General features: G+C 46.5%; 2 protein-coding genes across 2 annotated transcripts in view; both read left to right on the top strand.

Moving 5' to 3' along the window:
- LOC135378389 (DNA polymerase epsilon subunit 2-like) overlaps window positions 1-19,112 on the top strand; it is a 49,267-nt gene extending 30,155 nt beyond the window's left edge. The window contains exons 10-12 of the mRNA XM_064611423.1: window positions 3,776-3,971; window positions 14,426-14,602; window positions 18,953-19,112. Coding sequence (XP_064467493.1) covers window positions 3,776-3,971; window positions 14,426-14,602; window positions 18,953-19,045 — 466 coding nt within the window. The 3' untranslated portion in view covers window positions 19,046-19,112. The remainder of the gene's footprint in view (window positions 1-3,775; window positions 3,972-14,425; window positions 14,603-18,952) is intronic.
- Window positions 19,113-45,182: 26,070 nt separating this feature from the next.
- LOC135370438 (uncharacterized) lies at window positions 45,183-65,778 on the top strand. The gene is made up of 3 exons (XM_064604209.1): window positions 45,183-45,326; window positions 54,743-54,825; window positions 65,639-65,778. The coding sequence occupies exons 1-3, from the start codon at window positions 45,205-45,207 to the stop codon at window positions 65,776-65,778; spliced, it is 345 nt and encodes a 114-aa protein (XP_064460279.1). The 5' UTR covers window positions 45,183-45,204.
- Window positions 65,779-72,089: the final 6,311 nt, after the last annotated feature.

Genomic DNA, 72,089 nt, shown 5'->3' with positions numbered 1-72,089 from the left:
TCCAGAGCTTGCAGAGTGTTTCTGTTTTTGCAAGTATCGCACGTATATGACATTTCTATAATAATTGTATCTGATAGTTATTTGATAATAATAGCATTGTAACACATCATGTACAGTGGAACTGATAACATGCTGATGAATGATGCACCTTGTGCATACTAATGAAGGCTTCAGATGAACAATGTGCACCTTATTTGTCTCGGTGAATGTGGTCTGCCCCGTGGTAGAGCAGAAAATTTTCCTGTATGCACTTTTTCTCCAATACTTGTACATAATATACTTTCGCACACTATTCGTGCTTTGCTCGACAGTGAAGCAAAAGGATGGTTTTTGTGACATCAGTAATGTGTAGAAAGTGGGATAAGGCAAGCGAACTGGTTTGACATACAATGAGGCTCTATACCTTGAGTCTGAGGAACATACGGATGGCCACACACACCCAACTCAAAGCCAACAATGATTTATTTGCCACAAACCGAGCACTTGTAAGTTGAGAATACGGGCAAGGGGAAGAGGAAGATCGATAGAAGGCTTACTAATGCTTCCAGGAATGCTAGCGATGATTACTGCCTCAAGAATGACACGAGTTCTAGTATCTCTTATGTGATACATACATTCGGGTGTCTACCAACCTGGGAAACCGGGAAAACAGGGGACTTGTTAGGGACTTTTGATGTGACTGCAAATGTCAGGGGATTGTCAGGGAATTTGGCCAAAAAGTAGCTGAAGTCACGGAAAATCGTAGACAAGTGCCGTGATGATACACGACGAATTGTGAGTGCCGAACAGTGGTTGAGCGGCGATGCCGCGAGCAGCAGTTCGCCAATACGACAAGTTCTAATGCAGAAAAGTTGAGGGTGGGGGGGATATGTTTTATGCTGATAGCAAAAAAAAAGAGGGAAAAGTAGGGTAGCCTCACTACTACTTAATAAATGATCTGTTTCTTGAGGGATCTGTATCAAAATGTAGGAGCTGGCACCAAGTACCTTTTGTTTTTGTCAGGGAACTCGTTTGAAATATTCAGTGACAACCCGGAAAAGTCAGGGAATTTGAAGGCGCAATTTGGTTGACACCCTGACATTCAGTCTTTTCAAGAGGAAGGACACCACCTAAACACCTTTCAGCAGTTTTTTGCTGGCTCCAAAGTTCTATCGTGATTTTTCACTGCTAAGGAATGTTGCTGTAGTCTGTCCCCCACACATGGACCTGTTTGGCCCACATAACATGAGCCACAAGATACAAGATTCTGATCAAAATCAATTGCTCCTTCCAAGAAGAATGTGGTTTAGAAAACCACATTCTTCCTGCAAGGAGCAATTTGATTTTTGTGTTTGATATTGTACACTGAATACAATGCTGCCCAAATACGCGAGATGATTCAAAAGACGTAGTACGTGCTTTTCACCCGCGAGTCGTGCGACAGTGGTCTAAAGCGAGCTTCTCCTAAAGCAAGCAGGCGTTAGGTGAAGCCGACTTGCGGAATGGTGACGCGTAATGTTGCCACAAGTTGTCCTGATATGTTCCCTCCACGTGTTCTGGGGTTCTGGTCGCTGTTTTCCGCCAGAGCGATGTCACACAGCTTCGCGGTTTATTGTTGCAAGGGGGGTAAAAAGGTAAAAACAGAGATAAGGTGATAAGGTTCCGGGCCGTTCAATCCCTTTGATCTTATCTTCACCACCACCACCAAAAGGAAAGTCATTGCTTGCATTGCGCTACGTGATGTAAGGGAGTTCGTGGTGAGGATCGCCCTCCCTTTTCGAAAGACGCAGCAGCATGACTCGAGCACTCTCGCGTCACGGGGGAACGACCTCTGTCGCACCCTCGGCTCATTCGTATCATCCGTAAAGGCAAGATAACGCGTTCGTATCATCCGAACTCTAATACATGGGAAGAATAGGCATTCCGGCCGGGACCGGAAAAGAATTCCTATCATCCCGAAATTCGTATCATCCGTGATCGTATCATCGAGATTCTACTGTAATTGGTACATGATGAAGGGAGTCAAATAATTGAACCTCTGTATGCAATAAGGGGATAAGTCGAATAATCCTCTTTTTAGTATTTTTGTTTCAATGACGTCTACACACCAGTATGTGCCTGTCAAAGAAAATTTAAGACTGTATTGCAATTTATTGACTCGCTATAGGAGGATAAGAAACGGGAAATGCATGCATGTTAATGGGATGGGCAGCCAGATGAGATCCCTTTTCTACACATGCACACAAATGGTGTAGCTTCAATTTTGCTACGATGTGGAAATGAACTTCTACTTCCACTCGAAAAACATGTTCTTCCTACTTCATGTGACCGTGTCATCAATGCTACTGAGCGTTGTAATCGGAACAACGTGTGCACTATGCTAATAAGACATATTTTGCTGGCAATACAGAACATTATTTTCAAGATTGTGCTCGCTTAGGATCACGATAATCACGATCTAGGCTGCTCCACTGCACAAAGGTAACTTCGCCTGTCCTGGCGTCACCATGAAAGTCCGACTCGTGAAAGCTGTTTTTTTCTGCATGAAAACCGTGTGCATGCACTGTTATAGAAAAAAGGGGGATATGTCATGCTCCTGGGTCTTTGTTCAATTTCTGCTAAGTTACACACCCAGAAATGATGCTAATGGGACATGCATCTAGAGTAGACACATGCATAGATGTTGAACATTTTGCATTTGCGTTATTCGAGGAAACTCATCTGCAATTACTTTACCAAATATTCACATGCAGTTTTCTCGGTTTAGGTTTTTTCGACTTATCCCCTTATTGCATACAGAGGCTCAATTGATCTTATTTTTACATTGTAACTCACTTTCATTCCCATGTTGACCGCGTGCTTCCCTGTTGCGTGGGAGACGCCACGAAAAAAATGGACCATGTAGTGTTTTTTCGGTGGTTGCGTCTTTCTGCAACTTCCCAAAACCCAAACCACCTCCTAATTGATTAAGGACGAAACCTGCCTCCACCATTTTAACAAATTGACTCCTCAGTGAGCGTATCAAAGCAATGTGTGCCGCATTATGCTTGATGTACTGAGTACATTGCTAAAGTTTTCTAGGAAACAGCTTCATCACACCCTTTAATTTGTCCCTCCAAGGAAAATTTGTTAACTGTACATGCTAGCTGGGAAGAAAGCAAAATTAGAGTACCTTTTGTGTACAGTGCCATGACACAAATACTAAACACTGTTGTTGGGGTAGATGCTCATGAACATTCCATTTAAAGTGAAAATCTCGTAGCATCATGATGATGACTGTCTTGCTGATGCCATGGGGATGATTGACTGAGGTGAAGGTGATCTAGGATGGTTGTGAGAATTGCTCAGACATAACTAGCAACTTTTTTCTTGGATTTATTGCCCTGGCACTTCACAGGGGAAGGTTACATCACAGGAGAGAGACTGCTGGCATTGAAGTCCAATTGTAAATAACAGGCTGAAAGTATTATCGATATATATTTTTTTTTTGTGACAATTCTAGGCATCATAACCTTGAAGGAAGGATTTAGGCCCAGCGTATCGCTTCAAGATTAAAATATACGCAGAAGTGAGAAGTGGTGTTAACAGATGTTAGGAGATTTTTGATTTATCATCAACATATCAAATTGTTCCTGCTGGATCATTCAGCCGTTGCTCTGGAGAGCTGTACTGGCATCAACTTCTTTTTTCGGGAGGGTGACATACTGGGGATACGGAGTGTGTGGTGTGGTAACCAGCTTTGACTGGTACAATTAAGTAGTGCTAATGCATAAAAGCACGCAATGTATTATTGCAGGCCAGGGCTCCCAAGGGTAATAATGGACGAGTTCTGCCGACAAGTGCCACAGACGGTTGCAGCCAGCAATCCCTGCCGCATTCGTTACGGCACCCAGGAGATAGTGGTCTTCCGTGAAGATGCATTGGCTAAGGCATGCCGAAATGCTGTTCATCTGCCTTGGGAGCAGGAGAGTACCGTAGACCTTCCGAAGCTAGTAAGTGCTCACCCGATTTTTTTATTGAAAGCTGTGATTTGATGAGGAGCTTCGGACATGGCTTGGCTTTTAATCTTCACGGAACAACGACACGGAAAAATGCAGTCGCTACTGTACATTTCACTGCAGATTTCAATGTCGAAGTCACTGGCAGTTACATGTAGGTTGTCATGTCGCCAGGTTGTCCACACTGTCACTAACCAGCCATCTGGTTGGAATGTCATCTGGTGCATCCGGTCGGCCAAAAGTGGCTGAGAGGACTGAAGGTTGATGGCGTAAGCCCGCTTCGAAGGGATGTATCTGGCGGTCATGCCCCTCTATTGTTCATGGTAACTGTGCCCCCGCACCACTGAAATCGGTTAAAAATCGATGTGTGTATGATAGTGAGGGATCATGAGAATCGTTTCCGACAGAAACATACCGACACAGCCTGTTACACTGCGTAGGGGAACAAAGTCCGAGTCGAGCTGCTAAGAGAGCTGCTTATTGTACAAGTACCAAGTGCGGACTGCCCCCAGACCAAGCCCCGCCAGGCAATATAAACAAGACAGGGAACATGAAAAGCGAAGTGTGAGCCTTGCACTCACCGTGTAAAAACGTTGTTTGAAGAACGTTGTCAAAGTCACTGGCAGTGACTTTGATGCTCTGAAATGCATGCCCATTCTCATGGAAGAATATTGAGAGCAATGGGAGATGTACAAATAGGTGGCTGAAGACCACCGAAGCGGGACATCCGGTACTTTTTTGGAGGCCCTCGGTCGACGTTCTCCCGCGCTTTCTCAGATTGTGATACTGATGCTCCAAGTCCCAGTTTAGTTGGCTGACGTAGAATGGTGCATCGGCGCTCTGATGTTCTTGCCAGTTCTCTCCACATCTTGTAGTTGCAGGTGCTGAGCAAGAGACATCATCTGAAAATTTGCTATAATAGCAGAAGTGGTTTCTGCTATTATAGCAGAACCCACTGCTATATAGTGTCATATAGCACACTATATAGCAGTAGATGGGTAGAAATCCAGCGAACCGGTAGAGATGTAGGAAGGAAGTTGCCTCAGGACAGAAGCCGCCAATATTTCGAACAGAGACTGTTCTTCTTCTGGGAAGAAGAACAGTCTCTGTTCGAAATATCGGCGGCTTCTGTCCTGAGGCAACTTCCTTCCTACTATATAGCAGTGTGCTATCTGCTAGACTGCCCCCCAGACCAAGCCCCGCCAGGCAATATAAACAAGACAGGGAACATGAAAAGCGAAGTGTGAGCCTTGCACTCAACGTGTAAAAACGTTGTTTGAAGATGAATCAACTGGCTGGGCTCGAATACCATATACTTCTTATTTCCTCTCCTTTGGAAGTTTCTAAACTGTGGTGTAATGCATAGTCCACTTCTGGTGTGCATGTGAGACATATCCTCACAAGTGCTCATTCTTTCATGCGTTCAAACATATGGGGTGGGGGGTGGGGGGGTAGTTTCAGCCAGCTGGTCATTACTAGAGGGCTTGAAATGATGTGTTTGAACTTGTACTCCTCTGTGAATTTTCAAACTTCTAATGTTTCTGTTTTGGCAAACTGGTCCGTTATCAGATGTCACTTGGTTTGGTGTGTTGTGGAGTGCAAGAAAGGACTTCCAGTCGTTCACAACTGTTGCAGCCGAGAGACTTGAGAATCACAAAATTTCAGGGTAGCGCGAGTAGTAGTTGGTGACAATTAACCACCATTGTTTGTTTAGGCAAAACAAATTCATTGCTACCTTTTCTCACGGACGTTCCGGAAATGAAGGCATTAGCAGTACTTTCCTGTTGAGGAGATGTTGCGCACATATGTTGCAGTCTTTCACCATTTGCTCGATGTTTGCATTGATCCCTGGCCACCACACAGAGCCTCACACGAAGTTGACACTTTACGACTCCAAAGTGACCTTCATGTAGCATCCGTAGGATAGTGTTGCAAATGGACTGTGGGATGACAACTCTTAAACTGAACATCAGTATGTTGCCGCTAACAGACAGCTGGTGTCGGAGATGCCAGAAGTGCTTGAGGCCATGTAGCGTGTCCCTTTTGCTTGGCCAGTCTTGTTCGGAGAGACGTACCAATTGCTGGCAACTATGGTCAGCTATTTGTTCCTCTCCAATCCAATCAAGCGTTGGAGCTGTTGCTGGTATATGGGACGTTATGCATTCTGCATAAGCTTGAACTTCATCATCATCATCGAGCTCTCCAGACCCTGTTGTGGGAAGCGCAGCTCTTCACAAGAGTATTAGCAGTGAGAAGCTCTTTTCCTGGAGTGGAATGTGAATGATGTCGTAGGAGACGCACACAATACGCATGCATAGGTGCATAGCTTTTGCAGTCTTGGTGCAACACTCTTAGTTGCTTGAACAGCACCTAGTCCGCACGCGGAGGCATCGACAGATATGATGGTATCCTTTGTTGGGTTAAAAATTCCCAAAACCGGACGTATCGAAAAAATGTCCTTCCATTGTTGAAAGGTATGTTGTTGCTGGTCCCAGACTAAGTCATCTTTCGTACTTAACCTTGAGGTTAAAGGGACCACGAAAGGATATTTAACAAGCTTGCGATCATTTTCAATTTTTTTCTTTTTACTAAAACATTCACCCTGTGAGATATGAAGTTAGAAATCATTCAAATAGCAAAAATATTCTATATTAACCACGGCCATGAATGGTGGCTGCTACGACCCGCCTGCGAGGCGAACTGGCCCTGACGTCACACACAGAGGATATTGCCGATTCGTGGACGGTCTTTTGCGAGCGAATTGCCAAATTTGTAATCAAGTTTGCAAACTTTTCCATGAAATATGTTTTCATTTGGAGCGAAGATCGTATCTAATCGTTGACACAGAATCCTACCAGAAGTGTAATGTAGTCGTTGATTGTCAGCATGGTTACCAGAGCACTTTTTCCTCTCTGAGCTGCTGCTTCGTCAGCAAATGTCTCTGTCGGTGGTCTTTTGGGAGCTGCTGCGTATGGAACGATTCCTAGACGCCGTGTGCGTCGCATGATTGGCATAATCTCTTCCTCCATCGCTGATATTTGCATTTTGTCATATTTCTACTGATTTACCGATTTCTATTTTTACCAATTCAGATATACGATGTCGCTGTTTTCCAGACCGAAACCATGCACCCACGTGGTCCCGCGGGGTGTGTTCTCCCGGTCGGCCAAAAGTGGCTGAGAGGACTGGATGTTGATGACGTAAGCCCGCTTCGAAGGGATATATCTGGCGGTCATGCCCCTCTATTTTTCATGGTAACTGTGCCCCCCGACCACTGAAATCGGTTAAAAATCGTTGTGTGTATGATAGTGAGGGATCATGAGAATCGTTTCCGAAAGAAACTCAGAATTTGTGAAAATCATTTCATGCTCCCTTTAAGAAATGTAGAACATCAGCCAGACGAAGTCAGTCTCTCGCCAGATATGTTGCCATGCCCAGTAAATGTCAGAGTTTGCATTTGCTTGAGGCGATGACATCTGCTGCACTGACTTGAAGATGCTATCATCCGGTTGAATGCCAGTTTCATACGCATTTTCTGGAATTCAAGTTTAGTTGTGCGCCGACTAATCATTGTAGCACTTTCCTCAGTCATTGAGAATGTTCCTCTTCTGTAAAACGTTTCTACAATTTCTGGACGTCATGCATGTGGGAGATTACCCCTTTGAGGTTTTTTAAGATCCTCGCCATTCTCTTCTAGAAGTGTTCTGGCTCCGAACTGGTGCCGAATGGGACGTGATTAAAGCAATATCTCTCAGATGGTGTGATGAATGTCGTGAGCAATCGACTATTCTCATTAAGAGGAATTTGTCGAAAGGTTGTGATGTGCACACGTGCCCGCGTCACGCTCACGATTAAATGTAGTCACTCGAACTGTGTGGGTTGATGATGAGGGGAGGAAAGACGAGACAAAACTGACAAACAATTACAGAACATTTAATTCCCTATCCATGAGCATTGCATGTGCATCGAGCTCTCCACTACGATGCGGAGTGTCCACTGCTTCACCGAGGCCGCTTGCTCTGGGGAAGGTAGGTCATCGGTAACGTCACGGTCCCTCAATACTCTTTCTGGTCAAGAAACTCCCGCGAAAAGTTCGCTTAGGGCGCCCCGACGACACGTGGCGGTGCATCGTCGCTCGGGAGGAGACTTTCGTGTCCGCCGCTGCCTGCAGGTATCGATTGCATGTGTTTCTGCAGGTGTTTGGAAGTGAGAACTTTTTCTTTTTTGGTGCTTGCGTTTTGCGTGCGTAAACAGAGGTTCATTTTTTTAAATATCCTTGAAATTTACTGCAATCTTTGCACTCTGTTCGTGTGTAAGAATGATCTACACAGATGAAGGAGACTGATACGAGCACGCAGCATTTTGGAATGACTATATTCCTCGGAGCCTTAACTTTACGAGAAGTGAATGAAAGTATTTATTCTTTGTCTACAAAACAGCGATGACTTGGTATACGGGAATAAATACAAACCATTCGCTAATAGCCTTATTGGAGGTGTACTGCGATGAGCGTGATTTGTGGAGCATCAAACACTATAAGAACAGTAAATTTTTCAAATGATAGGTCTTTCAACATGATGTCAATACAATAACATTTCTTATGGTACAACTTGGAAAGGAGCAGCAGTAAACGAAGTTAGCTAATACCCGTTTACTCGTTTACGCACCCGTTTACATACCGGCTTATATATTCGTTTTTGCTGAATCGGAAGCGGGGAGAGGGAGGGATGATGTTTTCACTTTTTACCTTTTCATTTTTCTTTTTCTTTTCTGATCTGCAATACGTGAAATTTTTCTGCGGCCTATACACTACAGACTCTAGAGCTCGTTCATGGCCGTGTATAGTGCTACAAAATATCGTTTCCTTGGCTTCATCATTACTTTCAAGCGAAAGACTGAGTCATTAAATTTTCTGCATTTCTCCTTACTTATCTCTTTCCAGTTATTATATTTATTTGTCACCAGATACTGCAACGTTTTTCTTGTAAACGTAGTTCTTGGCCAGTCCCAAAAATTTATTTCCGAGCTATGAGAACAGAGGCCGCTCCCACATAAAACTTCATTCTGTAGCAGCACACGCCGCTACAATTTTATCATTTTAAATAGTTTGTTCATTGGAACGTCCTAGAACTGATCTGACTGATACGCCGAGGCTATCTCCATCGCGATGAATTTGACACCTGAATCTCGTCAGCCAATTTCTATAGCTGAAAAGTGCTATTAGGGCCACACTTCAGTAAGCGGAAATTCTATCCTGTTAATTTAGTAACCCGGCTTAAATCATGTTGGAATCTCCTTATTACAACTGGTTGCTCAGTCAGTCCAAGCCACAAAAATAGTAGAAATACTTGAAGGGTTCTTCAGAAATATTATCATGGGATGATCATGTGCATTATGTTTAAAGGGAACGCATGAGAGCCATTGCTATCTTAAGTCGATATATCTTCCCAAAGTGTGTAAATATATCTACAATACGTTAATAGTGTAATATAGATCAGTTATTGTCAACCACATCGAAAAACAACATAAGTTTATTTCTTCACCGAAAACGATCGAGTCATGCGATTTATAGCATGTGTATCCCCCGTCTCTCATACCACCAGAGACGACTTTCAGGTGATCATGATTACAACGCTGGGTTTCTATAAGTACTTCTTCTGAAGTCTTATGTCTTCTCTGAAATAGAATCACCTCGTAATTTTATCTCTGTTCAGATTGCAACAAGCTGCATGCTACGAGGAAACCACGCGTTTGGAAAGTTTCGCTCTCACGAAATAACTACCGAAAGCGGCATTACTTTATAACACACCACTATAGTTTGTGTGATTGTGTAACAGAATGAATTAATATATTTCTCAACCTTCATTGAGAGATATGAGTGAGAGTAAAATCAACATTTTCCGTGCCAGAAAAAGACAACAACGAAAGTTGCAATCTACGCGGAAAATCTGCAAATTTACGCTAACTGAACTAAAATGTGCGGGCTGAACTCATGAACCTATTCGAGAATTATTTCTGCTCTAAACCCGAAATGAACTTTAAAAAGTAGCTGATCAAATCTTCCCTAAAACACGCAGCGCTATGGAAACGTCGTCTGCTCCACGAGGGTGTCTCCTCCCAAACGACGTGATCATCCCATGCGTGAGCAATTGTCCCTAAGTGACCTTGTCTATTGTATTCGAGCGGAGTTTCCAGACCAGAAAGAGTATTGGGGACCGTGGTAACGTCGACATGTGGTTGCAAGGTTGGCTCAGGCTGGTTCCTGACAAGGGACTTTGGATGCGATGTTGGAGTTGGCCAGTTTGGAGCACATCAGTTCGGAGACGCTTGCTGGACGCCGCTCTTCTTCCCACCCAGGGTCCTTTTCCTCTCTCTAAAGCTCGGTCCCTTTTGTCTCCTGGCCGCTCACTTGTTTGTCCCTCGCTCTGTCCTCACAGGTGAAAGGTGCAAATAACGTTGCAAAGTGTAACAGGACGGACAGCAAAGGGACACACATAAAAAAGTGCCACTAACAACTTTAATATACAAGGACGAATGAAACACACTGAAGCCGGAACAACCACAGCGAACCCTGGAAGACACACCTACAACCACTATCTCTCAGCGAGACAAAAACACATGCAGCATATCTAGCTCCATCCCGCTCAGCGCAACCGAAGTTATGTTACAAGTGTGTTACACTTTGCTGCAATTTTTGCACCTTTTGCTATAGAATATCAACTAGCCCAACAGTCTGCGTTATTTTCCTCCCAGGTGGTTGTCGTTTACCATTAGTTTTGGATGCCGCCGCAGGGTTATGTCGAATCACTCGAGGTGATGGTTCCGCCAATTTGTTGCAGATGCGGGTCCCAATGGTGCACCGTCCTGTTGCCTCACTAGGAGAATGTCGTCTGGCTTTCATTATACCTGCCCCCACGTGCCCCTTGTTTGAGCCTGTATATGGCGCCATGTATCCATAGTGTCCGTCACAGGGTTAGCATCCAATTGTTAGAATATTGTTGCACCTGAGAGCTGTCCTGGCATCTGCTTCACTGAGGGTATGGGGCGCCGTTGACGCTGCACATGGCGGTTGAGTTCTGACAAGTCAACACAGGTATGGATGTTGCCTGGGGTGTTTCGGGAGCCCACCATTTTGTTGCTTCATCTACTGGTGAGATAACTGCATTATCTTTATGGAGGGAATTGCCTCAGGACGAGAGCCGCCGATATTTCGAACAGAGACTGTTCTTCTACTCAGAAGAAGAACAGTCTCTTCAGTCTTAATAATTCCCAAGTTCAAGTGGGAACACGTTTCAGATATATTTTGCGGGACCATAACTTCGAGAATTTGTGTGGATCTGGGGTTACCATGATACTGCCGAAGTAAACAACGAGAATTACTCGTCCTCTACAGGCCGGCTGGCTTATAAAGCCTTACTGTGAACTCAAATCCCATAACACTGATATACATGCTGGTTTTGAGAAACCAGGTAATTGCAATGCAAGGATACACTATGCGAATAACCTACTGATATTGAAGTGGCATTACAATTACAGAACTTTTTGACAAGAACAAGGTGTGAGAATAGAGACGTCGAGTAAGTTGATTCGTCTTTGTGGAGCTCATATCATCGCAAATTCCAGTGCCCATACTTTTTCATCCACGCTACTTATATTTCACGGAGCCTTAACTTTGCAAAAAAAGTTGCCAGAAGTTGTCCTGAAATGTTTCCACACAGTGTTCGGGATATCGACGACTCGCCATCTCCGAGCGCAGCCATCAAACTCGGAACTAATGAAGGTGATTGTGGTGCTTTCGTTTGTATATAGTGACGAACTATTGCTTCGGGAAAAAGGTGCAGATGTTATCAGGCGGCGGTGAAAGACTGTGCATCAAGAAAGCATCTAGAACTGTTTCCTACTTAAGAAAGTTGACTTTTGAAGCAAAATTCGTTTTATGGGGCTGCTCGATTATTCGGACTTTTGCGCGATCCGCGCTGATACAGTCGCCGTCCGATTTTTCGGACTCAGCGCGGATCGCGCAAAAGTCCGAATAATCGGACGGCGACTGTATTTGTCAAAAGGGCTCATACAGCAAAATATTTCTCTCGCAACCTAGTTAGCCCCAACGGACAGCAAAAGTTGTATTCAAACTGACTGGGTGGGAGAACACTTCATCTAAATCTATTTATCTATTGGCTTAGAGGAGACTAGAAATGGAAGTCGGAGTTGGCAGCTGCAAACTTCACAACACTACTGATCAGAAAAAGGATGAACTGAGCCTGACGCGAGGGTATAGTTGCTACAGCACACTAGCACCATTTAGCACTAGTCATCCACTCGACTTTGTTTTCAGCGTGTTTTCAGCCGAGCTGGTGCAGTTTGCGTGCACCACGCGCACCATCCTGAAGTTTCAGAACTTCCGGCATTCTAATAAAGCTCTTCTGAAATGCGTACGGTTTGCGCCGAATCATGTATTGTGTGGAAGCACTTCTTCAGGTGTAAGTACATGGACAGATAATGCTAGAAAATCTGGCGAATTCATGTATTCTTGAGGGACGACATATGATTCTCAGTTACGATGATGTTGATGTTGGCGAAAGAAAAGATGATAATGTGTGAAACACCACTGCTTTGCTGGAAAAGAGGGGTGAAAATGGGACGAGTTGGTGATTTCCAATTCCCAACTTACCGTATTTTCACGCGTATTAGCCGCGGCTTATGCGCGATTTTTTTTCTCGCGGACGCTTTGCGGCTTATCCGCGGGTGCGGCTTATCTGATGACTATTTTTCCCTGGTATTTTCCCCATACCCCGGATTAAACGAAAGGGCCGACAGTGCCTCATGTTTTTCGGAACAGGACCGCCCTCCCAGTGCACGAACAATACCGAACAGGGGCGGGCTTTAACAAAAGGGGTGACAGTGATTCCGGAAGCGCTGGAACACCACTGACCCGTCAATCCACGAAAAACACGCAACAAGGGCACAATCCGATACTAGTAGAACACTAGAACTGACCTCCTTTGGTATACATCATGCCGACACCGGAATGTGGACCACAGGGTTTATGGCCTTCCCTACGGTCTCCTTTGCTGGCAGACCCACAGGAAGGGTTCAATACACCTGACATCGGGATAAAACGTGGTCAGATAAGCGTTAGTTCTCATTTGATGAGAGCAGCAGCATTCGTGGACACGGGCACGACAGTTAGAGGTGAGGCATGGCTCCAATGCGGAGGCACAGCTACGACACTAAAAGTCAACTTCGAGGACCAGTACAGGAACAGGGCAGCTAGCAGGGAGTGCAACGTCGACGAGTGTTGAGAGTCTCTATTGTTTTTGTATGTGCATCACTGGTTTAGCGCACAAAGCAGTCGCGTCGTATTACCCGCGGCTTATCTGCGAGTGCGGCTTATCTGCAAAAACATTTTCAAAACGTATCGAAAAACGAGTCCTGCAGCTTATCCGCGGTGCGGCTAATACGCGTGAAAATACGGTATTCTCAAGTACATTTCCGAAGCACACCTTCACCAAAGAAAATTTTTAATCCGTCAGACACGGGGATGTATGACATACTCAGGTCGGTTATGCATACAATTTTAGGCAATAATCAAAGGAAAAAATGACATTTCAGGCGCCAAAATAGGCATTCATAGGCACAATAAAATCAATGCTGCTATGCTCCCCAAAACCCAATTCATGCCCCTGTTAAAAGGCACTGTTAGGACTACTGGGAAAAAAAAAATAGGCATTTGCCTAGAAATCTAGGGTTTGCTGATGAGAGCTTTTAATCCATTTATGAAGAAACTGCTACAGCCACCCAGAATGGTGTTTACATCACATTGACAACATTTGCTATGCTAGTAGGTATTAGTTTACAATTTTGTACGACCTTAGTCCGACTTTTTTAGTACCCTAGCTTTATGAGCGTGTGCTAGAGATAGTTTTTTTTTATCTCTGTAACTACCCTCAGGCAGTCACTGATGGCAAAACCACTGTCCTGTCATGGTTATGTGACATAGGCACCATCTCTTGGAGGCTGTGTGACTTCACGCACATTGCAGTTTGGTTTGTGTACTGGTTGACTACTCCTTAGAAGTGTTTGTACCGACAAAAGATGTTCCCAAGTAGTTGTTATTGAACGAGTGTGTTTTGTCTTGACACGTTCTTAAACAGTGACACATGTACAATAGAACTACAAAAGTAGCTTATATGTCCAGATGAATGGGTGGCACAGAGGCTCCATGTGTTAAGTGAACACCAAGTATTTTAGTACATGTTGTAGTTGTATGGGCTTCACAGATGTGCCTGAATGATTAGGAAAGGGTGAGCTTATTGTAGGCACTGTGGTATAGAACGGTGACCTTGACAAGGGGTATAGAGAGGTTTATGCATGTGTTTCTTTGATGAAGGCCTGCATTTTACACATGTAGATCTCAGTGTAAGTAAACCACCTTGATCCACATGCAGTATACTAAGACCCTGGCTTCCAATTCTCACCTGGTTCCCCTCCCCCTGGCTGTGAGCCCCGTCTACTGGGACTGGGATTTTGCACTGTGGCTCAACCCCCTGCCTGACGTAGTTGTGTGTGCCGACAAGCATGACTCCTATGCCATCCACCACTCTGAATGCCTCTTCTTTAATCCGGTAAAGTCTATGCCTTCGATAACTTCTCTATGAAATACTCTGTTTACAATGAGAATGATTTGATGAAATGTGTGTAACTTCAACTTCGAAGTACAGTAGAACCTCGTTATAGTCTAGTTGGTCGGACAGCTGGAAAACTTCACTGTACAGGATGTTTCAGTTAAAACCCCGGGCTAAATAATTTGCGAACAGGTGCACCAGTCAAACTTTCTTTTCTACAAACCATACATACATACCCGCTACATGACCCACTTCGATGGCAGATATTTATCTAAAAGGTGTCTACTGAAGGTCCCAAAAGAGGCAGTACCCATTTTAATCCCTATGGCGCCCTGCTTTAGAAGTTATGTTTTTTCACGAAACTCATTTGAATTTGTATTTAAATAATGAGTGCCTTTGACTCGTTCACACGGTGCACAACCTGTAGGAGGTATCGGACACATGCTTGTAAAAAAAAAGATAGTTCTTCGATTCGTGCACCCTTTCGCGAATTATTTAGCCCGGGGATTTAACTGAAACACCCTGTATATCAGTATCTTAACTGCATCGTGGTTGGTGATTCAAAACATGAGACTGCAGGTTTACTTCACTTCTTCCACATCTTCACTATATGCATGTTCACTAATAGAGGTTCTGCTGTATTCCTTCTACCGTATTTTCACGCGTATTAGCCGCGGCTTATGCGCGATTTTTTTTTCTCACGGACGCCCTGCGGCTTATCCACCGGTGCGGCTTATCTGATGACTATTTTTTCCTGGTATTTTCCTCATACGCCGATTTTAACGAAAGGGCCGACAGTGTCTCTGGAACAGAACTGCCCTGCCGATGCACGAACAGTGCGTAACAGGGACGGGTCCACATTCGAGTAGATTGATCTTCCTGGTGCATTCCCCCAAGCAGCTTTAAGGAAAGTGGTGACAGTGATTCACGTCTTCTGGAAGATCACTGACCCATCAGCCCACGAAAAACACCCGACAAGTGCACAATCCGATCTTGGTAGAACTCCAGAACTGACCTCCTCTGTTGTACACTGTGCCGATCCCGGAGTATGACCACAGAGTTTATGGCCTTCTCTATGGTCTCCTTTGTCGCACAAATCAGTCGTCTCGTATTGCCCGCGGCTTATCTGCCAGAAAATTTTCAAAACGTCCCAAAAAACGCGTCCTGCGGCTTATCTGCGGTGCGGCTGATACGCGTGAAATTACGGTATATACTGTATCTTCTGGTCAAGGAATCGCGTTACCAACAAAATTGATGAAAACTGGGTCACAAGTCTATAATAGTGCTTCCATTACTGAGGGTACAGCAGGACCTTCAAAGTACTTGGCAGGCACATCTCTTGCTTTTCCTTTTGAGAAAGAAAAAATAGTAAAATAAATTTAATGTATGTTAGTATGTTACCATTCTCTGCTGTAGTCACATGTCATGGTTAAAACAATGCCAATAATGTTAACCTAACCAAGGATATTTACACCGTTTATATGTATGCTAGGAAGTGTAGCTACATAAAGTGAAGGTGTCTAAAAGGTAGGACTCAAACTTTTACATCTGGACAGTGTCACTTTGGGTGCTGGATTTCAGTTACTTTTGAAAGTGATGAGTGAGAACCAAGCCATTGCCAAAGAGTCTGTTCATTCATGTGCATAGGTAGCTGCTTTTAGAAGTACCAGCTGTCCCTTCTCAAAAGTTATGTTCTTGTGTCCTCTGTTGAATTTGGACTTCTCCTGGACCCACTTGATGCCTTTGGCCGCTACAGTTCTAGAGCAGTAGATTGGCATGGATTTCTGAAGCTGTGTTATGCTGAGTGTTCTGGTTCCCTGGCCTCTGGGCAGTTGAAGACAGTTCCCGATTCTGTAATGCTAGAGCAGCAGCTATTGGACTTTGCAATCATGCCTTCACTAGGCATACTGCATTGGAAAATGGTCTCTGTCAGAAAGCGTTGTTTCAATACTGGAAAACCTTCAAAGGACATGGTTCCCACTGGCCCTTGAAACACTCGAAGACCCTGGAATTCAAAAATGCTGTTTTTGATGTCGAGGAAATCCTGGAGTTTTTCAGGGTTCTGAAAACCCTAGATTTTGCATCTCTCTCTTATTCTCGTGGAGCTGCGCTGCGAATTCCGCTTATCCAGAGTCAGAACTACAGTATAACCAGTTGAAAACCACAGGGGTTAGCACTCGTTGCAATAGTGGTCAGTAACGGAAACCAGAAATGAACACAGCTCTTCGTTGTTTTCATCAGCCTTTCTTTAGAACCTGTGGTCTTTAACATTCAGAAGTCTTCAGTCATGTCGTGTGACATCTGTACCTTATCCATGACCTTATCTATTTAATCTGTACCTTATAAATATTTTTGTGAAATATTAAAGTCTTCGCCATAAACTATGTTTTACATTCCGGAGAAATGACGGCTGAGTTGCTTAAAAGGTCTTTGAGAGACCCTGGAATTTTGTATCAAAAAATGAGTGGGAACCATGAATGGAGTTCAGAATGGACTTTTTTCACACAAGTGTCGCATATTAGCGGCCCTCCCACGAACCACACTCGGTGCGCGTCAAAACAGATCCACATGGGTAGCACAAAGGACCAAACCCGGTCCGGTGTAGGACCGACGAACTCACGCTATTCGTGCAGTCTCCCCACTGGTCCTCACTTCTGTTGTCCCCATACTACACCATTTAGTGAAGACTGAGATAACCCTCCCGGCGCCTCAAGGTCATGCGCATAGGCCATTGTGGAAAAGGTCCATTGTGGTGGCTTTGACGTTTCCCAACGCTTCTCAGCCATATCAGGGAGCCCGTTGCTATACAGTAAACCCTCGTTAACTCGAACTCGCTTATGTCGAAATATTGGTTATCTCGAATTTTTTTTGCGTCCCGATCCTTGTCTCAATGCTTCCTATGTATTTGGGCCCTTTTAAGTCTAAGCTTTTTTTTTTTGCCCGAGTACGGATATCTCGAAATTCCATCACCGGTAGGTCACCGTACTTACAGCTGATAACGTGCATTCTTCGGTCCCCCAGGCTAGGTCAAGGTCAAAGCCTTTCAGTCCTAGCACAGTCCGTGGTCCTAGTTACTCACGCGCCGCTAGCTGTGGCAGGCAGACTGCACTCCCCTTTCCACCCAACGTCACTCCGCCTCCTCCTCCTCCTCCTCTGCATTCATCTGAGCGTCTCAGTTTCGTTTCGTTCTTCGTGGCGTGATGGCTGAACAACGCACATGCAAGTCCCCGACTTTGGAGCGACTATGGAAGGTGGCACTTCATCAAGCCATTATCGTGAACTGTTTCGTTCATGCGGGTTTCTGGTCTTCCACTGCCGTACCGGAGCCCGCAGACGAGCTCAGTGGCTGTGATGAATTGTGCAACGACGTGATGCGCCTCGCATGTTGTGGGGAGAGTGACTTAGAGGACTTGAACATAGAGGACTATGCGCTTTACAACGGCGATGTTGCTGTAAGCGGTGAACTGAGTGACACTGAAATCGTCGAGAGTGCCCATGGTAGTGACGTGCCGGGAGGAGCGTCTCATGCGTTGCATTGAAGTGCTCGAAGATGCTTTCTTGTTCCCAGACGCGAATGCCAAGCAGATTGCTATTACGGAGTTATTCCCTCTCAGATGAGGTTAAAAAATAAATGGCTTCGGAATTGTTTACGAGCCCTATTACTGTAGGAACACCTTTTTGTTTTACGTGTCATAACATAGTGCATTGTGGTAACATCGTGGCAACGTGATTTTCGCTGTTCGCTTAACTCGAAACCCCGTTTATCTCGAAATTTTTTCCGGTTTTTACGACTTCGAGTTATCGGGGTTTACTGTAGTTACGGATTTGTAGTGCTGTGCAGCTTCAAATGGGCCTGTGATGTTCACGCCCACTGTATGAAACACACTGTGTACTGGTATGAGCTGCACATTAGATGCTTACTAATTCAAACTTTTAGAAATCACAGAATTTTGCCCGAGTCATTAGAAGTTTGAACCCAGCGACCTGCCCAAGATCTCCTATTTGGTATTGGGACTGGCACACAGGACGTTGTGACTGACGCTTGTGATAGACAGTAGTGCCAGCAGCTATCCTCGTCACTGGTTGGATCAACCCACAATCCAACCTCGAAATAATCAAATAAATAATATAATAATAAAAAATTGAAATAAATAATTTTCTACTTATAGTACAACATCAGCTTGCCTTGCCCACTTCTACACAGATGTCATTGTATAGTAGAAGGTACCCTGAAGTTTTGCTGGCACGATCACAGGTTCACTCAAATAAGAAGAGTTGAGAACCGCTGCTTTACACTGTTAATTGGATGATTGCCTCCTGACTAGCATACTTTCTTTCTTTCTGTCACAGGGCTCCTTTCCACGATCCGACTTTTCTTTCAAAGTGTATCTGCCTGCATCCAAGACTTTGGAGGACAGCCAAATTTCGGAAGAACCTTCTTGATGAACAGTATTGCCCTGTTTTAAGAACACTTGTAAATATACATTAAAATGCTCTATTACAGATTTCAGTGGGCTTCAGTCCAGTGAAGACTATTGATGAAAGTTCAAATTCACTTTTTGTGCAAACTACCAAAGATACGGGAGTTATTCGACAAAACTAACTCATTACAAGTTGAGTTACTGTGTCCAAAACATGACTAAGTTACTAGTTATGAAAATGAACTTTAAGTTCCTAAGTTACTTTGGAAAAGAAACGAGTTACTTCAACGTTACTCGCTACGTAATATGCACTTTTTAGTTCTTGACCTTTGTATAATTAATTCACAAATCTTCATGTCACAGTGGACGGCACAAGGTGTTTCTGGATAGTTTTGGTACATCAAAATCATATTAATATTCAATATGATGAAAGAAGCCGTACCTTGACGTGCTTCCTTATGTTGGTGTTTGATAGTGTAGAAGAAAGGTTCTATAATTTTGTTTTGCAACAGGGCCATTCCACACCAGATGATCCAAAGTGAGTGCTCAACCACCACCGATTTTTAAATGCCGTAGCATTGCTTTAACGCACTTTTGGACCTCAGAAGTGTAGCATCAGTGGAGAGGGACACTTTCACTCTCGGGATGCAGGATCTCGGAATCTCCCCCTCGTTTGTTTCTTTATTGCGTGCCTCGGCTGATAAGATACCTTTTGGCGGGCGGGGATTTAGCAGATCGGGTGATCTTCATGATAGCGGTTCCTAAAACAGGACAAGCCCGTATTTCTTTGAAGTGGCCGGCATCATGTTATGGATCTTTGCTTTGACAGCTTCCTTTATTGTATTGTTTTCGTAGAGCACTTGTGGCCTGCTGAAACTCCTTAGTGACTGTGTGACTCCGTTAAGTCGTCAACATCGTCCGACAGCACGGAGTTACAGTGTGAACAATTGATCACGGCAGATGTCAATGTGCATGACGACTTCGTTAAGGGTTCGATGGGGACCCTAAAATTCATGGAGTAGGTTGGCGGTGTAGGTTGGTTCATAGTAGGCTGGCGTACGTCGTCAGAACCCGACGGTGTGAGCTCGCCACAGCGAGACACCTGGAGACACAGCGGGGGAAGCGAACGTACTGGCGCCACAAAGGTTTCACGAAAACTTGTTCAGAGGATGCATGTGGTACAGGTACAAGCCAGTTTCAAACGTGTTCAAAACTGTGTCCATATTCCAAACATTTCACACACAAATTTGCAGACCGTCACGGAAAGTCAAGCAATGTCAAGCGTCGCCCCAGCGTCAGCAAAGCTCACAAACAGCTGCCACCGTAAACCGCAACGCTTTCCATCATCGACTGCCAATTTTTTATCAAAGGAAGGGTCGCATCCTTTCCAGTCGATTTCGCAACTACGGTGTCATTGTATTGCTCGTGGACCACTGACCATGGAATTGAAAATCCCACGCGAAATGGTGGTGTAGTTTGACTGTTGTTCGATGGAATACATGACAAGAGCAGATGCCGGATGTTGAGAGTGTGCCAGAATTCCCTTTCTGGAAGAAGTTGAAAACATCATTCCCTACACCACCAATGTGAGCATGGCCTTGAGAAAAGGGATGCCGCGGGCGTCTGGAATGGGTGTTTCTCCTCCGAGTGTCGCCCCTTCTCACCTTCTGTTGGAGAGTGACGTCACGCTGATGTCGTTGCCACCGGAGCCTCTACAACTACGGGAGCAGCGCTGATCTTTAAGATTAGGTTATTTAATGTCTCAGCACAATCTGGACGAAAAAATTAGCCAAGTAGATGGTCGGCCCCTGCAGAACGTAGTGGTATCTGTTTCATAGATGGGTTTTCAGATGCGACCGTCCCTTTAGGCTTGTGCCCTAAACGGCTGCAAAGACCCTGGCATTGTCGCATGACAGTGAAGGTGGGTACATAGACGGTACACGACAATCATCTGTAGATGAGATGGCATCGCTCTACATGAGCTCTGATCAACGGTGATGGAATCACCCGGCTGCAGGGTCGATGTGCTAGGGAGCTTCTTAACCCATGACTGACAGAAGGGTCTCCTGATTCCCGTCGTTTAACCTGTGACCTCGCTGCCTCCAGGACTACACAAATGAAACTAAGCAGCCTGTGGTGCTGGCGCAGCGTTAGTGGCGAGTCATAATCCATCATAATCCATGTCCGCATTGATACCACGGGGAGGAGAATGAGAACGACACGTGGGTGCAGCAGCATTAAGTGCGGTGTGAGCCAGGCGGTTTCCAGTGGAGAGCTGAAGTGGCTCTAAGGCGAATGGGCAGCAGTACCGTGACCTGTACGTGAGGGGTTGTCGCCGGAGAAGTGCCGGAAAAGCTATTGCAAAGCAGGTGGAGGTAAGAAGGCAAGGTACACTGTGCAAGACAGATTACATATTGGGATGTGTTCACTCATCGGAATCCATAGAAAAAGGGCAAAAGGCCAAGAAGCAAGTGGCCCATCATAAATATAATTCTTATAAAAAATAATTAATCGTTATTATTTATTAATCCGAAAGAATTACGCCTCACTCTCAAATGTTTCGCGAGATAATTCAAGTGTATGATCGCACTTTTTTGGCGACGTGCTAAGGTGCTCCCCATGTATTCCCTATGGGGCTGGCGTGGAAGAACGACAGCCTTGCTCGAACGGCGGAGAAACACTTTTCTGCTTCTTCGGGCGATGATATAATCTGAAGAAAGAGGAGGACGTTGTCGCGCTGAGAGGGCGATGCTCGCGTTTTGTGACATTTCAAAGAGCCCTAATGTAGCAGGGCAAAGAGATGTCGCGCGGCGGCTGAGTAAGTCAGCGGAGGAACGGCTTACGCGAGACGTGGATTGAACCATTTCTATGTACGTGTTGCCCCTGGCGTCGGAATGCAAAACAATGTATTTTAACCCCAAATGAGCGAGGGGCACTTCTCGGACTGGCACGTTGCGTGGGAAAGTAGCAAGAGAAGATTGCGAAAAAGAATGCGAAAGAGCGAAAGCGCATTGTACTGATTACGAGTACAAAGCGTCGTCAAGTGTCAGCCTCGAAGATCTGGCCAACGTTGACACAGATTACCTACCCCAAATCATGGCAGCTGTGGCTGAGCATGCACATATGCTTACTCGGAAAGGTCCATTCTTCCGAAATGACAGGAAGGGACAGTGTGTCCACCAACTGAAGGAATATGTTGCATTTTGTGCTTTCCATCGGATCTATCCCGCATTCTTCTTAGAGACTTACTAGAGACTTAGAATTTGTGCGTCTTGGAACATTTTTTCCCACTTGTTGCCGTTGTAGTAAGGAATAGGAACAATCTGGGGTAGTTGGTATAAGTTCATGATGATGAATAGCAGCAAGAAGACAAGGACAGGGTAGAAGTAGACAGGACAACTGCAGACCCAAGTAGTAAGGAATGTATGATGGGAGGGGGTAAATCCAACAAATGAAGCCATCGTAAATTTAATTACTCCATATCACAACAATTAATTAAGCAAAGAAAGATCTCAGCTCGCTAATCAGAAAGTTTTGAGAATAAAATTAAAAAATTAACAAAGCACATTTGTTCTTAGGGCAGGATGTCAAATTATGAGGCCGCTGTGAAAGGTGTCTTCGACTGTTTGGCCTCTGATACTGCTGAGATCCCTGGATTGGGTGGTCCTAAAAACACTTTTTTGTTGCCATTGACTTGTTCGGTCTGTTGCTAGTATTGAGGTATTGGGTGGCAATAAAACGGACCGTTTTGTTGCTGTTGTCGACAAACGTACATTTTTGTCATTTTTGTGGCCACCCCATATGTGAATAATATTTATTTATGTGACGAGAACGAGGACGACGAAAATAAAGTGTTCAATTTCCCACATCACATGAAACAGGATAGAACCTCGTTCTGTATCCCTGCCTAAAAAACTCAACATCAATCTACTCGATCTCATTTAACCATTATGAAGTACCGTGGCGAACCAGATGATGTGCCAATCGACAAGTGGTTGCGACTGTTTGAAAGGAAAGCAAATGCCCTGGATTGCACTCATGGTGACAAAGTAAGTAATTTCTGTGACTATGTGGAAGGGGAAGCATTCCGTTGGTACCTCAGTGAAATATTTAAACTTCGCTACACGTGGGAGGAAGTAAAAGATTCCATGACTACACGCTTGGTTCTTCTGAGTTGGATTCATTCCGCTCATTCATTCACTGTCAACAAAATCCAGACCGACTGTGCACACTCTGTTGTGATGCTTACTCAACGGGTATTGGCTACATTTACATTTACATTTATTTATTTATTTGTTTATTTTATTCTCTGAACTTTCTGATTTTATTCTGGTTCAATTATCTCGCGACATATTGGAGAGAGAGTCATAATTTTGTTGGCTTAATAATTAACAGTGAATAATTAATTGTTATAGGGAGTAATTAAATTTACGATGGGTCCATTTGTTGGATTTACCCCATCCAATCTAAAAATATATTCCTTGCTACAACGGTGGGAAAAAACATGGTCGATCCATTGGTGGATCCAACGGAAATGCATTAAAACCTGAAAACCCTTTGAGAACTCTCGTTCACAACGTCACAAAACCCTTCAACGACCCTTCACAAATGCTACACAACCCTTCACATGACCCTACACAACGGTAACGCGTGATCCTTTCTGCCCTCTAGTCTGAAAGGACTATGCGTTTGTTGTTGTACACATGAGGCCATGACCAAGCCCTTTGTTTTCTTTTTTGTTTTTTTGCTTATATATTTCATCCCCCACTGGAAGGCACTTTTGTTGTACACATGAGGACTGATTAAAGGCTTTGTTTGATATCTTTATTCGGTGGTTTCGTTCATTGTAGAAGTCCAAACTCCATCGACCTTTGGGTCGACGGGGATCTCTTTACGCAAAGCTACCATCCCTGCAGTAGTAGGGACTGACCGCTGACTGCCGGCAACAAACTAAGGGCCCTGGACATCATTAAAAGCAATTAGTAACTAGGACCCCCACAGTAATGAATCATCCAGTGAGTCATTACACTAATTGGGGACCACACTCGTGTCCCTGTGGGTTGCCGGCAACCAGCGGTCATAAGAAAGTCTTTTATTTTACAACTTTTAGGATACATCACTGTGGTGCCCCCAAAAATACTCTCTGTTAGAGATGATGCACATGTCCTACCTCCGTTGCCATTGCTGGAAGTACCTTTGAAAGCTATCTTTTGTGAAGCCCTTCAGCAGGGGTGGCGTTTTTTTTTTAATTGTCGTCACACCTCCCAGGTGGCGACCTCGCAGCACCATTTTGCATTTTGGGATAAAGTTGGTGGACGCTAAATCAGGGCAGTAAGGTGGGTGCTCAAGCACGGTAATGGAGTTGCGAGCCAAAAACTCACGCACAATTACTGGATTGTGGGCGGGGGCGTTGTCGTCATGCAGAATCCATCGGCTCCCCTCCCTCACTTCCGGTCGCACGCGCCGCACTCGGTCTCTCAAGCGCCTCACAACCTCCACATAGAAAGCCGCGTTCATGGTCTGGCCCTCAGGCACGAATTCGTAGTGCGCAATTCCATGGCAGTCAAAGAAAACTAGAAACATGACCTTGATTTTTTATTTGCTTTTTCGGGATTTTTTTTGCCTCGGCTCATCATTCTGTTTCCACTCTCTGCTCTGGGACTTCAACTCGATGTCGTACTCGTAGATCCATGACTCGTCGCCTGTAACCACCGTATCCACGAAATCGACATTGTCCTGTGACGATCTCCAGTTCAGGCAACATTCCTTCTGTCGAAACTTCTGCTCAGGGGTGAGCAGTTTCGGCACAATCTTGGCGCAAACCTTCTTCGTTGCCAAATGATCTGTCAAAATCGTGTGGATGGACGATTTTCCCAAACCACACTCCTCTTCTATCATTCTGACAGTCAGTCGCCGGTCACTCAACACAAGAGAGCACACGGACTCGATGTTTTCATTATCGGTTGAGGTGGAGGAGCATCCTGACCTTGAATCGTGTTTAGTGTCTTCTTGGCCTCCCCGAAAACGCTCAACCCACTTGAAAACCGTTCTTTCCTTTAGTGCACCTTCTCCGTATGCCTGCTGCAACATTTTATGAATTTCGGGGCCGTTCCTGCAGAGTTTTACAAGAAACTTTACGTGAATTCGTTGTTCGAGCTATTGGTCTATCTCAATTTTGACAATAAGCAAGAAATGTTTCCACAAAGCAAGGATGGACAAAGCCAGGCCTTCTCCTAGAGATGCTTGACCGCTAGCGAATGTCAAACACATATAGTTGAATGTGGAAAGCCGAAGAAGGGTGCCACCAGTTCACCTACTACCGCTCAGCAAACCCACTGCACGAACTTTCTGGACAGACCTTGTATGTACACTCCGAAATGAATCTCCATCCCAACCTGACCTTACTCGAAGTGCTCCCCACTCTTCCCCCTCCACGCCGTTGCGATATCTTGAGACGTTCTTCCTCGTCTGACATGAAACACCTTTCCGAAATTTGTCTCAGTGTATTGAACATAAAGGTGTCGTTGGCTCCAGATATGTTCATGCATAAGAAGCATGCATTTGAAGAAGCACAAACCAGCTCCCGTGGCATAGTGGTTAGGATGATCGCTTTCCACGCCGAGGCTGGGAGGTGACACGGGTTCGAATCCTGTCACCGGCTGTGCTGTCTGAGGTTTTCCCTGGGTTTTCCGAAGACTTTCTAGACTAATGTCAGCACAGTTCCCCTTGAAGTCGGCCCAGGACGCATACTAACCCACCTGTCCCCCACTCCTTCCTGCTGTCCTCTCTCCATCTGTCCACGTCTGTACGCCGCTCATAGCCACAGTTGCTTCGCGGCGCTAACACGGAATTTAAAAAAAAAAAAGAAGAAGCACAAAGCTTTCTACTCGGCTCGCCCACAAAAAAAAATTCACAAGAATCTGCAATGTTTGAAGCACTATTTGTCTCAACAGCGAGGGCACGGCGTTCTTTCGTCGGTGGTTCCTCTCCTGCTTTCCGCTGTTTTGAAACTTTTCCCCACCCCCTCCAAGTGTCCAGCGCTATTGGAAACATTCTTTCCTCGAAGGAGAGTGACGATGACGTACATTCTCGTTCAGATAGATTCCTTCTCCCGTTTTTTGCGCATCCTCCTGCTAAAGATGAAACGTTCTGCCGAAACGAAAGAGGCAATGATACAGCTTTTTTTGAGAGGGAACGTTCCTACACACATCGTTTGCGACAGACAAGGGGAATTCTATAACACAACCATCAAGGAATACCTGGCACGAAAGAAGGTCTTCATGTATTCCACCTTCTCTCCTATAGTGAAAGCTCCACAAGTAAAGATGAGTGTGTGTGTGGTGTAATGAGTGTGGCTTCACGGGTACACATTTACGTGTCATATCGGGTCGCGGGTAAGGTGTGTTTGCAAGTACTAAGTTTCATACCCGAACTCATCTCTATTCACAGGCGGAATGAGTCATAAGGACTTTACGTGACAGAATATTCCGTTATTTTAGAGTAACCGGAAAACACCGCTTCGTTTCCGTGCTTCCCAAAATCGCGTGCAACTACAACACCACCAAACACGGAACGTTGGGCATCAGCCCGTCCGAAGTCACTCGCGAAAACGAATTGGAACTGTTCAATAAAATAAATGGGAAGCCCGAAGAAGAAAGTGAATGGTCCGAGCTTTTCCTTGGTTCGCTGGTTCGGCTACGACAAAGAACACGACAGTTGGGTTCCAAGCAGCGATGTGGTCAAGATTGGGAAATGACGTCAGACATCTACGTCCACCTCCTCTCAAACGCCAGCATGGTTGAGTTTCCGTTGAATAACCTCAATGCCTTGACGGTAGCTTTCGATAGTCCGCTTCAGCTTTCGGATCGCCATACAGTCGGCTTAATGGATCTCAGCATAAGCAACTATTTTTGAAATATTGGATACGAAAAGCAAGATGCGAAAATTGAGGTTTCTTTCGAGGACACGTTCGAAACCGAGAGAACTTTTCGCATCACCTCAGATCTAGAAACGGATTTGGGGAAAGCCCTTTCGGAACGTTTCTTTCGCATACCATAAATCGTGATACGACTTCGTCTTACCCGAAGACTTGAAAGCCGTAGAATTGGACCCTCGTCTCGTCTCGCTCAGGCGCTCGAGGCGACGCAGGTCATGTGGTGAACCCTCCCAAAATGAGCGTACACAAAGCCGCCTCCGTCTTATTGGAGCACGCTGTACTCATTTATTTCCGTGACGTCAGTTCGAATTCAGAAACCATGTCCCTACGTAACACGCTCAACATGTATTTCCAGTCGCACAAGCTGGACGCTTCGCTAGAATTTGCGGATATCGTCAACTCACTGAAAACGTCGAAAGAGCTGCACGTTCCAGAACCCCTTTTTAAAGCTGCTACGGTTCACACCGGCCAAGGGACACGAGGGTACTCTCAGAATCTCTCTCCCCGTAACTCATCAGTTTTCTTTCAATATTAAGACGAAAATCCCTCGATCTTTGCAAGTACAGGTCCCGACAAAAGTTTACGGAACACGCGACCGGTGTATTTTCTCCTCGGTACGACACCCTAGCGGCAAGCGGAAGCTGGCGTACTCAGGCCAGTTCACTGCCTCAGAGGGGTGGACGACTGCGCTCTTAGCGACACACAGCGGTAGTTTCGGTATGATTACTGTTGTATGTGCTCGCGAAGTGAGTTGGCCTGTGTTGGCCGAAGTGAACTGGCCTGATTTCGCCAGCTTCCGCTTGCCGCTAGGGTGTCGTACCGAGGAAAAAATACACCGTTCGCATGTTTCGTAAACTTTTGTCGGGACCTGTACATCTGCCTCCCGGCTATTATGCTACAACCCCAAGAAGCACTGCTGGCCATTGTTGCTACACCAGTTGGAGGAAAAGTATGGAAATCACTATTAAAGGGAGAATCCGCATAAGGTCCCTTCCGAGATTTTCGAATATTCGTCACCTTTAGCCATCAACGACCATGCCTGTAAAATATCTCCTTCGAAAACTGAGTCAAACTTGATAAAAATGATTTTCTTCTATGACGCGCTCGGTGACAGGGTAGTGCGAGCCACGAGCGCTTTTCTGCAAGCAACATCGAGCGTGATGTAAGTCGCGAGATATCCCGCGCCGTCCGCCTTGCTTTGCTGTGTGTTTTGGCAGTTTTGACGAAGGAAATTTTCCGTAGCAATTGTGTTCGTTACGTCGCACACTGATCTTACACCCACCACGATGGCCGGTAAGACATGCTGTATAATCAGTTGTGGCAACAGGTCGGATACAACAACAGACGTAGCATATTTCCAGTTTCCGACGGCCAAACAACGTCGTTTGGAGTGGGAAATGGCGCTGCGCAAAATCAAGTGGAGGAAGACCAGCTCGAGAACGATATGTTCTCATCATTTTGAGCCAGGAATGTTCGACACGAAAAGACGGCTCATGCGGGAACTCGGAGTGGCACCCGCGGGCACCTGCGGGAGGCACCGACCGCATGTGCACCTGCAACATGTTTCATATTACGCGTGCACCCGTGGCACTTATACAGGGTGTCCCAGAAAACGTGTCATTGAATTATAATAAAAAAAACTACGCCACCTAGAATCATGCGGTCAACAGCATTTGTTCTTATTAGTTTTTGCCACCTCCTAATGTGAATGTCATTACTCCAAGTTTAATTATGTAAATATTTGCGAACTGAACTCGGAAATTTGCCAAGTAAAGGTCACTTTTTTACCCCACCAATATGAAGAGCGTGCCGAATACACTCAAATTCATGATAATTCGCAGTGATATTCACGAGCTATTCCATCGGAAAAAATAGCCGAATATCATGCTTTTCGGAGCACCGGACAATAGCGCGCGATGACGTTTTGAGTGCAATCGCTCCCAGTGCGACGAAAGGAGGTTCCGAAGCCAGCCCACAGAGTGATAGTAGAAAAAGTAACAGTTTCTAAAATTGGGAGACGGAAAGCAAAATCCCAGCGAAAGTCGGACATGATAAGCCGTGCCTGTTTTATCTCTTTCTGCGATGTCGGGGAGGGCTGGGTTTCCAACCTCCTTTCGTCGGACTGACAAAGATTGCGCTGAAAAATTCATCGTGCGCTATTCTGTGCGACCTCCGTAGAGTATGATGTTCGGCTATTTTCTCCGATGGGATAGCTCCTGAATATCCCTGTCAATTATCATTAATTTGACTAAATTAGACACGCTCTTCACATTGGCGGGGTTACAAAGTTACCTTTACTAGGCAAATTTCCGACTTAAGCTCGCAAAAATTTACATAATTAAACTTACGTTACACGACATTCATATGAGGAGGTGGCAAAAACCCAGTAAGAACAAATGCCATTGACCGAATGACTCTAGTTGGTGTAGTTTTTTTATTATAATTCAATGACACGTTTTCTGGGACACCCTGTATAAGAATGTGCGACAACCTATTAGAAACTCATCATTAGTTACTCCGAGTTCGACAGTCTTCAGTGTATGAGTCCGAGGCCTCGGTTTCAAGCGACGCGCGCACTGGTACAGGGTCCGTCGAATACGGCGAGTCGTTGTGGTTTATGGTGGCGGTGAAGTCATTCTCCTCATTAGAATACACGTCTGAATCGGGCTGAAGTCCCGTGGAGTTCTATTCTGATGCGGAGTCGGTTTCCATGACTGCACGTTGAGCGTAACTTGCTTCCTGGCGTCTTCAATGCAATACAACACATGGGAATCACGGCAGACGAATCTCGCGACTGACGTCACGGCGTGGCGCTCCTCGATTCCGATGCCACCGCCTGCTCTCATAGTTTCGGTTTCGCTTTATCGTTTTCGCTGTTTGTAAATTATACGCGCATGTTTATACGAAACGGAGGCTGTTGTCAGCATCTGGGGGGTGGTCTCTGCTGAAATCAACTTTCACTTAATTTTGGGCACAACCGTTGCGGACCCTCCCTTTAAAGGTGGTGTCCGGAGAAAAAATGCAGTTGAACTGAGGATGCGATAGGAATAGTGGGTGCTTTAAATTCATGTAACTGGAATATTTAGTTTCGAAACAGTCGGAATCATTAGAAAAGAAATTTAATCAGATTTTGCAGCTGGCTGCGCGCTCCTGGCGCTCAGGCAACACTGTGGGAACCGACGTGACTGGGGCAGACTATGAAAGCAGGTTGTCCGTCACAAAATGCGGGCTTCGACTCACAATCTGCGGCGGAACAGTCGCTAGAAACATCTCCGTTCATGCTTTCAATAGTATCGGATTGCAACTAGCTGACGACGCCGTCAGCTGAGTGATTGGGAATTTCGCCGACAATGCCATTTACGTCCCCGGAAGAGGCGAAGCAGAAGAGGGCCGTTTCAACCAGAAGCCAGGAGTTGGTTTCAAACTGTATGTTTTTGATGTTTTATGAAGAAACGCAAACAAATTTTGAGGAACTTTTTTGGTGTTTTCTTCTTGAAAGGCATCTCGAAGTGGAATTCACATTGACTTTAGAATTCCGGATTCCTCGCAAACACCACCTTTAGAAAGTAGAGATTTCCGTAAAAATCTGTGGTAAAATATATACTTTACCTAATTAACATCGTGTTTAGGCCAGGATTTTGTGCGTTTCATCATTTGACATTTTCTATGTCGCTTTTTGCGTCGAAACCATGCAAATATGTGATGGTAAAAGTTAGTGGGGACTGCACACAATGCTTTGGCTCTCCCGGGTTCGTGAGCTGAACATCTGTGTGTTTCACAGGGTAATCTGCACAGTACCATGTGAAGTCAACCCGGGCCCGCTTGCACGAAACAATCCTAAGTGTAACACTTGGCAAGTGTTGCACTAACGCGTTAGTGCACTAAGTTTAGGGTTGCGGTTAAGTGGCTTACACGAACACTTCCACGACCGCCCTAAGTCAAGTATTCTAAAGTGGATCGTGGCTACGAGCAGTTGCAGTTTTCGGGGGCTCTCATTGGTAGAAAGAGAACTTCCGGAGTTCATCCCAGGAAGTCGTGCGTCACGGCATGTTTGGATTCTGGGAAGTCGTCTGCTTCTGCCGTCGCACGTAAACAGTTTGTACAACCAAAATAAGGTATTGTACTATCATTGTAGCTGCAAGAACGAGTTAGGTCACTTGTTGCGTGCTTTTGTTAAATAAAATAAAGCCTGTGGCCCAAAGTATGTCTCCAATTGCTTGATGATTGGGAACTTATCGCCAACGGCAGTGCCGGTGAGAAGCACTTCGCGTGCGGCGATCATTTTGAGAGATGTTGCTAACGAAAAGCACAACACGTACGGCACCCACAGCATAAAAAAATGAGACGTTGTTAGTATTGCGAGGAAAATGCGTACTGTATTGCGAGATACAGTTGGGGCCAACGACGAATCTTCGATGCACGGTTCATAGCGGCCGACATGTTAGTCCTAAGCTTTAGTGCGGTAGTTTAGGGTGCTCCTAGGACCCTTGGCCAGCGTCCTAAATTGCGCGGAGCGAGCGCCACCACTTTAGTGTTGTAAAAGTTTCGTGCAAGCCACTTACGGCTCCGGCACTACACTAAGTGGGGAACTCGTTAAGTATTACACTAAGTTTGTTTCGTGCAAGCGGGCCCAGGTTGCGAAACGATCGTCGGAATGCGGAAAATGGTGTTTCATCAAGATTGCCGCATTTTAGCAGCTGTAGAGATTCCAGTACTTCCAAGTTCAAGGGAAGTCGTCTCAACAGACTTTTGACACAGGCGACAAGGAAGTCTTTGCATCTTTCCATCACACCCAGTTTTTCCTTATCGTGCAGGTGGGAGCTTTCGAGGGCATCAAGGAATATACTCCCCAGACCGCAGGCTCTGACATGCAGAATTTGTCGATCCCAAGTAGAGGAAGCTGCTTTGGCATGCGACGGCCATACAACCCTGAGCATAAGCGTTTCAATTAATGATATCAGGTCAGCATACAGCTGACAGGAGTCAGGGTTTTTGCTTTCGAAGGTAGCATTCACATTATCGAACTATTTTATGATGGGACACAAAAACGTCAAGAAAAGGCGATTTTGCTCGTCATTGTACACGTCACTAACTGTACGAGCGGTGTAACAGCGCTCCGACTGTTTCGTGATTTTGGAGTGCGCTGTTCGCTGATACCATTGACTAATAATAACGGAGCGAACTGACCCGCCTATGCTCAGCCACCGCGTCGCGCTAACGCTCACAAGTTTCTTGGGCTGATCCCCGTGATTGATTGCGGAGGAAATCAGACGGTACGCGTGCTGACGTTTAGGAGTATGAGAGAACCAACTAAATTTTTCTCTGACTAGGAACTCAAGGTGGGCGGGAAGTATAGCAGCAGCCTCGTTACACGACAGAGTAAGTGAGTGGCAAAGGCAGCGCACTAGGATTAGTTTGTCGTTTAACACTCTCAGACGTGAAAACAAGGAATTGTGCTGTCCGCACATCACATTGGCCCCGTCAGTCCCGACGCCGACGCAGTTCGTCGCTGGGATACCACACTTCTCGAGAAAGTCAGTGAGGCTTGAAAAGAGTTGCTCTGCCGATTCTTCCCAAATGACAGAAAGGGACAACGTCCACGCATTGAAAACAATGTTGGGTTTTCCGCTTTCCGTCGAATCTTGGCAGAGAACTGAGCACGGCCAATAATTTGCGCGTCTCAGAACATTTTTAATGCGTTAGAAGCGTGGCGTGTTCTGTCTGTAACCACGGAAGAGGAGAGAGGCGTTCCGAGGGGAGAGGAGGAGAGGGGGTCGAGAGGAGGCGGAGAGCACGCCGCGCCGGGCGGAGTTGCCACATCTACAGATTTGTATGGAGATCTAGATTTTCGGCACCATCTACAGGTTTACGGACTCCATGATGAAGACTGGGCATGGGCTACACAAAATACACGAACATACACAAGATCGTTGCGTATGTTCCTATATGTTTCCATGCTCGATTTCATGCACCAGCTAACCTGCGTTTACGCTATTTTGTTAGGTTCTTGAACAATCGTTAGAAAAGGCTGTGACGAGAATTCACGAAGGTCTCGGGATCGACGATCTCGATTCTCTCGGGTGAAAAAAAAAGAAACGGAAAAAACAAATAATCTATAATTTCATGGTTGTTTCGTGTTGTGGTTTAAAAAATCACTATCAGTAGTGTAGTCTGATATTTTGTGTCACCGTGGCACGGAAGCTGTTCTGGCACAACGCAAATACATTTTGCTGACTATTGATTCCTCTATTTACCAATCACTCTGGTAAGATAGCGCATATGTATTGATTTGTTTGATGGTGATGCTTGATTTTTCATTTATTCTTGCCGGCCTTCACTGGAAGCAAACAAACCTGCGCAGTCGCCGGCGCATTGGCAACGACGAAGACGTGGTAGTGGTGTGCTATTTCCGAGCACTCTGCCTGCCCACATGTTTGGGGTGCTCGTGCCTCATGGACCAACTTCACAAGCAACTGTGTCACCATTTGTCTTAAAGATACTGGGGAGAACACCCAGACAGGACAAGCGGCGCCCGGATTCAAACGTGGGCCACTTATCAGGATTGGCGTGGAACGCCATCACCGTAGCCAGACGCACGTGTCTAGTCGGCGTAGTGCGTAGACGACGGTCGGCGCCACCAGAATACACTAAGCACCCTAAGCACTAAGCCCACGGGTGGTAGTGGTGGTGATGGTGATGACGATCGAACTGCTTGCCGTAGTCGGCCACGATTATGCGAGCAACGTCATGAGCATCGAAGGATGTTGCGATCGGGGCCCGCTTGCACGAAACAAACTTAGTGTAATACTTAACGAGTTCCCCACTTAGTGTAGTGCCGGAGCCGTAAGTGGCTTGCACGAAACTTTTACAACACTAAAGTGGTGGCGCTCGCTCCGCGCAGTTTAGGACGCTGGCCAAGGGTCCTAGGAGCACCCTAAACTACCGCACTAAAGCTTAGGACTAACATGTCGGCCGCTATGAACCGTGTATCGAAGATTCGTCGTTGGCCCCAACTGTATCTCGCAATACAGTACGCATTTTCCTCGCAATACTAACAACGTCTCATTTTTTTATGCTGTGGGTGCCGTACGTGTTGTGCTTTTCGTTATAGCAACATCTCTCAAAATGATCGCCGCACGCGAATTGCCTCTCACCGGCAGTGCCGTTGGCGATAAGTTCCCAATCATCGAGCAATTCGAGACATACTTTGGGCCACAGGCTTTATTTTATTTAACGAAAGTACGCAACAAGTGACCTAACGCGTTCTTGCAGCTACAATGATATTACAATACCTTATTTTGGTTGTACAAACTGTTTACGTGCGACGGCAGAAGCAGACGACTTCCCAGAATCCAAACATGCCGTGACGCACGACTTCCTGGGATGAACTCCGGAAGTTCTCTTTCTACCAATGAGAGTCTCCGAAAACTGCTACTGCTCGTAGCCACGATCCACTTTAGAATACTTGACTTAGGGCGGTCGTCGAAGTGTTCGTGCCATGGTTCGTGCAAGCCACTTAACCGCAACCCTAAACTTAGTGCAGGAACGCGTTAGTGCAACACTTGCCAAGTGTTACACTTAGGATTGTTTCGTGCAAGCGGGCCCTGCTCAGCGTCCCGATGTTGTTGAGGGGCAAACTACGAAGGTAAATAAAAATAATTTAATCGGTGGCGCGAATAATGTCTGTACTAATACAATATGCATGTTTTTAATGTAGCAATTCGCGCGGTCTGCCAGTAATACGTAAGATTATAAACAGAGCAGAGTACTCTTCCGGTTCCTGTCGCTCTCCATGTTGTTAGCTACGAGTTTGCTGTACGTTGACTGCGCACTTTGTGTATGGCGGGCTTGCCCTTCTTCTAGCCCGCCATACTTTGTGACTGTTCATAGCCGTTTTCTTCTTCATCGTCGTCTTTTCAATTTCAAACCACCAAGTCCAACTTGGGACATTTCTCGGGGGAATGCCACATTTCAGGACAGTAGCCAGCTATTGCTTTATTTGAGTGTCAACAATGTGGACAGTACTGACTTTGGAGCTGTCGGTTCCTCTTCCCGCCTTTGCGACGTTTGTGGGTGCGTGTGAAGAAGCCTTCAAAGCCAACGTTAAGACATTCCTCACCTCCCAAGGGGTCAGGTCCAAGCTGTGTGAAGCGTTGGACATACTTGTGCCAAAGACATTGAATTTGTGTTTTTCATCCGTGTATGATGATCTATTTCACTTTTTTCTGAGGGTACGACTGTTCTGGTTTGCACGAGAAAGGAATGAGGAAGTACGAAGTAGTACGTTACGTCAGAAGGCACTGCAGCGGGCAGCGCGACCAAGTTCGTAATCTCTGCACGTTGTTGTGATGTAACCAGAAGTTTTCTTTCCATGCAAAGGGATATGCATGGTTCTGTTGTCTATCCAGTGCTTTCAGCTGTAACCTAGATTACACATGATCTCTTGTAATTCTTTCATTTCTGTGAAGCATACGATTTGTCAAAGTGCACTTTTGCACATAGCTCCTTACTGTGTTATTTGTATTTTGACAGCCATGCAGAGTTCAGTAGTCTGTGCCAAATATTTACATGTTTAGTGTTTGTACACCTGTGTACATAGATACCTAGCATACATTTTCTATTTTGAATCTTCAGCAGTTTGCCTATTCTTTGTTACGTATGAAGTGTATACCTGTGTACACAGATCCCTAGCACGTAATTTTATATTTTGAATCCTGCGCTGAGTTCAGTAGTTGTGTGCAAGTATGTAGGAGCAGTTATGTGCAGGGCTAAGCACCTTGTGCAGCTTGCAAATCTACACCACATGGCAAAATGTGCACAAAATAGCAGAAGCACAGAACATTGTCGATGCTTTGACATTCCTTTAATACAAAAATGCTGTCGTAATCAAAGTAGAAGTAGTCATCAGCAGGGTGTGTACACACTGAACAAGGTTGTCATTGCTGGAAGCTGATACTGTTGTGCCTGTTTTGCAAGATAAAGTATCACAGACTTCTAAAATGAGCTAATGGACTTGTGTCTTCTTATTCCCCCTTAGCATTCGTTACAGTGCCAAAAACTGTGGGCAGACATAGCACCAGACAGTATGCAAATATCACATAATGTGATCTTTAAGTGCAAATATGTTCACTTCCACCTTCTTTGTACGAGAGAAATGTGGAAAGTTCCAGATGTACATGAGGACAGCTATAGCAGCATGCATTGGACATTAAAGGGACCATGAAATTTCCCGAACCCCCATACTTTTTTTCGATGGAACTGTTCTTCCCGCAGAGAAACTAATATGCCACAAATTTTTCTGGACGAAATCGCTCCACTCTGCGAGGAGCGCGCGCTGGAAATGTCTCTTCCGCGTTCCTCCTCTCTCGCGCATATTTCCCTGCCGATGGTGTAACTGTACGGACCGCACTTCGGTTCCCCGTTACGTCACCGGTGTTGCACAATGGCAAGTAATGCCGCGAGCTCGCGCTGTGGCAGCCGCCACTGCCGAAATCTGCCGATCGCGCGAAAGCTGCTGTCATGGAGATTTCCACTCCTGATGAACGCATACGCGGGATCCTACGGCGCATGCTCCTGGCGGGATTCCTCGGCTCGGCCAGCTCGGCAACACGTCACGATGACGTGTTGCTGAGCCGGCCGTGGTCGCGTCAAGTTACCCGTTGTGTCTCCGCTCGGCAGCTCCCCACGGCGCGGCGCCAGCTGTCCTCCCTTCGCCGCTCCGTTTAAATTCGCTCCCGAGAAGTCCGCTCGCGCGACGAAAGTAAAATTTCGGTTCTAGACTCAGAAAAATGTCTTCTTTCGAACGAAACGAAGAAAAAAATCGTTTCATAGTCCCTTTAAGGTCCTGGGCCCCACCTGTGTTTCTCGAATTTGTACATTATCCTTTCGTGCTTATCCCCGCGCTATACGTAATGGTGACGTACCAGGTGACGTCATTATGACGGAATTTGTAGTTTGCCCCGCAACGGATGGATGGCGCTGACGGTCTTTATCATGGCCGCCCTTGAAGACGTGGTGGCCAATGCAAGCTTCGCTACCATCTATATTTACCTTGGAGCTTCCTCCTGCAGTATCTGTAGCATGCGCAAACACGTATTGCGCTTTTGGCTATTTTTGGCTAGAAGGTACTTGTGTACTTGGCTATATTTTGGCTACAGGTGGCCGGAAAACGGGCTATACAAAGCTGATTAGAATGGCTGAGTGAGCCTGATGGTGCATAGCTATACAAAGAAATTGGAGCTGTAAGGGCAAGGGACATAAAGAACACACGTACACGGAGCCGGCTGCTCCATTACTTAGATAGTAAGTACGGTGAATGATGGAGATAGGCAATCTGTTCTGTGTTGTTCTCGTGTGTGTTTATTTGTTCCGCTCTGGTCACATGAGAAACCTGTATAAAAGCAGCTGTCTTGACAAATAAATAACTTGTAGTGGAGCAGCCGGTCCCGTGTACGTGTGTTCTTTATGTCCCTTGTCCATACTCCAATTTTTCGTATAGCTCTACAAGGCCCTCATCATCTGGCAACCCTGGTGGGGGACCTGACTCGGGTGTCCGACGGCGGACTGTTAGCAGCGTCTTGGCTTTTGTCCCTGACCACCATCGGCCGTCATTCTGACGTTCACGTTGCCCTCGTCGTTAGGGAGGCACGCTCCGGGGTGCTCTGTCGCAATTCGGAGTACTGGGCACCTGGAAATCGTGTAACTGTTTTACCCGCGACATGCGTAACGTTAGTCTCACAACCAACATTATATACAAGATCCCTATTGATGGTCGTACATCGGACAGACAGGACAGCGAATTAACGAAGGAGTAATTCAATTCAACTGTTTGTTTTGCAGGTGCCCATAAACAACCTAAATGGTCTATGTAATGGTGAACATTAAATATATTGGTAACATCCCGATTGTATCAAGGATTAAACGATAGGTTTCGAGAGCACGTGGCTTTTTTTTAAATTCCGTGTTAGCGCCGCGGAGCAACTGTGGCTATGAGCAGCGTACAGATGTGGACAGATGGGGCGAGGACACCAGGAAGAAGTGGGGGACAGAGGGGTTAGTATGCGTCCTGGGCCGGCTTCAGGAGGAATTGAGCCGGCATTCGTCTGGAAAGTCTTCGGAAAAACCAGGGAAAACTTCAGACCACAACCGGCGGTAAGATTGGAACCCACCACCTCCCAGTGTTCACCACGAACCTGGTTACCACCAACGAGCGGGACGCCTTAAAGGGACTATGAAATTTCCCGAACCCCCATATATATATACATATATATACTCTTTTTTTTTTTGGAAATGGTTCTTCCCGCCGATAAACTAATATGCCATAAACTTTTCCGGGCGAAATCGCTCCACTCTGTGAGAAGCGCGCGCTTCAAGACTCTCTTCCGCATTCCTCCTCTCCCGCGCGTGCTGCTGGCCCCCGTTACCTCACCGGTGTTGCGCAATGCCAAGCAACGCTGTTGTGAGGGTGAGGCTGTGAGGCGCAGTGGCTCCTGCCAGTAGCGCCTACAAGGTCTCTGGTCGCGTCTGAGGTCTGAAGCATTACGTTTCTCTTCGTTGCAGGCGTTCGGATAATACGCTACAATGAACAGCTTTTTGTGTGTGAATCGTTTGCTACACTTGCTCTGGCATGTATGACATGTGAGCTGTACTTTTTCATCGAATGTAATCGTCTTCTGCTCGGCGGCCGTTCACAACAGGAAACGCAAGTACCCATCTCCGTGGCTATGAGGATTTTGCTGACGAGATACGTGGGCCTCTAGCGATTCACCGCAACGTTGTATTGGTTGTATCGCTATCACCAATGGAAAGTGTCTGGTGGTTGCCTGGCGTTGCAATTATAGTTACGTCACGGTCCATTGATACTCTCTCTGGTCACGAAACTCCGCCGGAGAACAATAGGTCAGGTTTGCCTAGGGAGAACCGCCGCCGCGCGGAGGCGCGCGCGTCGCTACTTGGGGAGAAAACGCCAGCTGATACGGGTAAATGCCTCTTCTTTTGCCTGCGTTTTGACCAATGTATACGCTTCTTTCTGAAATCCACGTGCATCCTTAGACTGTGAATAGATTTCGGCTAATCTATGCATGCCGCAGACGTGTTGTATCCCAGCGTCCAGCGTGTCACTCGGGATATGATAATTCTGGTGAAAAGGTATCGTTTTTCGCGTTGCCGACTGGTGCCATCAAGCGAGACAAGTGGAAGCGTTCGATACCTCAGAAAGAGGACTCGCGTTTCAGCTTTGAGTCAAAGTGGAGACGTGTGTGCGAGAAGCAATTGGACGCATCCGACATTGTCAGAGCAGACGAATTCCTCGTGACACGCGAAGCTCTGAATGACACCGCAAGCAAAGAGAAGGTCACCATGCCTCGCGACAGGTCAAAGCTGCGTCCTGAGGCCGTGCCACGAATTTTTGACGGGTGTCCGCAATACTTGAGCACCTCAAAGCCTAAAAGTCGCGCAACGAGGAGGCTGCCAGTAGCGAAACCGTCCTCGAAAAGAAAACGGATGAGTAGTGGTGGTAGAAGCTCGGCGCCTCTCATCGACGTTGGAACAGAAGAACTCTGCGTTCAAGACAGACAGCTAGGCTGTGGGACAGACAATAGAAGCAGTACACCCTGCTGAGAAAGTTGGCACAGGTCCGTGCAACCTTCAAGGTGCCACATGTACCTCACATATATGGCATATGTCCGGGTCCTAGCGTCGGATGCAGTGCGCACTAAATCTAGAAAACAGCTGAAGAGCTTAATTTTTTTAGATGTCGGCTGCACTTCTTTTCCCGCAAAAAAAAAAGAAAAAGAACAAGAAGCTTAACCTGGCTACACCCAGATCACGCCCTGCTGCAGGTGGCAGGAAAGATTCACCACTGTCGGTGAACAGTGCAAATAAGTCTGGCCATCCAAGGCCGTAAGGCATTTGGTCATTTCATGAGTTGCCCTGGAACATTGTTTTTGCCTTTATTCAAAAGGTTAAAAAAGGTTAAAAGCCTGCATTTTAAAGGTTAATTAGAGGGTAACTGAAAGTAATTGAGACTAATTAAAGGTTAATGAAATGGACTTACATATAGTACTTGAAAGTGTCGAACCGGAAGTCAGGTTAGACCGGAAGTGGATACCGGACGTCAAGTATAGGCGGGAAGTGGACAACCAGAAGTGGTGTTTATACCGGAAGTGGATACCCGGAAGTCAAGCATGGACCGGAAAAGGCCCTTAAAGGGGCACTAAAATGCAAAAACAACTTGCTCTCAAATGAAAGTCCGTGTTTCAATTAGTACGATGCAAGCAAAATTAGGTCACAGAGCGCTACCGTTTAGAAGAAAAACGCAATGAAAACAGAGCCGTCTTTGGCGGCAACGAATAGTAACCCCAGGAGGCAAAGATTGGCGGCATCCAATGAGACAGCAGGAGAAGCGTGCGCATACCTATCGTAGGCATATGGATTTGGAACGGGTCCGGTCGTAGTGAAAAAATGGCAATGAAAAAATGGCTAGGAAGCAAGCGAGCTGGTGAAGATGATGCATAATGTAAAAAAAAACCGCGACTAGGGAACACGAAGGGACAGACACAACACGAAGTCTCAATGAGACTTCGTGTTGTGTCTGTCCCTTCGTGTTCTCTAGTCTCGGGCTTTTTACATTATACCGATCGTAGTGTTCCGTATATGCGCGGCATGATGCGCACTGCTGCATTTTTCAATACCGATTCACGGAATTGTAGCCCACAACAGTTCTCGCGAATGTTCCACTGACAACATTTATCTTCACGTCCTTCGGACAGCGACGTCAGTCCGCTTCGCAATGCGCACTATGTTTTTCGCCGAGACTGCTCCATGGCGTGGCACGCGCGTGCAAGCGCGGTATAGATTAAAAATACCGATGCACGAGCTCAAACGACGTCCAACGCTTAGCGCCGAAGCAAGAAAGAGTCCGGTATAATTTCAGTTGTAACTCCGTAACGGAATCCAAGTTTTAAATTATGATAACAAGTACAAAAAATAACATAGCGTCTAACATAATATGAAGTGAACTTGTTTTTGCATTTTAGTGCCGCTTTAATGCCAACGCATTTCTCTCGCATTTACCGCTACATCGCCGCTGAATTTTTTTATTGCATGCTATGAATCTGTCACCCTCCTTGACACTAGAGACTTCTAGAGCAGGGGTTCTCAAGCGGTGGAGAGTTCTCCCTGGGGGTTGGTGATTTAGGAATGACACTGGGGGAATGACACCATGTAACATTCTCCCCCAATCGGTCCTTCCGTGCACTCTACGTACCGTATCATTCACAGGACATCTCCCTCGCCAGGAACGCCTCGACGGTATATCATGATGGCTCCTGGGTGCGCACGGTACTGGAAGGGGCTATGTAGCGGTAAGGTCGCTCGCCACAAACAATACTGTCGAAAAGCTCGAAAGCAGCAATGAAATAACACAAAATTTTTATGCGTGTATTGTTTATGAAGTTAATATGGGGGGGGGGGGAGATAACGCTTTGATGAACGGAAAAAGGGGTGCATGCCGCAAAAAAGGTTGAGAAAAGCTGTTCTAGACCATATAAGCGAGGGACCATTACGTAGAAAAAAACGGCAGTAATCCGCCAAGACAAAAAAAGAAAAAATGAAAAGAAAAAAGCACTAGCTAGTTATGCTTTCAAAGCAATATATGCTAAACGTCTAAAGCAGGAATATGTTTGCCAGTTCAGAGAGAGAGAGCTGACGTCAGCAGATTACGTAGCTGTTTTAAAGCAATCGGCCTGCGTATAATTCAAGAGGTAGAGGCTATCGTGCAGAGCATACATACGCATGCATAGACAAGGTGGCCGTGACACCACACGTACTACATCGATGGCGAAGTGCTCTTGCATCTGCCTCTGCGCATTACTTCAGTCCATTTTCTTTGGGAAGTAACATTCGCTATCCTCGTCCTCGCCATATCACAACAGTGTGCTGCTTCTGCCTGCAGCACACGGTCGGCTCTTCATCTGGCTCCAAGACTTCCTTACGGACCGAACTGTCGCTGTCCGTACGTCCCAAGGCCAAAGCCCTCAGCATCCTGTTCCTCAAGGAGTCCCCCAAGGAAGCATTCTCAGCCCGACACTCTTTAACGTGGTGATGGCCGGCCTACAATCAGTAATTCCTCGCAAAGTGTCGTTCTCCGTCTATGCAGATGACGTCGCCCTTTGGACAGTAGGAAAATCACGCCCGGCTCTCCAGCGCCGCCTGCAGCTCGCTTTAAACAATATCCATACGTACCTCACGCACCTCGGGATGGACCTTTCACCCGAAAAGTGTGTCGAGCTCCCTTTCACGCGTAAAGCTATGGCCAATTTCCCTCTCTGGCTTGGCTTAAAGAAGCTTGACCCGGTACGCTTTCACCGCTTCCTTGGCGTGGTAATCGACTCGGACTTGCGCTGGGCTCGGCACATTAAACATCTTGAAACTAAAGTGCAGCGATGGCTCCCCGCAATTCAACATCTTCCTGGCTCAGGATGGGGCTGTGATCAGCGTTCCCTGCTCGCGGTTCACGCGGCATTGGTGAGGGCAACTGTGCTTTACAGCCTTCCTATTCTGCACAGGATATCAACAACTTCATTAAATACACTTCGGTCCCTGTTTGCTCGAAGCCTTCGTCGATGCCTCGGAGTTCCCAGAATGGCTGAAACACGGCAAGTACTGGCTGAAGCTGGTGAGCTCCCGATTGAAGTTCTCCGTGAACGGGAAACGGCTCGGCACTACCTCCGTTTGCGTGCTCACATTCCCCGCCACCCGCTACTCAGGAAAATTCGATACCGCCCTGAAAGTGACTTCTATCGAGTAGCGAAGAGGACACGCCAGACTCTCACTGGCTTCATAACTAAGGACACTATACCGCCGGAAGCCCCCTGGTCTCTACCGGTACCGCCCACTTTTGTACGCCTCCCAAACCTTCTGGAAAGAAGAGATCAGGTCCCCCCTCAAGTCCTCCGAGCCCATTTTCATGCTCTGGTAGACGCGAAGTTTTCTACGTTTACGGCAGCATATACTGATGGCGCATCCCGAAACAACAAGTCCGCCTCAGCCTTCGTCATTCCATCCGAAGGCGTCGTGCACGGAAGACGCCTCTCACATCCAACCTCCTCCACAGCTGCGGAACTCTATGCCATTCTTTTCTTTCTACAACACATCGCTGATTTTCCACCCCGGGAATGGGCAGTCTTTACAGACTCCAAATCTGCCCTTCAAGCAATTGAAAATTCCGGCATACGAGGCCCATCCGCACCGCTAGTCACAGACGTGCTAATGGCTTACCACACTATCTACGCCGCAGGCCACAGGCTAGTTCTCCAGTGGGTTCCAGCCCACTGTGGTGTCGTGGGGAACGAGCAGGCCGACAGCGCCGCAGAAGCAGCACTCTCGTATCGGAAACGGACCCGTATTGTTCTGCTGAGAGGAGACCGCCGTTCCATTCTGCGACGCCTAGTGACACCCCTGGCTTCCCGCCAACGGACAACCGACATTCTTCCCCCCTCTATGTTGAACAGAGTTGATCCCACGCTCGCTTTCCGCATGCCACGAAACACCTCTCGTCAAGATGCTGCATTAATCCACCGAATGCGCCTCGATGTGGCCTTTACAGCTCAGTGGCGTTACCGCTTTAGGCAAGTTGACTCTCCCACCTGCTGCCACTGTGGTGCTCTTGAGGATCTGGAGCACATTCTTCTTCATTGCCCTCACTACGAACCTTCCCGAACCACACTCTCCGAGTCTCTTCGTCAGCTGGACTCTCGCCCTTTCTCCCTCTCGAAATTGCTTGGTCCCTGGCCCAATCCAGCCCAGCAACGCTCTGCGCTCAAAGCTCTTCTGACATTTCTGGACACCATCGGACTTCGATCGTTATTGTGAAGGGGCTCGTTATTTTATTCCCCCATTCCATCCAGCAATGGGGTAGAGTATCGCCTGTGGCGATGAAACTCCCCACTCTCCAAGGTCGAAAATAAAGTTGTTGTTGCTTCTGCCTGACTGCTCTGGATTAAGTTTTATGTGAGTAATGACGCAGGCAACGAACCGTAAGTAGAACAATGGGGTCAAAAACCAGACGAAAATGCGTGCACCATTAAGCCTCCTGTTTCCCAACCTGCAATAAAGGGTTACAGCCATCTGGCTGGTTACACGAGCACGAGCACAGTCCCCACATTTGTGTAGTCAAAGCACGGCAACAAAATGCGTGAACTCGAGCGGGCTCCGTATAGTCGTACGTAACACACACACACAGACAGAGACAGACACAGACAGACAGACGGACACAGACAGACAGACACAGACAGACAGATAGACACAGACAGACAGACAGACACACACACACACACACATTGGTGATGGGGTGGGCGATTCACCGCCGCTGAGGCAGTACACTGCCCTATTTCGCGTTGGGAGAGGATGAAGGGATGATGATGGGGGCTTTGTCGTACGTAAAAGTTACATGCAGCTGCGGCTTCGCATATCATCGGGAGGCGAAGCGTGCTCAGCTTTCGTACGTAGGAAGTGTTCAGGACTAACTGCTGAGGTCAACGACCTTCTTAACAATATTCATTAGAGAGGGAAAAGTGACTCCCCGTGTGCTTGCAAAGCCCGATACAGAGGCGGTACTGCATGCACAGTCAAGCGCGATGCTGCTCATCAGTGTTATAGCCATCACAGTTTGTTGGTATGAAGCATTCAGCAGCTCAGTTGCTCAACGAACAGATTTGCAACAGTATCAAAACATTGGGAAGGTGCGTATGATCTTAAAGAATACGGTGCGTTTCAGTCTGTATTGACGTTGGGCTGGAAGCTCCGATCGCAGTCAGTCTTCGGTGTAGCAGTACGAACTCTATGATACACTACAGGTTCAGAATGATTCAGCCGGGGATGGCACCGTTGTTGCGTTTTATTTGAGCTTTGATGAGCTGTACATGACGCTGCGAGTATTACATTTATTCGGTTTATTAAGATGTTTCTAATTTATCCTTCGTGACCTACGCACGATATGAAATGGGTCGACAGTTGTTGACCCGTTTATTGGACCTAATAAGGAATTGCGGCGATATGTTCAACGAGGTCTATATCGTTGACATCGCGGTCCAGCATGGGCCAACGCAGAGAAGTGCTCTTGAGATATATAATGCTGTGCCTACTACAAGTACAATCAACTTTATGCGCAAATTATTTCCCTCCTAGCTGAGTAAAACATAGGCAGTTTTTTCTTGCAGTGTCTTGAAACACCGCGGTCATACTATATGCTATACCGCAATTACGAGATCGACGACATCCTTGGAGACTGTTTCAGGGCCACACAAATCGGTCCTATCCAGGACAGTGTGGTGAAGATTCAGGAGAAGTACATCTTAAATGGATCCGTGTAAGTAATGTTTTTGTCAGAAAAACAAAACATAGCAAAACAGTACAAAGAACAAAGTATTTGAAACGCACCCCTCTAGGACCCTCCCGAACGATACTGTCATGCGAAAGGGATGGTCTCACACACATCGGTTCGGTTCCATGTCTTACAAGGTTTCCCTCAATTTCAGCCAAAGAGTTATCTGTGCTAGGTTCAACCATCCTTCCCCACTGCATTTGAAGTGGGGACATGGAAGGATTAGAGCTTTGTCACTCGGCTAGGAGTAGTGTTGGGATCTGGGGTGTCCCGAAATCCTGGGATAGGCTCAGAGCGTTGCTGGTGATCAGAGGGGCCGGTTTACTTTTTACGATGAACAGAAAAACGAAGTGTATATGTGTACTTCTCGCAGAAGTCAGGCGATTCAATCAGGGTGTGGTTTTACCTCTTGCGTGTAAAAGGTGGACTGGGTATTCAGCGTGGGAGGTATGTGAGAAATAATAAAAGCTCTTGGGTCCTCAACGAGAGGTCTCCATATCCTTCAACACAACGTTAAGTACTCGCTCGGCAAATAAACTATGGGGAATTCAGAAAGCAAGTGTAATGAGTTTTCAATTTCTGTAAACGTCTTGTTGAGTTGCTTTTGAGTAAGCAGAAGCTCAATAAAATATCAATGTGAGTCCAGTTAGCTCAAAAAGTACTCAAATGAATTTTTATTGCGCAATTCTCAACGCACACTCTATTTGCAGAGTTACTACTGCTGTTCTGTTGAGCTTTAACAGTATTAACCCTTATGAAAAGTTGAAAACTGTTATGGAAATTATGTTGAAACGTCTCAATATAGCCTATAAATTTTCTGTTGAAACAAAAAAATCATTGTGGCGCACTGCCAAAGGCGTACGAAATGCGAGAGCATTACAGCACACGAAGGACGGCCCTGCTCTGTGACCGAACATGATTTGCGTGCGGCGCAACGGCAAACCCGACCATTGGCAATTCCTCCTAGACACCCCCTAGTTAGCAGAAGGCCTGCGTGCTTCGTTCAAGCAGGTAGGCCCGCGAGAGTTTTTGTAGCTGCTTCGAGTTTTTCTCTTGCTCGCTCTCATAGCAGCAGCAACAGCGTGACACCCCTATTGAAAATTTGTTCCTGTGGTTACCCCAGAGCCTGAGGTCTTGAGGTATTATGGGACGGTTGAGATAACCCTAGCGTCGTGTCCGTATTGTGTGTTTCCCAAGCAGAACAGCCGTCCGATATCCAACAGGAACCAGATAGAAAAAGCGTTTTCTTCGTATATGTCGTATCTTAAAGCCTCAACTGATCTTGAACTTCCACATAGCGATCGTTATCGTTATATCTAAAGTTCGCGCGTTCCAAAGCCGCTTTGGTTGAGTCGCGCAAGAGCTCGTTCCGAATCACGAGCAGAAGTGATGCATTTAACGCGCGTTATGGGATAACGACAAGTTGAATATCGGGGCTCAGGATCTTCTCCCTCGCGTGGCACAGTGGTTAGCGTGCTGACCATGTCACGTCGAGACTGGGACGTACCCGAATCCCGGTGCCAGCTGTGCTGTTTGGTGTTTTTTGAGGGTTTTCCTCCGTAGCCTTCAGACATATGTCGGCACAGTTTCCTTAGAAGTCGGCCCATGACGCACATTCCCCCAGGGCGTCGGTCGTGACGTTGCCCACCTCTGTGAGGCCGATAACGGCGAGTTCTTTCACAACCGCCATCTTCTCCCCGTCCGGAAAGATAACCAGATAGATAAAGATGTACCAGCGGCGTGCTCGAACGACTGAAAACATTTCAATTAAGGAAAGGTCCTCCTCCAGCATGTGTCCACTTCGAGGTACCTCAGATCATTATTTCGGATGGGACTTGTTGTATTGGCCGTACCAGTACATAGGCGAAGAGTAGAACATGCTTGAGAAATAAAATGATAGCCGAACCTTTGACGTCGTGAAAGTGCTGGGCGAATGGCTTGCGATTAATCGTCAGGGTGCACGGCGCTCACTCATCACCTTCGTTAAGAGCATAGCAGAGCTCTCGTCTTTTTAGAAGTTTTCCTTTCCTTTTTTTCTCCTCTACTAGATCTGGAGTAGCTTGTCCCGCGGTGAGCGGGCTCACATCTCCATATTTTTTCTTCTACCACCACCACTACCGTCATCAACAACAACAACAAGGAAAGTAGACATATGAACCACTCTGTTATTGTATATGTTTATTGTACACGGTGGCAATCACGTTCGGGTTACCAAATGCAGAGAAACAGTCTCCTCTATTCACTCAGTGGGTGAAAAATACAAATCTCATAAAAAATCTCATACAAAAAAGCCATTCACTGGTATTCACCTACCAGGCATTGTCTTTTCGTAGTAAATGTGTTATAGATCATAGCTGTTTTTTCTTTTCTTTTTTTCTCCATCCAGTGTACTTCCGAGCACCAAATGCTGTGCATTCCAATTATTTGATTTCTAATACAAGAGCCACAAACTTTTTCATGATGTTATGAAAAGAACAATCCCCTTCAGTAGTCATTCACTGGGGTGCTCACCCTACGTCTTCCGTACTAACGAATCATTTAATAAGGAATAGCAAGCCGTCCATTCTGGCCTGTGAAAATAAATGATGCGGTGACTAAGCAGAAACTGAACAAAATTCAGGAGCATGACATATCCCCTTTTGCAATGTAACACCGCATGCACAGGGGTTTGATGTAGAAAAAATAGTTCCCACGAGCCAGGCTTTGATGGCTAAAACAATCGTGATACCAGGTAGGGTGAAGTCACCTGTGTGTAGTGGAGCAGCCTGGATCAGGCTTATCGTGCTGCTAAACGAGCACAATCTCGAAAATAATGTCCTAGATGACCAGCATAATATGACTTTTTAGCTTAGTGCACACCTTTTTCCCCCTATTACAGCGCTCAGTAGCACTTCTGACACAGTCACGTGAGGTAGGAAGAATGTGTTTTTCCAGTGGAAGCCGAACTTCGTAGCAAAATTTAAGCTACGCTAGTTGCATGCATGTGTAGCGAAGGCCAACCGCAAAGTAATTTAAGGATTTGGTGTACGTGACGAGACGCACTGTCGCGGTGTACCAAAGGGAAGACGTGTCCCGTGACCTTGCGTATTCAATCCTCCCCAATAGGACGACGTCCCTACCTGTCGGGACACCTCTTTGATGTACAGAAGGGCTGTAATGAGGAAAGTCATTACGGACATGTATATATTGTAAATAAAGGCTACGTTGGGCAGTTGGTCCACGAAAGAGACGACGAACGAGTTGCTGTCCTTTTTCGCTGGCATAAGTGCCGGACTACACTCATCGACGTTTTAGGGATAAGTCCCTGTAAGTTTGCTACAATTTCAGAAGTGGGATAAGTCCCCTTCAGCCCACCTGTCGCTATACGGGCGACGACGACGTATCAAGTACGACGAGCGACCGAGGACCGACGATGCCACCTGTACTGAGAAGCAACGGTTCAGTATCAACAACGGCCGAGGACGATGACGGAAGTACCCACAACGACACTAGCTACCATGATTCTACGGAAACACCACCACAACAGGGAAACCAACGAGCGACCGGACAACAGGATCAACTAAGCCAGCTGCTGGAATATCTGCACTTGCAGGAGGCAAGACGTGACGTAATGCTGCAGGGACTTCTTCAGGTTGGAGAAACCAGAGCAGAGGGCCCCAAAAAGATGCCGGGAATTGGATCAAGAACGTAAAGAACTACTCGGGATGAGCGCAGCACATGACAGGGATCGAAGTAATACCGGAACCCTCCCAAAGCAGAAAGGAGGACGATATGCGCCCGCGAAAGACTATCGTGGTAGGATGAAGTGTTTTAACTGTAACGAATATGGAGACCACCTAGCAAGAGACTGTCCAAAAGATAAGCGGGCCAAGTTCTGCACGCGATGTAAGCAGTATGTACATGGAAGGCGCGACTGTAAAGAAACTGTCACGAATTCAAGGGAGACGCTTTGTGTGGGAAAACCTAGCGCTGATAAGTACACCAAGGAGGCGACGATTAATGACAAATTTGTCGGAATGGCCTTTATCGACCAGGGCAGCGCTGTAACTATTATTTCGGCGTCTATGGCTCTTCGCACAGGCAGTGATGTGCAACCCGCGGACGATAGCGACGTATTGTTTGGACTTGGTCGGGCAAAAACAGTTCCACTTGGAAAAACGACTGTCGAAGTGGCCGTCGACGACGTAGTAGCATCAGTGGAAGCGTACATCGTGGAGGATAGAGTGATTTGCTGCGATATATTGATCGGACGCACCTTTATAGATCGGGACGATGCCGTGATGATAAAGGCAAAGGACCAAATGATGCTCTATGACAAACAAAGACGGTCCTTTCAAGAATTTCCAACTGGAGCCTACAGAAAGCAAGCAGAGGTTGCAAAGCATAGAATCGGTGGAAATACCACCCAACACAGTTCAGTTTGTAAAGGCGTGTACCAATGCAGGGACACATTCATCGTTTGTAATACTGTCACGCAAGAACAGCGACCACGAGTGCCTTTTACAGCTACGTGACGGAGTGACCGGGGTCCCATTGGCTAATGACAGCGATTTCCCACTTTTCATAAAGAAGGGGTTTTGCATGGAAGGGCTGTCGATGCACAGATAGAACTTGCGGAAACCGCTTCCGGACTCTGTGAGGATACGTCTGACGAAAGAATGGCTTTAGCAGTTCGGCGAGGCGAGACCGAGACCATAACGCCTGAGGATATCCAAGTCGGTCCAGACGTTACACGGGAACAAATGGACACACTCATAGCGAAGCTAAACATGTACAGGCCCTGCTTTGCTATGCGACTTAGCGAGTTAGGGAAAACGAAGACTACATCAATGGTCATTGAGGAGGTCGAAGGAGCGAAACCGGTTTACAGCCGACCCTACTGTGCGACACACGAAGAAAGGGAAAACTTGAGACACATTGTCAGCGAACTAAAGGAGGCCGGCATTGTCCGAGATTCAGTATCGCCGTACGCGAGCCCTGTCATACTCGTAAAGAAAAAAAAAAAAAAATGGAGAGTACCGAAAAGTTGTTGATTACAGGAGATTAAATCAGCAGACAAAAAAGGATAGATTTCCGCTTCCATTAATCGATTATCAACTGGAGAGGCTAAACGGAAATAACTACTTTACGACGTTGGATTTGGCCAGCGGTTACATGCACGTGCCAATGAGTCCGGAGTCTATCGAGAAAACAGCTTTCATCACTCCCGATGGACATTACGAATATGTCTACATGAGTTTCGGGCTCTGCAATGCACCCAGTGTGTTTGAAAGACTCATGAATAGGGTTCTAGGGAACCTTAGGTTTGACACCGCAGTGTGTTACCTTGATGACGTTCTGATCGCGAACAAAACCGTCGAGGAAGGGATGGAGTCGCTCGAGAAGGTGCTGCAGGCTTTTAAGACAGCAAATCTCACACTAAAGCTCGCAAAATGGGAATTCTTTATGCCTGAAGTAACATTCCTAGGATTCAAGATCACACGAGATGGAATCCGACCAGGCCCAGCCAAGCTAGAAGCTGTGAGCCAGTTCCCCAGGCCAAGAAACGTACACGAGGTACGGCACTTCCTAGGGCTCACCAGTTATTTTCGAAGGTTTGTGCCACATTACGCATTGAAGGCACGACCGCTTACGGAACTTACAAAGAAGGAGAAGGAATTCGTCTGGAGCGACGAACAAGAACGAGCTTTCGAGTCTTTGAAGCAGGAATTATGCAGCGCGCCAGTGCTAGCGTTGTACAGTCGCACCGCAGAGACAGAACTCCATATGGATGCCTCCCAGGATGGTCTTGCGGGGATGCTTCTCCAAAGGGGTAACGACGGAGAGATGCATCTCGTCCACTGCGTCAGCCGGCGGACTAGCGAGACTGAGCAAAGATATCACTCCACAAGACTGGAGCTAATGGCAGTTGTGTGGTCAATCGAGAAACTGCGAGCGTTCTTGGTGGGAATCCACTTCACAGTGTATACAGATTGTCAGGCGATTGTGTATATGAACGCCATGAAGACCAAAGTGCCGCAAATCGCGAGATGGATGGATTTCATTCAAGACTACGAATTCACCATACGACACAGGGAAGGCACAAAAATGGCCCACGTTGACGCTTTAGGTCGTGCCCCATGCAGTGGCGACAGAGACTGCGATCGGGAAGATCGTCTCGATGTTCTCTTTACCATGGACGAAGTAAACCGGATCTCAGCTGTGCAGAGAACTGACGCAGAACTGGGACACGTAATTGAAAAGAAACTAGAAGAAAGGAGCAAACAAGAAAAAGGAGATGTAACAGATTTTGTACTTAAGGATGGGCTACTGTATAGAGCATACGAAGATCACGTGGGGAAGCGACAACTATTGTTCGCAATTCCCAAAAGTAATCGCAAGGCGATAACCATAAGACACCATGACCTAATGGGACATAGTCATGCGGAAGAGACTGCGAACAAGATCTTGAGACGCTATTGGTTCCCGGGCTTGCGAAAATATGTAAAAAGGCACGTATCACAGTGCATCGAGTGTCTACTACACAAGGGAACTTCAGGAAGAAAAGCTGGAGTGCTCCACCCCATCGCTCCAGGAGGGCGCCCTTTCGAGATAATACATATAGATAATCTAGGTCCCTTCACACCAAGTACGAAGCGTAATCAGGAGCTGCTCGTCATAGTCGACAACTTCAGCAAGTTCGTACAGCTGTACGCTGTCCGAAATACGTCGGCAAAGTGCACGCTTAAGGCGTTGACCCACTACGTCAATTCCTACGACGTACCCCTCAAGGTCATTACCGACCGCGGTACTGCGTTCACGTCGTCGCAGTTTGAGGAATTTTGCCAAGAGAAGGGCATTCAGTATGTCAAAATCTCCACCCAACGACCCCAGGGTAACGGCCAGGTCGAACGAGTGCACAGAGCAATCATACCAAGAATTGCAACGGCAATTGAGCGGCCCGACCACAAGGATTGGGAGGGGCACATCGATGAAATCCAACGTAATCTGAATACAACACGAAATAAGTCAACGCAAATGACGCCGTTCCAAATACTGTACGGATTTAACGCCCGACATCACGACAGTCAGCTGAGAGCACTGGACGCCGATGACGGTTCAGAAAGAACCCCCAATGAAGTCAGACAACTGGCGCGGGAGTCCATCGAAGGGCAACAAATGAAACAACAGCACTACTACAATCTAAGGCGACGAGCTGCCCCCAAGTATGACGTAGGTGACATTGTTCTGGTGAAGCGTCTTCCCGTTCATACTGGGAAGCCAACCAAAACTCAGCAGAAGTACCGGGGGCCGATGGTGATAGATGCCGTGCTACCCAACGACACGTACCGTGTGACGCATTTAAGAGAAAAACGCGGACGGCGAGATTATTGCAGCACAGCACATGCTGATCAGCTTTGGCTTTCATGCCGAGACCAAGGAGAGACAACCGCCGAAGACGAATCTGAGGAAGAAAGGGAATAATTTTTGTGCTGAGGCGTTACCGGCGATATTTGTTGTTATTAATCTACCATAACGACAGATGTTATTATTAAGTTTTATGTATGTCACTTATATTACTCATTGTCTATGCCATCTTCGATGTAGTGTGTGAGGCAATGATTTATGCGAAGAGTTTGTGTTCCCATTGTAACTATGTATAATGAAGATTAACTTGTGTAAGCTGTGTGTTCCTGGAAGAAGGTATAGTTGACCAATAGTGAATAAGTTCTTTGACGAATCATCTAAAGTGTATGCTTCACATCTTGATAAAGGTTAGAGCTAAGTGAGAATTTTATTGATGTTCTATGCCCTTAAGTCCATTGTAATTCATTGTGTTTGTTAACAACATGCCTAGATTTTGTTCCTTGTGTTCTGCAACGTATGCGATAATGTGATCTAAACACAAGTCAAATGTTGTCAAGCCATTTCGAGGGCGAAATGTGAGCAGGATGGCCGAATGTAGCGAAGGCCAACCGCAAAGTAATTTAAGGATTTGGTGTACGTGACGAGACGCACTGTCGCAGTGTACCAAAGGGAAGATGGGTCCCGTGACCTTGCGTATTCAACCCTCCCCAATAGGACGGCGTCCCTACCTGTCGGGACACCTCTTTGATGTACAGAAGGGCTGTAATGAGGAAAGTCATTACGGACATGTATATATTTTAAATAAAGGCTACGTTGGGCAGTTGGTCCACGAAAGAGACGACGAACGAGTTGCTGTCCTTTTTCGCTGGCATAAGTGCCGGACTACACTCATCGACGTTTTAGGGATAAGTCCCTGTAAGTTTGCTACACATGTGTAGATATGGGGCCTGATCTGAATGTCCATCCCATTGACGCACATGCATTTCCCGTTTCTTAGCCTCCTGTAGTGGGTCAACAAATTGCAATATGGTCCTAAATTTTCTCTGGCGGGTGCATACTCGTACGTTGAAGTCATTGCAACAAAATATACTAAAAAGGGGATAAGTTGACTTATCCCCTAATTGCATATACAGAGGCTCAATTACAGCCGCTAGTCAGGGGCACTGGTACTGAGGTACAACGTACAAGTCTCTTTGGCCCACTTGCTAGATTATATCGACCATGTCATTTGCACCCCAGCGCTGCAATTTGGAAGGTAATGGTGGCACTGCTCATCGTCGCGTTTATTGCTTTCTCAGTTGCTACAAGTATACCTCGTGCTCGAGCCTGCCTTATGATTTTTTTTGTAAGCGGTGCATGTCCCACTGAGATGTGTTCTTGCTAAAGTTGTAAATTGATAACATCATCATTCTAAGCGCCTCCATAGTTTTCATGGGAGCTTCTGCTGTCGTCCGCTATACGGCCGTATGTCCGCTTCTGCACGTTCAGCAAATTTCCACTATCAATTCATGATGGAGACCTCCGATGTGTAGCGCCCCTAGCGGATCGTACGGGACGGGTTTCTGCATATAGGAGTTGCCGATTATCACGTGGTCCGGCATAATCTAATAGGACATGGTTCGGACACACGGACAGGAAATTTGGCGACAGCATAAATTAGTTCCACGCATATTGAAAATTCAGATATGCGGACCTCCACGCACACTTGAATACAAATTCGCGGGTCATGGTCGGACCCCTCACATCAGGTGCAAGGCCTACGAGTTGCTGCTGAGTTCCTCTCCAGCACTGGACTAATGGACGAACTCTAATAGGACACCTTTCCATCATCATCCCTTCCTCATCCCTTCCACAAGCGCAATGGGGCAGTGTACTGCCATAGCGGCGGTGAATGACTCACGACATCATCATCCCATTTATGTGTGTATGTGTGTTTATCGATATAGCGTTTCTACGATTAAATCATATCAGACTATTTTACACGTGGAAAACATTTGTCCGATCTGCAAGTTATCAGCTGTTGTCCACCAAATAACACTTGTCTATCATTCCAGAATCGTGAACAACAAAACCTTGCCCATTGCGTCATCACCGTGTTACACTGTCAAGAACAAGGCTAAATATTCAGTTGATAAAGGTAGGTATCGTAACTGTAACGTTTCGCGAGGCTTGAAACTAGAGAGAAAGTTGCCAGAAAAAGTTAACTGAGCATGAGAGAACCGGGAGGCGCTCGCGCATTACCGATGTTGGTTCTAGTACTGGTCAGGAATTGGGAAGACATATTCGGACTACGACATCAGGACTAGGCAGATCAGCGGAAGATGTTCCGCAGTGTGGATTCCTTCGACATAGTAAAGGAGCCGTAAACAGGCCGCCAAACATTTCACAAATAATTGTGAGAGAACGCACGTCATAATACGCAAATATACATTTCGTTCAGCTCAGTGACCCATATAAGTGCTTTCAAAGGTGAGTAACCAGCGCGCCTCTCTCCACCACGCATACGTCACGTGGTACGAGCCTTCTGCCGTCCAATCTTGGGGCCAAGCTCCGAACATGACGTTTCAAATTACCAGCCAATCAACAGGCTTCATTATCAGCTGTGAGGCGGATTGCTCAGTTTGTTTGTGTGGAACTACATTTTGCGCTCTGTGGTCCCGAAATTAAGCGTCATGACACTTCCAACGTCTTCGGCTGGCGCAAACGGCAACAATTGGGCGCGATTCGAACCCGGGCGCCTCCCAGTAACGACGTGACACGACCAGCACGCTAACCACTGTGCCACGCGAGCTGGTAACGCCATGACGCGTCAAACCAAAGCACGGCAGTCGTCGGAACCATTCGAAGATGAGAAAGATGACCTATCGCGCACCTACCATACACCTACCTAAGATTCCGGAACTGTAACTCCTCATATGCATTCACGCTCGCGGTGTGGTGCGTGCTACTGCGCGGAAAACGTAGTGCGCGTGTGATATCTAAATTGAACGCATTTCTTTTCCAGTTTGGGGTTGTAATTGTTAGGATTTTGAACATAATAAGACTCACATTCAACTAGTCCGTTTCAGCAAGTGAAATAAAATCGTACGTGGAACCCTTGACCGCAATTGGCTATAGGAAAGCGCCACGTCAAAATGACGTAAAGTTGGAGCGCCGAGCAGAGGTAAAAAGCGAAAGAGTGCAGTGAATATTTCATCCGTATGCAAGCGCCTTTTGGCTTTGAGCGCTAGTAATTGCAAGGAGCTTTCACTGCCTAAGTTGGAATAATACAATATAACGCGGAGAAATACACATCTTGTATACCTGTTTACGGTCCCTGTAAACCAGCGCATGTTTGGACAAACCAACAGCGTGGATGTCACCTTTTACGAAGGCCGTGCCCAGTGACGGCGCTAAAGAACTTGCCGCGCCGTGGTGGCCACGTAGGCATGATGCCCCCCCCCCCCCGCCCGCCCCCGCTCTAATACTGCCACTGATCGTACCGAAAGTCACGAGCAACTTATTTATTTTTTGTAGTACATAATGCTTTATTATAGTGGCACACAACATTAACCGTTTTAATCTAGAGTATTTCCTTTATTTTTCTGCATAATGGCCTCTTGTGTGTACCCATTCGCTGTACCCATTTCTCCCATAGTTCTAGAAGCTCGATAATTCGTCTGCGGCACAAATCAATTCCAATCATCCGAAGACACTGGCGCACTTGATTGTCTCAGTTGTCTCGTGACATTACTCGCGCAGCTAGTCCTTCACAAATCCGAACTCATGGTAGTCGAACGGTGTCACATCGGGGGTTAAGGTGGGTGTGGAAGAACTTCCGGCTATCTTCGCAATTGCTGCTCACGTGGGGCCAGCGTTGTCATCCAGGAGCATTCTTGTCGCGTAATGCACGGTGGAGCTTTTCTAGCTCCTGGACATAACAGGCAGCAGTGATGGTTTGGCTCAGGAATGTGACCAAAATAAAGCCCCCCAGAAGACCATGCCCATCGCAATTGACATCTTTTCCTACCTTTGTTGACGGAGAATCGAGATGGCGCCATTCCATACTCTGCAGTTTCTTTTCAGGCTCAAAATAGTGGAGCCAACTTTCGTCACAATGCACAGTAAAAAGTCGTCGCCTTCGTGCCGGTATCACTGCGACAGTTCTGAGGTGATGGTTTTTCGATGACGCTTTGTGGTCTTCGGTCAATAAGCGCGCGATCCACAGAGTGCAAACTTTCCAATTCAAAAAGTTTCCAATCGTCCCCTGCATTGTATTGTGCCCTATTCCAAGTTTCCCGGCTACGATGTCCACAGTCACACGCCTATATGTCCTTTTAATAATATAATCGCGCCCACTCTCCCTGTGTTCTCTTCAGTTGAAGCTGTCAGAGGGCGACCGCTCCGAGACTGATTTTCGATGCAAGTGTTCCCACGTTGGAAGTGTTTTACCCACCTCCCGGGCACTGCTACCACCCGTGCACACACTTCCATAAGCACACTGTAGTCTCTGGTGGTGGTACAATGCTCAAAGGGCGGGCCTCGGTGGCTCAGTCGGTAGCGTGTCCGCCTGCTGATCCCAAGATCGCAGGTTCAAACACGGCCGAGGAATGTTGTAAGTTGGTGGAAGGGTACAAGTTGCTCAGACACGCCGTCTTCCGCGAGGGACGTTAAATGTGGTGTGCCGTGTGGTGAGATTTCGGCGCACGTTAAAGAACCCTCAGGTGGTCAAAATTAATCCACAGACCCGACCATCGTGGCGTCGCACATGATCACAGGTGTCTGGCAACGTTAGGCCCGGATTATTACGATGTTCAAAGGTTAAAATGTTAAAAGGTTCAATGGTTCTGGTTAATTTCTGCAACAGGGACTTCTTTACGGCGAGAGATTCGGCAGCTGCAGCACGTTAACGAAACGACGCATCGTTGTCGACCACGTGGCAAGGGGGGCAGTGGTCACAACGATGCAAGGTAATGGCGTCAAAAGACTGTCAAGGGTAACACAATGCTGTGTATTAAAGGGAGTCTGGCCATTAGGAGGAGCCTAAAAAAAGAGGCTTGACCTGTCAATCAAACTTGGGCGCATTTCATTGGTTACTGTTTTCTATGGGGACCGCGCCAGGACACCGAAGTTTCGCCAAATTGGAGGTTGGTGCTTGGAACGGCGAAGCGGAGATTTAGTGGCAAATTTTTTTCACAGACTGCTTAAATGTCATACTGTGAGTATATATCCTCATCAGTGGCGTAGCCTGACCTCCAAAGTAGAGGGGGCTCGATACGTAAAATCGCCCCCCTCCCCGCTGATCCTGTGTGCGACAACACACAGATACTTTGCACACTGCAAACTGCAGATGAAAAAAAAAAAAAAAACGAAAAGGAATGAAAATAGTTGATTTGGACATTCACAGTACGGCTATACATGTATAGGGCTTCACGAGCAATTGAAAACCAATCAAGAGTGCTGCTTAGATAGACGCCATGAACTGCAAGAACTTTGGGGATCGTCACACTTGTCCCCCCATATTATATTCTCGGATTTGCACAATTTGTGTGAGTCGGTCGGTGGCAGGTAGGGAGGGCTTGAGTCCCCCCCCCCCCCCCCATGGCTACACCACTGATCCTCATGTACGCGTCTGCAAAATCACCTTCAACGTTCGCACCGCCATCATTATTTACACGAAAATAAAATAACATTGACATTCTTCTTCTTCGAACATTCAATTCAATTCAATGATATAATGTAAAATCTTACGTATGAGGGCCGTCTTTCTTTCTATTTGTTGGGATCGCGGTCTCAACTAGGCCTAATGTTACCGAAGAATGTTCGTGTTTCTTATAAATACAGAAAAAACATTTTCTATCATTGAATTTTATTTATACATACATCTTCGCGCATTTCTGATTCAACCTAGTTACGTTACGAGATTAAGTTCATACCGGCAGCCGTCTGCTACGATGGTGGTGGTGGTGGTGGCGAAAGGGCTTGCCGTTGTCGGCCTCACGTATGTGGGCAACGTCACGACTGACGCCCTGGGGGAATGTGCGTCCTGGGCCGACTTCTAAGGGAACTGTGCCGACATATGTCTGAGAGCGTCTGAAGAAAACCCAGGAAGAACCCCAGACAGCACAGTCGGCACCGGGATTCGAACCCGGGTACCCGAAGAAGTGGTTCTACCGCTCTCCTGGCCAATCACTTCTGCCAGCAGCCATTTCTGCAATTCTGAGTATCCCAACATGCCTCTCTCCATGCAGATGGCGTTGATAAAAGTGGACGCAACATCCAACGTTTTGGTCATTTGCCAGTGATATCCGTTTCAATCGAATGAATCCAGTTTCTCCAAAATGGTGGCACCCAGTAAATAAGGGCGAGGTATAAGTACTGGATGCCCTGCAATAATGGGGAACTGTATTTTGGCCCGTGATTGGTCAGACAGCCGAAAGAACGGGTGGAGCTCCAGGTATAGGCAGGAGGAACCCTTTGGCATAAACGGCACTTGAGGTAACACAACAGCTGGCGCCACCTACCGCCGCAGTCCCCTTCGTCTGCTGTTAGTGGTTGGTTCGAAAAAAAAAAGAAAAGAAAGAAAAGGAAGTCGCTCATTTTTTTTTTTCGGTGAGACCTTCATCCTCATGTGTTATTTTGTGGTTCATTGTAATAAGATAGATTATTTGGACAAGAGGTCATAAAAGAGAGGAATATTGAAAATTTTGTAACACTTGAAACTTAGGGTCTAGACTTGTATATCAAGTTGTAATCAATCCGGCTATGTTTACTGGGCCCCCATGGAAAACAATCATGGTAGAATGGGCTCGAAAGAAGAACTGTGGTGGAAATTTGCAAAAGGTAGCACTCATTGCTGTTGTGTTGTAATATGTGTAGAGTTGCGTCCCTGCAGAGTTCGAAGCAAACAAGAGAATGGGAAGAAAACTGATGCGTCAGAGCCCCTCGCTCATTTCAGCTAGTGACCGCATAGACTTCTATCCTGTCAATGCGCAGAATAGTCTCAGCGCCATTTTTAATTTCAACGTTAGAAAGCGTTGCAGTTTGTCAGTCATATATTATACGCCGGAAGGGTGTAAGATGTTGTGTCTTTCCTTCTTATTTTTGCAGACTCTGGCGTCAATTACGTGTTCTATGCGGCGTTGTACGTCAGTTGCGGGAATTGTGTTGTGGGTAAAGCTCCTCAGCTGAACGGTAAGACACATGACAGTTCATTTGGTGGTGGTGATCGAAACGTTGTTGTTACGAAGCCGTTTATTGTCTGCCTGATATGTGCAGCTGCTGAATCAACTCCAATCACCGGACTCCTAACCATTGGCGCGATGATCTGCGTACGTACCCGTTTACAGATGAGAAACGCCCATGATGAAAACGAAAGATGTTCCTTGTTTCGGCTGCTTCAGAATGCAAGGTCTCGTGCGTCCTGCTTAGGAAAGTGTACCGACATTTATCTGGAAGAGTATAAGACAGTACATAGCAAAAACCCGGTGCACGGAAAGAGCACACCGGTGCCAGGATTCGTACATTAACAGTGCAACATAACAGTGTCCAATTGTATTCCTTGAGACGGAGCTTCAACCTGCTAGACTCACCAGATAGATAGATAGATGGGAAGACGCTTTTGTCTCCTTTAGTAACAAACCTGCGGCCTAGTGTATCCCGACACACGTGCGGAACCTCTAGAGTAGTTGCCAGAGTGGCCATTCGCGGACCAGAAGAATCACGAAATATCTTCCGTTGTCTCGTCGTGTCGCTATCACAGTACCCTTGTGTAGCACAAGCAGTGTGGGATGTATCAAATATGGTATTATATATCAACATTACGGGAGCAGTGAAAGACACCTCCATAAAATTTTCGTTTTTTTTAGAAACAACAAAACTTTTTCTAAGTTCCATGTAAGCGCTGCGAAACAACTGTGGCAATGAGCGGCAGACAGATGGAGAGAGGACAACAGGGAGAAATCGGAGACAGGGGATTAATTAGCACGCGTTTTGGGACGATATCAGGGGGAATTGTGCCGACATTCGTCTGGAAAGTCTGCGAGAAAACCCAAGGAAAACCGGAGTCAGCACAGTCCTTGGCAGGATTCGAACCAACGATCTCCCAGTCTTCAGGCAGGAACGGGCACTTTTACCCTGTAATGCTCACGAGAGATTTTTCATCCATACGAGCTCTAGAACCCCCTCATCTCCTTCAAAGAGTCCGTAAGAGAATGAGTGAGGTCGATGTCATTTCGCGACCCGAGAGGATCCGTGGGAGTGCCGACCAGGGGCGCGTTGTCGGCCAAGTCATCGCGACGTCGCTCGCATTCGCAGCTCGTCATCGTCACTGCGACGCTGGCAGGATGACAATACCCTCCCAGCCGCCAACAACACCATTCCAACGCAACGCCATTCACCTCCTCTCCTGCCCTCCTTTCCGCGACGCTCCAGCGACATTACTCTTGAAACCCGACGCTTGTTTACCGGTGCAAAAACTAATTTCTTCTTGCGTATCAAGCATGTTCTGAACTTGATAACACATAGCTTTTCGTTTTGTAAAAAAACGTTAAATTTCACACTCTAATTAAAAGTCAGTAACACAAAATATGTTGCGGATACGATAAGTCGGCCAATGACGTGTTGCTAAGGGTCGTCTGCTCCCTGCTTCTTTGTGTGAGTCGGCGCGCTGTGCGGAAGCTAGATAAAAAGTTCAAACAAGCCTGGAAAGCTAGTCATTTACGAAGATTTGGTAAGTTTTGCAATTTTATAAGTATGATGAACCTTACTGGGCGATTTTATCGCTTCCCTAATCGTCACGGATGAAAATATGACCATGTTCAACTACTTTCGCATTTCAGAAGTATGGCAATGTCGGAGGCTCAGAAGATGCAGTTGCTTGCGTTCATGGAACAATACCCTGAGCTGTGTAATAACCGTACGTTCCAGCCAGGGGAAACCAAGCAGGACCGAAAGAAAAAGTGGGACGATATCGCGTCGACCCTAAATGCCCTAGGAGGCATTGTGAAAAACACTGGCGGGTGGCAGGTACTGTGGAGAAACTGGCGGTACCGTGTCCGCAGAAATGTACGGGCGAGTATCTGCAACATCACGGCGACTGGTGGTGGAGGTGGCATGGAATTACGCGAGGGGACAGAGCCTGGGGAGGAAGACGTGGCGCGCGTTGTGGACGTCGCGTCTTGTCTCCATGGTCTGGACTCTCGCGTAGTGGCCTTGGTTGGCTGGGACACGGTGGTAGGGATTGCTGGTGGCGCAAACCTTACCGAAGACGGCGAACTGCTACCACCAGAAGTAAGTGTACTATGTCACATTACATGTGCTCCATGTCAAACCTATCTGCGGTGAACTTTTATATTGCATGATTACTGAACAGAGATAAAATAATTTCATCATGTACTTAATAGCATGCAAACTGTACGGTTTTGCAGGCCCCTCCCCAACCAGCAGAGGAGGCCACAATCTCGCATCAAGAGGGCCGTGTACCTGTGGTATGCACACCAATCATATATTCCCAATTCAAAGACCGCTTTTTTTTATTGCTTTTACAGGACACCGTCCCTGAAAGAAGCACGCCAGTGCCCAATCTGGCTAGTCCCCAGCCAGCAACCTCCCCCCCCGGTGTCTCCATCTCGGTCACCCCCATCATGGAGGATGCAAACCCGCCACAAGGTGCCACAGCTACTCAAATTCGTGTGGAACGACCACGAGCGTGCCGCAGAAGGCGTAGGAGGGTTCCACCACGTGTTGCGAACCAAATCATTGAAGTGCAGGAGAGGTTGGTGACCCAAGTGGCGCAGCTGCGTGAGGTGAAAATGAAAATTCATCTATACTATTCTAGTTTCCTAATTTAGTTAGTTACCTTCCTCATAATCAGGGCCATTGTGCCGCCAGTGTCACACACACAAAAAAATTAAATCAGACTTTCTGTGTGCAGCTCCTCACACCACTGGTCGGGCCCCTGACAGAGCTCGTCACACATATACTAAACAGAGAACGATAAAGGGACACGTAAGCACGCAAGTTCCCACTTTGGTAGTCATTGTAAGATAAGGTGCGATACTAATACATCTTCATGTTGATGTACCAAGGTAGAGTAGTAATCGGGAAACGGAAAAAATTTAGATGTTACAGACAAGCAGTTCAAAGCCTGCAAACACATCTTTATGCTTCGCCCCAAATGTACATATGGCTATAGAAAAACGCACGCTAAAAGGGGTCCATCCTGAATTCAGTGGAAGCCAACCCACCTCTCCTAAGTTGTGTGACATTTCAACAGCTCCTGTGTATGTATATTAACAAAGTTAGAGCACATCGAAGCCATTTTGTGTAAGCACACTGTTTATAGGTTTGTTTTTCGAGTATGGCTGGATTCGTGACTCTCCAGTTCTACAAATCAAAATTCAATATACAAGTAGCACAAAAAATTACGCAGCAATAAGCATACTGAACTGAAAATAACTTATACCAGACCAAAACAAGCTTTTAGTTATGTTGATAAAGACTCCATGTTCTTTTCACGTTTTTCTAAAAGTATCTGTGTACAATTCTCTGCCGAAAGCGCATTCCCTGTGATGTGAGAGTCTCACTCTCGCTGGTAGGGTCATTCCCTGTTTCCCAATCCTCGTCATCAGTTTCCTCAAGGTCGCTGTTGTTTTCTGCAGCTACTGCTTCACTCTCCTCTGTTGGTTCGGGCAAATTGTAAGCAAGGCACATATTATGAAGAACAGCACATGCCGTAATAATGTTGCAAGCGCGGTCCGGTGCAAAATGCAAGGTGCGGTAACGTTGCAGACATCGAAATCTCATCTTGAGCACACCAAATAACTGCTCAATTCGAACTCTAGTGCTGCTGTGAGCCTTATTAAAAGCTTCCTCCTTTTCTGTTGCAGGACTCCGAAACGTGGTCAGGAGCCAGGGCTCGAGAGGGTATCCGAGGTCACCTGTGAAGAGAGCAGGAAGACGAAATGTTATCCGTTTCATATTCATTATTTAACCAAGTTCCTTCTTTGTGATTGTACTTGTCACTGCATAAATGTAAAAGTGGGACAAAAAAATGTTTTGTAACAGTTATTGCAACTAATACAGTTGAACTATTAAAAGCATCACACTTGCCAATCACAAATCATCACAAATGCCAAAAATATTGTACATTTTTGTCTATCTTCTTCAAAATGTTTCTCAGCCCTTTCACTGTTTGCATCAACAGCAACAATGTGAATGATGATGGGATGAGGTGTTTGCATCACTTTCTATGCTACTTACACAAATAGGTATCCCAGCTTTGCGTACTATTCATTTTTGTGTGACGACATCCTTAACTCACCCAACAGCCATTCTCCTTCTGCGAAAAGGGCTGAAGCTCTCTGACGAAGCCTGCACATGCTCCAGATGGCAGCGTCGTGACAGCTTCCTGGGTACCGTGCATTTATGTGCAGTATTCGACGGTTGGCGTCACACACCTGCCAATATGAAACTCTGTTCATACCGTTGCTTACTCTGGAGTTATTGCATAACCTTAGAAGTACATAATCTAATTCAATTCACTTCTGCCTACCCCTAGCACGTTCAATGCATGGTACCCCTTATGGCTGTAATAATTGCCATCGACAAAGCGTGGGTCCCTAGTACTTGGCGCAATGATCGCGATGACTGTGCCATCAACAGCACCTGCAAGAAACTTCCCATTAAGAACAGAAGTACAACATGGGTGCATGCATTTACGTCACATACCAAGGTAACCAGGCAGGCCTTTTATGTCGTAGAACCCACGCTTCACAGCAAGCTTCTCGTCTGGTGTTGTAGGAAAACGTAGGTATCTTGGTGCCAGGTTCTTTATGATGGCCCAGCTTACATCATGAATTGCTTCCGACACGGGTCGCTTTGTTGTGCTGAAGTATTCTTCATGCGCAATGTTATCGAGGAAGGCACCCGTCGCATAGAACCTCAGTGCCATTAGTACTCTCTGTTCCACAGAGAGAGTAGTGGAGCGCCACTGCTGCGCTGTAAGAGGAACAGTGTCTTGGCATAAAGCAATGACTAATCTCGCTTTTAAGTCGCGCGACTATCAAAGTTTGTGCGTATGCCACATTACACTCCTTGTTCCACTTGTGCTCATGTATCTCCTTCTCTGTTACATTTATAATGCACAAAATTTGTTTAGAAGGCGATGACAACAACCTCGGTTCGAATGAAAAAAAAGGAGGTTATACGTACGTCGCTTCAAGTCCTCCGAAACGGCGCTGCACACCTCTCGTACTGCATCTTTGGAGAGCCGAAAGTGTGCAACAAACTGATCGTCTGAGAGGGCCGCCAGTGCGTCAACGTGAGGACGAAATACGCGGATGACTTCTTCTTCACATATGCCAACATCAGCGAGGAAAGCGTAGAGCTCCGCCATTTTTCTGGGTTGGCGACGCTCACTGGCGACGAACGACGCGAAGATTTCCGTCGTCTGTCACCCTCACCCCGGTGACGGTTACCGAGGAGCGCAGTGACGGTGTGAAAGAGGCCAGCAACGCCGCTTTAACTGCACGTGACGACGAGGGTCACGTGGACGCTCCGTTGCTCTGGCAACGGCGAGGATCTGCGATCACCGGAGAATGCCAACAACGCGCCCCAGGCTGCTACGTCATGGCAGTGATAGCCTTCAGCGAAAATATCTTGCGTGGCTGCGCTTGATATAGCGAGAATGGAACTTCACCCCTACAATAACGTGCCTCGAGTGATGATTGAAAAATATATGTATAGTTTGCATCCCACTAACCTTTTTGTACGGTTTTCATCGTTCAGCATTCTGCGATAAACCAGCAAACCTTGTGGGCATTATGAGCATCATATTCGAGAATTATTCGACGAATCCTGTCGAAAGTGCCACCAGAAGAAATAATTTATTCCCTTTCACTCACCAGAACAATGAGACTAGCAAAGTAATACTGACAACTTTCTAACAACAGTATGCGTTTCCCGCACAGGCACTGGGTGTTTCTTGATGGTGAATAACCTGGAGGCTCCCGTGGACGTCTGTTGCGAGTTCGTCTACGACCTCCTTTGTGGACCCACGAAGATACCAGTTCATGACCCTGCTCTCTGCGCCTGTCTTTCTGATGACTAGTAGATCGCAAGCATGTATAGAATGAAACAATTGTAATCCATTACAGAAATTTTTGAGTGTTTCAAGTGCAATAAAAACAATCAGCCATGTACTCAACGACACCAAGACCGGAGCGATTAAAACTTCCTTATCGTTAATGGTAGTCCTGTTAATTACTGTTCTATAATACCGGGAACCAGTATTCTCTATTGTGAGAAGGTGGTATGACCATGGAGATTAAACGTGCTGTTTTCCACGATACATGAGTCGTCGACGGTTGGCTTATAGATTTTATTTAAAAAAAAAGAGGATGAACTCTAGCCTGATCGCGGAGGGGCGGCAGTTGACCAAAAGTCCGTTTGTGCCCGGCTACTACCATTACACCATGACAACTTTTTTAAATGCCATAGAATTTCTTTAACGCGCTTTTGGGCCTCGGAAGTGTAGCGTCAGTGGAGAGGGGCACTTTCGCTCTCGCGATGCGCTATCTACCCTTCGTTTGTTTCTTTATTGCGCGCCTCGGCTGATAAGAAACGTTTCGGCGGGCGAGGATGTAGCAGATTGGAAGGTGTTCATGATAGCGGTTCCTAAAACACGATAAGCACTGATTTCTTTGAAGTGGCCGGCATCATGTTATGGATCTTTGTTTGGCAAGCTCCTTTTATTGCATCGTTTTCGTAGAGCGTTTGCGACCTGCTGAAACCCCCTAGTGACTGCACATATAGTGTGTTTCGTTACGTCGTTAGTATCGTCCGACACCACGGGGTTACAATGTAAGCGACGTGATCACGACAAATGTCGATGTGCACGACGCCATCGTTAGCAGTTCGATGCGGACTCCCAAATACATCGAAAGCGACAAAGTAGGCTGCATGGTCCCTCTATGGCTCCGGTTTGTTGGTGAAGTAACGGGTCGCTCAGCAAAAATCAAGGCCTCCTCGCTACGTGCCCTCAACCCTTGTCTCAGTCCGGACAGGGTTCCCATCAATCTGAGAACGGTCACCACCATGATGTCAAAAAAAAAAAAGAAAGACGGGTGTCGCCTGCAAACGCGTTCACTTCCCTCTCGTCTAGGCCAACGCCATGACCATTCATAAATTGCAAAGTGCTACAACAATGTAATGTACCCCTGTAGCAAGTCACACTAGGCTTCGGACCCCGGGATCCCAAAATCCCGGGATTTCGGCATAATTTCATGTCCCGAAATCCCAAGATTTCGCGAGGCCAAATCCCGGGATAAGAAATTTAGGCTTTCCTGACAATGAATACTTGGCGGTATATGAGTGACTTTAGGTTTGAAGTAGCCCTTCACCGAAAAATATAATTTCCAATCCGAAACCGAACAACAAGACAAAGATATTCGCTGCCGACTCATGTAAAACGCGCTAGCCGTGGCCGAGAACACCCTTCAATTAGCATTAAAGCTCCTACGAGATCAGAAGGAATCTTCCGTTTCATAAGGCTATGCAAAATATTGCAGAATCTCTCTCTCTTCTTTTCTGGTGATTTTCAGGAATGTGTTTCAAAGTGAAAATAGAAAATTGAGATAGCCAGTAGAAGACGCCAAAAACGTAATTGATTTTAGCTGCAGCGAAGGTACAAATGCTGAACGTCATGTCTTGTCGTGCACTACTAACGGTGAGAAGTATCATAGGCCGCAACCGCGAGATATTCCGTAGAGGACGACAAGAAGAGACGCACTGCAATCGCAACGAGCACGATGCGTGTGCTCATATAATACGCGGCGAAACGTTTGCCCGGAGACAACTTTTTCTCTCTTTTTTTCGTTTTCTTCGACTAGAATGTTTCGTGAGGATGACGCGCTGTATCACAATTTAAAGAAGTACAGAGGGCCATCAAAAAAAAATTCAGGTTAAGACGTCTGATGAAAGTGTGCGTGTCATTTTACGGAATAGCGCGAAATGTTTTGATGTGTGCAATTTGTTTCCCAGAAAAAAACTCATATAAACATGGCTCCGCGCGTTCACCCTTACCTCGCCACTCCGGGTATAACGAGGAGGAGGAGGTATGATGTAACCTCACCGGTGACGTTACAGGGAGAACTCGTTCTGGTTCGCCGGTCAGTGGGTGTCAGCGCCTTGTTACTTTGCTGCCGTAAAACCAGTTTTGCCAGTTATCCCGGAGAACTGGGGACAGAAGGAGCGGCCGAATCATGACCGAGGCATTAGCAACACTTTTTCAGAACCCCAAACAGCCGAGTAGAAGACGAGAGCGGAGTAGCCGACAATATTTCTCTGGACCAATCAGCGAGCGTGATTCCTGTAGCGTCAGCGCAAGATCCCAGGCAGATAACAGGCTGGTACTGCTCTCCACCGCCGTTGCGTACGGTCGCTTTTTGCGGCGTACTTCAATTCAATTTCTGCGATAATTATGACTCTGTGGTGTGAATTACTTCGCATGGTGCATCTTACTGGCGTACTTAACACTTTATAGGAAGAAAACAGGGTGTTAAAAATGACTCCTGTGCTACTGTAAGGCAGGATGGATGTGCAAGTGGGTATAGTCCTATACTATTTCTCCTGGGTGACACATAATCACCTGCGCGCGACGATTCGCATCTTTTTTTATTTTATTTTAGTGTTTCACCGTTATCCCGACAATCCCGCCGGAAGTGGTGTCGGGTACTAAAGTCGTTCATCCATCAGTTGGACACCGACTCGACCCGTGGTACAGGGTTTTGTCATATTATTAAACTGCTTTGCTTTTACGTAACAGTACACTCTAAAAATATAACTCCTTTTTGGGTGTAATTTGGCGATACCCTGACTCCCTTTTTGGTGTAAATGCACACCCTCTGGCAGAACTACACCCATCAGAAAGGGTGTCCTCTGAGCTCCTCTTTTGGTGTAATCCAGCGGTACCCCAACTGACTTCCTTTTTGGTGTATGTCTACTCCCCCAGGCAAGACAACACCCTTCAGTAGGGGTGTTATGCCGAGGGCAACAGAAACACAATAGGCAAAATAACAGGCATTATTATTTATTTGCATTACCTAGAATACACTGCATGCACTGCAATAAGAATTGCATAGTCACCGCACAATACAAAACATAAAAGTGTCGACCAACATAGCGACGAAGATGAAGGCATTACGGTGAGGCCAAGAGAAAATGAACTGTGAAGTACCTTCATCAGTTAAGGGCGAACCACAAGTTACATGATAGTTACGCAGATGGATGAGGCTAGAGAATAATTAAGACTACACAAACACAGCCCTCGTCAACACGCAAGCAGCTCAAAATAGAAAGTAAGGCAATCGGTAAAGAGTCAGCGAAGTGTCGGTAACGAGACTCGAACCCATACCTGTCTGGTTTCTGGTCAAGTGTACTACCAATTACACCATGCCGACATCGCAAACATACCAACTCGCAGGGGCCTTGTTCAGAAGACACGCACAGCCATTGACTCAGCACATCTGACCGGAAATCAGAGGGCTGTGGCCTTGTGGTTTCGTTTCCTTTTACCTCTTGCCTCTTCAGTCGTTGACTCTTGCCAGCTGCTTTACTTTCTGCCACAAATTGCACCAACTGCGTTTGTTACGTATACCTCTTGACTTTGCCTAACGGCCACATGTGACCGTTACAACGCGACGCGTGTTGTTCTCTGATCTAATCCGTGCATTCCACTCCAGGTTCAAACATAACCTGCAAATACCCGCCTCAAAGGCACCTCAATCCACAAGACAAGACAAAATACACCGACAACACTTATCAAACAGCACGATGCAGCGAGCCGCTCGGACAAGTTACTCGATCCGATGGGCATGGCGCCGCCTTTGCTTGCCTCCGTTCGAGACCAGGAACCGTAATCCTTGTTAAACCGTAAACCGTAATGTTACGTGACTACTGGGGCTTTTGCCTCTTTCTAGGTACCTCAACTGGTGACTTCAAGCTTATGTAACACCATAGTATAAGGTGCCAATGACGCAGGCGAGCTGGTGTCGTTAGTTTGTGTCCCTCAGTCTCGAGGTTGACGATTAATGTATTACATAGTATTGTAAACCTGGCTGAACAATAAATGTGTTAAACAACAAAGAGTTATCAGAAATACATACGATGTGCAGAATGCTCTTACAGAATACGCTGCAGTTGAGTTTCTGTAGGCATGGCGGCTGTTAATGCTGACTGTTCTCATTTACGACGTGCTCAACACTGAAAACCTCATAAAACATAAATTCTTGCGTGAAACATATTCTTAAGTGAGCAATAAGTCCTTTGACGGAAGGAAATACGGCGAGCCCGTCGCGTCTATAGACCACGAAATGCAGAGTAAATCAGAATCGCTTCAAAGCGCGAAGCTGCTTGGAATAGTAATAGTAATGGTAATGAAGAACACGATTTAAAACAACGTAAAACAAACCATTAGACCACCCAGTCTTTCTGGAACCTTACTGCCAGAAGCCTTACGGCAAGTACAAGGCGTGACAGCACTTGATAAATCGTACAAATAAATCGAACCACAAAGGGGGACATCTTCCAACTATCACGTACAGTAGCACTTCACAACGCACTTGTTTTGTTGTCAGGTGCCAACACGTAAATATAATTGCAACGCCAGGCAACTACCGGACACTTTCCATTGGTGCCGGCTATACAACCAATTATACAACCTTGCGGTGAATCGCTGGGGGCCCACGTATCTCGTCAGTAAAATCCTCATAGCCACGGATATGGGTGCTTGGGTTCCTTGTTGCGAACGGCCGCCGAGCAGAAGACGATTACATTCGACGAAAAAGTACAGAGCTCATATGTCATGCCTGCCAGCGCAAGTGTAGCAAACGATTCACACACAAAGAGCTCTTTATTATAGCGTGCTATCCGAACGCCTGCAACGAAGAGAAACGTAATGCGTCAGACCTCAGACGCGACCAGAGACCTTGTAGGTGCTACTCGCGGGCGCCAGTGCGCTCACAGCCTCACAGCTGGGGTGACCATTGCTTGGCATTGCGCAACATAGGTGACGTAACGGGGGCCAGCAGCACAGCGTGCATTGTTACTCGATCCACAGGAGAATGCGCGCGGGAGAGGAGGAATGCTTAAGAGAAACTTGAAACGCGTGCTTCTCACAGAGTGGAGCAATTTCGCAGGAAAAATTTCTGGCATATTAGTTTCTCGGCGGGAAGAACCGTTTCCAGAAAAACGAAGTGATAGGGGTTCGGGAAATTTCATAGTCCCTTTAAACTTCGCAGGTATTGCAGCAATGTAGGCCGCAAAATTAGCAAAAAATAGCACAATGACTTCACCTTTGTTGAATATATTGTAGAAGACGGTATGGAAGTACGATATACCACACGAGCATTCTGTATCACTTGTCTGTTCTTCTCATGCCATAGTAAAGCATCGTCATCGAACAGGCTCCCTGTCCTATCTTCTACAACTGGTGCCGTGACCAGGATCACTCGAATCGAGTGCTCATTTATGCAACGCTGAACGAGAAGATTTCAGAGAGTTCTAGGAGGAAATCACATATCGTGAGGAGCTTTCTCAGCGCATCTTCGACAACCATAACGCAGGATCTACCGCTTCATGCTCCTATACGACGCGTAGCTTTCAACGCACAAATCAACCAGTGAGCACCTCCATCACATGGCACAAGCCATGGCACAAGCCATCAACCAAATGGGGAAGAAAAATGAAAGATGCCTTTTCTGCCACACATCGGAGCATGCCACGCCCGACTGCACGGGCTCAAAATCACTGACAGAAAAGAAGCGGATCTTGGCAACTCACAGGCGCTGTTTTCCGATGTTGCAAATCGAATCACTCCGCAAAACAGTGCCGGAGTCATCCCAGGTGCAAAAAATGCGCAGGACGTCACGCGTCAACCATGTGTGATCCGGACTACAAACCACAACCACCGGGCGGAACAAATGACGCGTCCACAACGGTCACCCTTAAAACCACCTCTTCATGGAATCAGCATGTTCTTTTACAAACCGCAACGGCTTTCGCTCGTGGAACCAATGGGGAGATACTAACACGCTTAATCTTCGACGGAGGAAGTCAACGTACATTCATCACTCCTCACCTATAAAAAGCTTTCAGATGTAAACATCCGCACAGAGCTAATCGCCATAGCATCTTTTGGGAATAATCTCCCTCAACCCTCACAAGAACTCGACACAGTTGAAGTCCACCTTCGGTCACACTCGGGGACAGGACAGCATAGCGTACTAGCTTTGGTCGTTGAAAAAATCTGCACCCAACTTCTCGAAGCCCCTCCCAGAGTAACACATCAACGACTGCAAGAACGGAACCTCACAATGGCAGACACAACCACCAGCCCAGATTCCCTACCGATACAATTATTGA

Source organism: Ornithodoros turicata, chromosome 1 (genome assembly GCF_037126465.1).
Source record: "Ornithodoros turicata isolate Travis chromosome 1, ASM3712646v1, whole genome shotgun sequence".
In the NCBI taxonomy this organism is placed as follows: domain Eukaryota; kingdom Metazoa; phylum Arthropoda; class Arachnida; order Ixodida; family Argasidae; genus Ornithodoros; species Ornithodoros turicata.
The sequence above is the reverse complement of the archived record's forward strand: the minus strand, read 5'-3'. Positions and strand labels throughout refer to the sequence as shown.

Coding starts and splice junctions, on each gene's coding strand:
- LOC135370438 (XM_064604209.1), top strand. CDS start 45,205: ATGCTATACCGCAATTACGAGATCGACGACATCCTTGGAGACTGTTTC. Junction 45,327..54,742: donor TACATCTTAAATGGATCCGT/GTAAGTAATGTT, acceptor CTATCATTCCAG/AATCGTGAACAACAAAACCT. Junction 54,826..65,638: donor TAAATATTCAGTTGATAAAG/GTAGGTATCGTA, acceptor TTTCCCGCACAG/GCACTGGGTGTTTCTTGATG.